This window comes from Podarcis filfolensis (assembly GCF_964270895.1).
Source record: "Podarcis filfolensis genome assembly, chromosome: 15".
Taxonomy (NCBI): domain Eukaryota; kingdom Metazoa; phylum Chordata; class Lepidosauria; order Squamata; family Lacertidae; genus Podarcis; species Podarcis filfolensis.
Window position 1 is genome coordinate 122,001 of NC_139618.1, and position 60,948 is coordinate 182,948.

Below are 60,948 nucleotides of genomic sequence, written 5' to 3' on the forward strand. Positions count from 1 at the left end.
CAGGCTATAAAAGACAGGGCTAACACTGGTTAAGAAAGTGAAATACCTAGGAGTTAACATGACTGCCAAGAATGTGAATCTGTTTAAGGATAACTATGAAAAATGTTGGATGGAAGTGAAAAAGGATTTAGAAATATGGTCAAACTTGAAGCTATCATTGCTAGGCCGAATTGCTGCGATAAAGATGAATGTATTGCCAAGGATGTTGTTTTTGTTTCAAACATTGCAAATTTTGGATAAAATGGAGTGTTTCAAGAAGTGGCAGAGAGATATCTCTAGATTTGTCTGGCAAGGCAAGAAACCTCGAATAAAATTTAAGATATTAACTGACGCTAAGGAAAGAGGTGGATTTGCCCTGCCAGACTTAAAACTTTATTATGAATCAGCCGCTTTTTGCTGGCTGAGAGAATAGATGCTTCTTGAGAACACTGATGTGTTGGATTTAGAAGGTTTTAACAACATTTTTGGGTGGCATGTATATTTGTGGTATGATAAGGTCAAAGCACACAAAGCGTTCAAAAACCATATTGTCAGAAAAGCACTGTTTAATGTTTGGATAAGATGTAAGGATTTGCTTGAAAATAAAACCCCAAGGTGGCTGTCACCAATGGAAGCGAAGGCTCAGAAAAAGCTCAATATGGAGGCCAAATGGCCGAAATATTGGGAAATTTTTGAACAAGAGGGAGACAGATTAAAACTGCAGAGTTTTGAAAAATTAAAAAATAGAGTGCGAGACTGGCTTCACTACTATCAGATAATGGAGGCATATAATTTGGATGAAAAAATTGGCTTCCAGGTGGAAAAATCAAAATTGGAAACAGAACTGTTAGATTCCAAAACTAAGAATTTGTCAAGAATGTATAACTTGCTGTTGAAATGGAATACTCAGGATGAAACGGTGAAATCTGTTATGATTAAATGGGCACAAGATGTTGGACACAACATTATGATGGCTGACTGGGAACAGTTATGGACCACAGGTATGAAGTTCACGGCATGTAATGCCTTAAGAGAGAATATAATGAAAATGATATACAGGTGGTACATGACACCAGTCAAGCTTGCGAAAATTTATCATTTGCCCGATAATAAATGTTGGAAATGTAAAGAGACCGAAGGTACATTCTTTCACCTTTGGTGGACATGCCCAAGGATTAAGGTTTTCTGAGAGATGATCTATAACGAAATGAAAAAGGTATTTAAATATACCTTTCTGAAGAAACCAGAGGCCTTTCTCCTGGGCATGGTCAGCCAATTGGTGCCAAAGAAGGATAGAACTTTCTTTATGTATGCTACAACAGCAGCAAGAATACTTATTGCAAAGCATTGGAAGACACAAGATCTACCCACCCTGGAAGAATGGCAGATGAAGGTGTTGGACTACATGGAACTGGCAGAAATGACTGGCAGAATCCAAGACCAGGGAGAAGAGTCGTGGAGGAAGATTGGAAGAAATTCAAAGACTATTTACAGAAACATTGCAAGATTAATGAATGTTAGAATGATGTTGGAATGAATTTATGTGATTTTAGCAGAAATGTTACAAAGATTTAGGAAAAATAGACTATTAATTGGTGAAAGGAGGGAAAGTAAAGGTATATTAATTTCAAGATAAATTTACAGGACAAAAATTTGAAAAGAGGGAAAGGATTTGCTGAAATGGATAATTGACTTAGAATACAAAAAAGGGAGGTGTGAGGAGGTCAGGGAAACAAGCTAATGAAAGATCAGTAATGGGAAGATTTGCTGTATTTCTTATTGATTTTTCTTTTTTGCTTAATGGATTTCAATTCTGTTTTTTCTTTTTGATTTTTCTTTTTTTCTTTTTTGTATTTTATCTTTTCTTGTTTAAAATGAGGGTTTTTTTATTTTTCTTGTTGTATTTCCAAAAACTTTAATAAATATCTTATAAAAAAAATAAAATAAAAGCCAATAGGCACCACACACTACAAAACACAAACCTTCTAGACCTGGAAGGACATTACAACCGTTATGGCTGGCATGCCTACTTAGGTTACGATAAAGTTAAGATCCACAAAAAAATAATGATCATATTATAAGGAAACCTCTCTATATGGTTTGGGAAAATACAAAGATTTGCTTGAACCTAAAACTCTGTAGTGGATATCTCCCATTGAAGCACTAGCAGTGAAGAAGAAAAAATATGGAAGGAAGAGGAAGGAAAAAGCTTTGAAGAAATGAGAGAACATCTGTCAGGTTGGTTACAATATCACCAACTTTACGAGGTATTTAAACTAGAGAAAGAAATGGTTTTGCGATGGAACCCTTTACATTGGAAAAAGAACTGATCAACTCTAAAGTGAAAATCCTCTCCAATCTGTAATCCTCTAAAATCTGTAATGGGCTCAAGATTTTGGCTCTAGTATCCCAATGAATGCCTGGGAAAATCTATGAAGTTCACCGCATGCTACACCTTGAAAGAAAATTTTATGCAGATGCAATTCCGCTGGTACTTAACACCACTGAAATTATCCAAAATGTACAAGAACATTTCAAGTAAATGCTGGAGATGTGGGGAAGCGGAAGACTCAATGTTACATATGCGGTGGACCTGTAAGAAAATAAAGGAATTTTGCAATGTAATTTGTAATGAGCTCAAAAGAATTATGAAGGTATCCTTCATTTTAAAAAACGGAGGCTTTCCTCCTGGGGATATTAGGCCCAGACATGCCTGTGGTGGACCTGCGGAGGGCTCATGCTCAGAAAGTCCACTACTACACCGGCAACAATAGTCTCCTGGAGTTGGTTAAAGAGCGCTACCAAGTGATAAAAAAGAGAGAGGAGGCTTTGTGCTCCCTGATCTAGAGTTATATCATGCAGCTGCAGCACTACTATGGATGAAAGACTGGATAACATTAAGGGATTTTGATGTATTTGATTTGGAGGGATATGATCATCGGTATGGGTGGCATGGCTATTTAATATATGAGAAGGTAAAGGTCCACAGGGGCTTCCTGAATCATTTAATAAGGAAATAATTATATAAGAACTGGTCAAAATATAAAGGAATACTAGAACCCAAGAACCCCCTGTGGACCTCACCTACAGAAGCACAGGCAGTTAAGAAAAAGAATATGGAAGGGGAATGGGCCACATACCGATTATTATTAGAAGGACAACAGGATGAACGTATACTGAAAAAATATGAAGAAATTAAAGGGCATTTAACAAACTGGCTACAATATTTTCAAATACATCAAAGATTAACCATTGATAAAAAAGTAGGACTTGCAAAAGAAACATCAAAATTTGAAAAAGAATTGATACAAAGTAAAGGAAAATATATCTCACGGGTATACAACCTCCTATTGGAATGGGAGGTAAAGGAAGAACAAGTGAAAGCCATAATGGTGAGATGGGCGCAAGATTTGGGTTATAATATTTGGGTTATAATATTTACACGGAACAATGGGAAAAATTACGGTGGGAAGACATAAAATTCACGGCCTGCTACAATCTCAGGGAAAACACGATTAAGATGATGTATAGATGTCATCAAACTCCAGAAAAACTTGCTAAAATGTATAAGAACAGATCACCTATATGTTGGAGATGTAATAAAGAAATTGGGTCTTATTTGCATATGTGGTGGAAATGTACAGATATTTGTGTTTTTTGGAATAATATATATGAAGAACTTAATTTTTAAAAAAATTAACATTCAAAAAGAGGCCAGAAATATTTTTATTAAGCATTTTGCCAAAAGAAATAGGGAAATCGAAAAGAACATTGTTCATGTACGGAATAACGATGGGCAGAATTTTAGTAGCAAGAAATTGGAAAAACACAATAATACCCAACACGGAAGATGGGCAAATCCTTATGGTAGAATATCTGCAGCTAGCGAAAGCGAGGAAGAGAGTAAGCGTTTTCCCTGCCCAATGCAGCTCCCCGTCAAGCACTGTCCTGTCCTGCAATCGCAGGACACTTTCTACTTAGCAAGAAACATTTCTTCACCTTACATGGAACCTAAGATGACTACAAATGTATTATTTCCTGAAGTGAGTAACGAAACAAAATTGAAAGGAACCTCGTTGAAGGAAACTTACTTGGGAGTAAATTTACCCATCAAAACTCAAAGGATTTCATAACTCAAAGAGGGGTGGCAAAAAGGATCAAAGACTTTTAAAAAGCTATGTTAAAAGGAAACCTGAGAGTCTTGGCATGGGCATAGCCAAGAAGGGGAGGCAGGGGGGCAGCTGCCCCCTCCCAGATCAAGTAAAACAATACTTAACTGACCAATCAGGTTGGTTCTGCCTCCCCCCCCCCAAGACCTGGCTACGCCCATGGGTCTTCACTGATCTTGGGAAATGCAGCCCTTTAACGATCCTTTAACCAAATAAATCCAACCTCAGATAACCTCTACACATGGAAGATCTACTGTTGACAAGCAATTTACTTTTACTGGAAGGGGCACTAATTTTCCCTTTGGTCATACAGTCATACAACCTCTTAGTAATAATAGATCATTGAGGAATCCTATCTGCAGAGAGCTACTGAAAGTTGAATGAAAGCCAGATACACACATACAAAAAAAATATTTTACACATAAAAAATTTTCATATTTGGAGAAACTTTTCTCCAGCCTCTTTCAAACACTTTCCCAGTTTCTCCTTTCTCCAAATTGGCCCTGTTTTAGATTGATCAAGTCCAATACCTAGCTTCTTTTAGAAAATGCTTGTCTTAGGAAAGATAAATTACCCGGGGGTTTTTGGTTTTCCTTTAAAAAAAACAAATGAAGCAAGCTTGCCTTTAAAACTGCACATTTAAGATAAGCAGCAGCAGCTGAAGTCAGGATGTTACCTTTAAAGCCAACTTAAACTCAGGGAAACTTCAAACTCCAAAACTTGGCAAAAGTTTTTCTTAACTTTTCTACACCTTAAGAGTGCAAATCCTGAGTTAATCGAAGCCTCTGAAAACTCCTCCTACTATTAACAAGCACAATGTCAAATAATATATACTGCCTATTTTTATGCCATTTAATAACAAATGTGTTGAGCTTTGTGAGTGTGCGTGCAAATGTGCGTGGAGTGTGCGTGTACCAAACTAAGAGCCGAGGTTCCCCCTTTTGCCACTAGCGAGCACTCTGGGTTTAGTCAGCCAACCAGCTGCAAATCCACCTTGTTCAGCCCACATTTGTATTTATATCCCACCTGTTCTCTAAGGAGCTAAAGGTGGTGTAAGGTGAAATAAAAGCTGGGTTGTTTTTGAACTAAAGAAACAACCCTGAACCTGATTTTTAAATCCTTTCTCTTTTTCTCCCTCCAAAAGGGGTGCTGTCACAATTAGCATTTGGTGCAGGCAGGCACAAAATGCGAAAGTCCCAGAAGTTCCAACTCCCCCCCCCAGCACCTGTCCTGGAACTGGCTGCTCTTGGCAGAACTTGCCCCCTCTTCTCCCTTGTTTCCTCTCAGTATGCGACAGTCCCTCCTCACACCTCGCTCCAGCCATTTCTGCAACACCTTCGCCCAGCACGCATTGCACGCCTCCTTGGTCTTCATCACACTCCTCACAGTTGCCTGTCCTTAAGTAGGGGAGGCTATTAGGGCAGGTTCCAATCTGAATCAGTTACAGGTGCAGGGATGACGTGCTTTGTACTTCCAGCCCTATCTTGCCTGGCTAGGCACAGCTGCGAGCGTTTCCTCAGACATCCCCCACCTGTGTTTAATTCCCTCCAGGCTGCTGATCAAAGTGCACACAGCTGCTGGCAGGGAAATTAGGCTTTCTTCCATGGGTCAAAGACTCAATTCGGCACCGCCCCCTCCCCGCCCCATGTGAGCTCACAAGCACTCACACACACAAGGAGCTCCACACGTTTGTTCTTAAAGGGCATAAAAATAGGCATATGATTTGAATACAAGGTTTTGTTTATATATAATATTTCACTGATTCCCAACATAAGTTACATAACAAAAAATGCAACATAACATATAACTGCAAGGGGGACTTTTTTACAGTATTAGGAGATGTAATGTATATCAATTTATAACGTTATTAATTTTTTGCTGCAGGTTAGCTGTGAGATAAATAAATTACAGTTATATATTAAAGGCCAAAGTCAGGCTCACTGAGGGAAATAAAAATACAAAAGGACAGTATACATGATGTCCCAGACATGACAACCACACCGTAAAGCTTCACGCCAACCAGATATTCCTGTTCACTTCAGGCACTAAGTCGCTTAAATTATTATTAACCGTTCCTCATTGCTCTGTTTAGGTACTTACCAAAGGAATCCTGCAAATGGAGATATTACTAGAGCCTGACATGCTTGTATATTTGGTGGTATTTTATGCATTGCGACTTGCTATCATTTTTATTGATTATAGCTTAGTAATTCTTTACTGTAATTGTTAAGTGTAAACTGTCCGATTATTATGCGCAGATATTTAATTTTACTATTCTAATGGATTATTGAGTATTCAGTATTATTGAATATTGCTTTACTTGGTATGTTGTTTATTTTAAAGTTATGTTTTTATTCTGACTTTTTTTTTGGTATTAGATCACATGGTTATTCGGGGTGTGGTCTTTGTCAGGGAAGGGACCATACTTGGCCTGCAGAAGGTCCCAGGTTGTGAATGGCAGCATCTCCAGGTAGAGCTGGGAATATGCCTGGTCTGGAGTCCTGGGGGGTTGCTGCCAGCCAGTGTAGACAATACAGCTTCCTAGGCAACTTCAGAGACATCACCTTGCCAACAAAGGTCCGTATAGTTCAAGCTATGGTCTTCCCAGTAGTGATGTATGGAAGTGAGAGCTGGACCATAAAGAAGGAGGACACTGACCCCTCCAATCCACTTTCCACAGAGGGGCCTGCAAGGGGCCCAGGAGAAGGACACAAGGCAATGGGTTTCTTCTGTAGTTTGTTCCTTGTCTCAGGGAACTGGCAAGCAGAGGCACCAGGCTCAGCTCTCATAGTTAACAGCTGCACTGCAAATCCACCCAAACTTTGGGCGGGTGAGAGGTTAGAAGGAGCCATGAGGGGATATGAGGTGTAAATTAAAACTTGCAGCCCCCAGTGGGATGGTAGATGACCCTGGGGGTCCCTTCCAGCTCTAAAATTATATGGTTCTATGTGGTGCCTTTTTCTTTAAAAATGTTTAGGAGTACTCTCATTTTTATCTTATATTTTGGAAATGTAAATCTGGGGTTTTTTCCCCCTTTTAATTTTGTGGGGGTCCCCAAGAGAGTAGGGTCCTAAGCTATAGCTTGTTTAGCTTATATGTAAATCCGGCACTGCGACACAGGACTGGCATTCGCCTTTTCATAAGAGAAACCCATCTCGCATGTTTCGTCACAGATGTTGGATGCGGACTTTCAGAGGTGAGGCCTGGCTACATGTTTCTGATGTTGCAAAAATGGACTTTGATGGAGGCTGAGGCTTTCCCCATACGTTTTGTCGCCTTTTACAACCGGATGCGTGTTTGCTTCCTCTGCCTCCAGAGTAAGAGAGGTTTCTCTCAACTGAGGACAACAAAGACGAGGAACACGATGGCACGTGGAGCTGTTTTCCCGGGGGCTCCAAATGCACTTCTACGGATTCGTTTTTAATTTGCCCCCTTTTGTTTTAGTGAAGGTGAAGTGCTTGCTGCAAAGTGCTTTCAGAGCCATCTGCTGCAAAGTAGCAAGCCGGAATAATTCCCTGTGATCCTTTCACTCTTCCCTGCCCACCCCAGCCTATGGCAACGAAATTCCATATCGCCCTCTGCTGGCCAGTTCAAGAAGGCTTCAAAGCTCATCCCCCAATAAGGGACTTTCTGAGATCAGAATGCGTAGAAATTAAAATGGGGGGTGGGAGGCACTAAAATGCAGCTTTCCAAAGATATTAAAGGAGCCCAACCACGTTTTTGATTCATGCAATAAGTGTTTCCCGCACGATCCAGAAACTCGAAGAATTGCTTTAGTTTCATTCTGCATTTGTTGTTTCTCAGCGTTCAAGGAGAGGTCTCTGTTGCTGCTGGCGAAAGGCAGTTCCCCAATCTTCTCTCCACCCCCAGCTAATGTGCCTGTTGCTATGTACGGAGTGGTACGTGAGGAAGGCTATGCAAATGTTATCAGGCTCTACTGAATAGGCCTCGTTGCAGTCGGTGGCGAGCAACGCACAACGGCCCCAGTGAGCTGACTGACTGGTGCGATCCTGATGCTCTAACCTCGAAGGCTGATGGTGATGTTAAGGCTGGAAGGAAGAGGTTAACGCTGGGCACACACCTAGTGAACCACCTTATATCCCTCCCTCCCTGTCTTCTGTGTATTTACTGGAAGGATTTCAGATCATAATTCGCCCCAGGGCCTTGCAGAGCCAGGCAGAGGCCCGGGCCAAGTAGATAATGTGCCCCCCCTTTTTTTACCCTGGGGATAACTGAAGTCTTAAAAATAAGTAAGTATATAAATAATTTTCACAAAAGTTATGCTGACAAATAATTTTATTTCAAGGCTTGAACCGTATCTGCATATAAAGACAAAATGGAAAATATAGATCAATATGCTGACCGAGGCCCCCTTTGGAATCGGAGGCCCCGGCCAAGTGGCCCATATGGCCCTCTCTCTGTCTGGGCCTGCTTCACCCCCAGTGTGAAGCAATGAACTTGCAGGCGTTTTGAAGTCCTGCTCGAAGCGATGCTGCTGGTCGGTCTAATGTGCCCCTTTATTCCCCGGAGTTGGTGGTGGGCGCATGTATCCCCCCCCCCATTCCAGGATCCCATCTGTTCCCACTTGAGGAGCCATCAGAAATAAAGACCTTCCTTATTAGAAGCCGAGGGCTCCCTGGGGCCCCGTAATGTTCTCAGCAGATTTTGTTCGTCGCTGGCTTTTAGTTTTTAAAAAATGGTTTTTACTAATAATCTTACTGCTTTATTCTTTTTGCAAACAGCTTTGAGGTTTTCTACAATCAACCGGGGTATACACGTAATTGAATAAATAAAATTAACAAATCTCCACAGAGTGGCGTCTCCTTTCATTTATGGAATGGAAATTGACTCTGCACGTGCTCAGGGACACTTTCATCATGGTGGTGGGAGGGACGGTCTGCAGAGTAGGAGCCAATTCCTGGGGCCGGTACAATATTTGCGCCCCCCAGGAAAATATTTGAGGGGGCCGCCCGCCCAAAAAAGTTGCTGGTCATTCATTGCTGTTCAAATGGTGTGCGCGTGCCATGTCTTTGTGATCGATTATGCGGGGCTGGACTTACCTGTCCCCATGAGTAGCCAAGGGAGGACAGAGGGCAGTTGCCCCCCTAAATCAAGAAAATAAAAAAATGCTTAACTAACTGACCAACTGATTCCGTCCCCCCCAACATAAATCCTGGCTACGCCCATGCCTGCCCCCCGCCCGGCACCCTGGAAGGAGGCTGCTGGGACCTCTGTGCTCCAGGGTGGGGGGGAGGGCACATCCACGTGGCCATTGCTCTTGCTGCTGTGTCCACTGAGACAGGCGGTCACTCGCTTGGAGAGGGAGGGGTTCTGTGTTGCTGGAGGAGGACTTGGAGCAAACTCTGCCCTCTGAGGTTGGGAAATGAGCGGTTGTGTGTCTGCGAGAGCGTGCAGGCACATGGTCCATGACTGACAAGGAAGGAAGAGGCTCAGCGAGAGAGCAGAGCTGCTCGGTTGGGTGGCAGAGGATGGGGAGCCGCGGGGCTTTCTGAGCCGACAGCCGAGGATGCCTCTCCATGGAGGAAGGATGTTCTGGGGCTGTGCAGGGATGCTCCTCTGCCTGGCCGGGTTGCTTCTGCCTCGGAGCGCCGCCCTGCCTGGAGCAGTGCAGGCGCTACATGAACACCTTGTTCTGCCAGGAGCCCAACACCATCCAGAACTTGGCGCAGCTGCGGGGCTTGGAGAACTTCACAGAAATGTGAGTGTCGCCCGGGGGCGGCTTTCTGTGGGTAGGTATGATGGGAACGAGATGGGTGGGGTTGTGCAACTCCTGCCTAACTCCTCCATGGGTTTCTGGTAGAAGAGCGCAGTGGAAGTTGGCCTTTGCCTCCAAAGAATTTGTACCTCTAACTGACGCATTTCTTGCAAAGCAAGCTGGGGGAAAACATCTCTAGGATCACAGGGAGCCGGTAGAGGTTTAAGGGATTTTCCTAAAAGTGAGAGAATGCAAATCTAGCATCTAAGGGGTGTCTTGTTTTTTAAAAATCAGAGATGTACACACATGCCCTAAATAAACGTCTACACAATAGGGTTGGGGGCATGTGTATGCACATATCTTGACCCAGTGCATGCTCTTACAGCACAAAGATGAGTTTGAATAAGCCTCTACCCGATTATGATACCCCCCCATGTGAAATCTTTAAGGGGTGGAGAACCCAGAACCAGAACCCAGAATCCAGGCTGGGGCTTCCAGCTCTACCTCGAGGACAGACGGCTTCCCGGCCACCTTGCCTGCCTGCCAGCCTGCCTACTCATCACAAGTCTGGGGCTTCCCGGTCCACCTCGGAGGAGAAACGGCTTCACGGTCTACCCTCCTTGGGGACGGGAGGCGCTGGTCCACTAGGCGGGGGGTCTGGAGCCGCTGCCCGGTCTACTCGCCGGCGGAGGTGGGGGAGGCTGTCTTGCCAGTCTACCTGCAGGAAAGCGCGGCTCTGCCGGACTACCTGGCGTACGGCGTGGAACAGCTGGCCGGTCTACTGGGCACCGGACCTCGGGAAGCCCGGTCTACTCTGAGGAGGGGCTGCGGTGTTGCCCGGTCCACCGGCCCTCGGCTTCCCTCCGGTCTACCGGCCGGGAAGGCTGGGTCTTACCTGTCTTCCTCAGAGATCACGGGGCTTCCCGGTCCACTCACCGGAAAGCGCGGCTCTGCCGGACTACCTGGCGGACGGAGTGGAACCGCTGGCCGGTCTACTGGGCGCTGGACCTCGGAGAGCCCGGTCTACTTTGCGGAGGGGCTGGCGGCGTTGCCCGGTCTCCCAGCCCTCGGTTCTCTACGGTCGAACGTCCCAGAAAGCTGGTCTTACCGGTCTTCCTCAGAGAACGGTAGGCTTTCCGGTCTACCAACCAGAAAGCGCGGCTCTGCCGGGCTACCTGGCGTACGGAGCCGAACTGCTGGCCGGTCTACTGGGGCTCCGGATCTCGGGAAGCCCGGTCTACCCGCCGGAAGGGTTGGCGGCGTTGCCCGGTCCCCCGGCCGACTGCTCCCTCCTGTATACCACACGGGAAGGCTGGGGCTTGCCGGTCTTCCTCAGAGATCGTGGGGCTTCCCGGTCTACCCACCGGAAAGCGCGGCTCTGCCGGACTACCTGGGGAATGGCGTGGAACCGCTGGCCTATCTACTCTGTTCCAGGCCCGTTGGGCTCCTCGCGTCCACGCACACCACGGCCTGCCTGCCGGCCTGCCTGCCTGCCGCCTTTCTGGCGCTCCTAAACGGAGGGACAGGCTACTGCCCGGTCTACCTGGAAGGCAGGCAGGGGACGGCCAGCCTGTCTCCCTGCATGCCTGCCTGCCTGCCTGTTCTCCAGAAGGTCTGGTGCTTCCAAGTCTCCCTTAGAGGACAAACGGTTTCCTGGTCTACCATCCTTGGGCCCGCGAGGCGCCGGTCCACTCGTTGGTGTGCCTGGAGCCGCTGTACGACGGGTCTACTTGCTGGGAGGGGAGGCTTGGTCTTGCCGGTCTTCCTCAGAGATCGTGGGGCTTCCCGGTCTACCTGCCGGAAAGCGCGGCTCTGCCGGACTACCTGGCGTACGGAGTGGAACCGCTGGCCGGTCTACTGGGCGCCGGACCTCGGAGAGCCCGGTCTACCCGCCGGAGGGCTGGCGGTGTTGCCCGGTCTCCCTGCCCTCGGCTCCCCTCCGGTCTCCCCGGCTGGGGGGGGCTTACCGGTCTACTAGAGGGGGCGGAAGGCTTCCCGGTCTACCGGCTCGCGTCCCCGTTGGCGCCTCCAGGTCTACCCAGTCGTTGGACCTCGACGACATCGTCAAGGGTGGGGTTCGTGGCGACAGCTGCCGTAGAAGTCGGTGACTTTGTAGACCGCCGCTTGGCGGCAGAGCAGCAGGCAGGTGATGGAGGGGACGGGTGAGGGCGTGCATGTTTCTGTCCTTGCAGGGATGGCAAGGGAGAAAAGTCTTGGCGTGCGTGCGTTCCTTTGCGGGAGGGGGAGCATGCAGACACAGGGGTACAGAAAGACAAGCACAAAAGCGTTCGTGCGCTCTCACACACACTTGATTGTTTGCGGGGGGGAGAGAGGGAGAGAGAGAGAGAGAAAGAGGCAGGCACGCACGCACGCACGCAAAAAAAAAATCTCTGTCTCACACACATCATGACAACCAGAGAGATACGACGACGACCACGACGACGACGACGACGACGAAGAAGAAGAAGAAGAAGAAGAAGAAGAAGAAGAAGAAGAAGAAGAAGAAGAAGAAGAAGAAGAAGAAGAAGAAGAAGAAGACGGCTGCCCTGCCCTTACCATTCTGGCCACACGAGGGCGCTCCTAAAGCAAGGAACCGGCGCCTACCCGGTCTATCTGGGAGAAGACCGGCAAGGAATGGCCGCCCTGCCCGGCGGCGGCCACACGGGGGCGCTTCTAAAGCGAGGGAGGGGTGCCTAGCCGGTCTACCTGGGTGGGAGGCAGGCAGGCAGGCAAGCAAGCAAGGGACGCCCACCCTGCCTGCCTGCCTGCCAGGCAGGGAGGGGACGGCCACGGCGACGGAGGCAGGGCGGGCGGGACACGAAAGAACGGCGGCCGCACGCCAACGGGAGAGGCGACGCGGAGCCGGCCCTCTCGAACAAACGTACGCCCGACCGAACCAACGGCCCGGCCGCCAGCCAGCCGACCGACCGACCGACCCAATCAGCCGCCCCCCGATCGCTTCGCTGCCGCCGGGGAGAACGAGGCCCGAGGAGGAGGAAGGACGTCCCAGCTACCTCGCGGCGCGGACGGACGGCACGGGAGCGCCCGGCAGGAGAGCCGGCCCGCGCGGGCAGCCCTGTGTCTCCACAGACAGCCGCGCGGGCACGGAACCCTGACCGGCCGCCGCCCCGGCCGCCGCCGCCGTTCACCCCTCGCCGGCCGCCTCCGGGAGGCACAAGCACTCACACACAAGAAGCTCCACACGTTTGTTCTTAAAGGGCATAAAAATAGGCATATTATTTGAATACAAGGTTGTGTTTATATCTAATATTTCACTGATTCCCAACGTAAGTTACACAACAAAAAATGCAACATAACATATAACTGCAAGGGGGGGAAGGGCGGAAGAAAACTTTTTTACAGTATTAGGAGATGTAATGTATATCAATTTATAACATTATTATTTATTTGCTGCAGGTTAGCTGTGAGATAAATCAATTACAGTTCTATATTAAAGGCCAAAGTCAGGCTCACTGAAAACCGGGCAGTGCAGAGGGAAATAAAAATACAAAAGGACAGTATACATGATGTCCCAGACATGACAACCACACCATAAAGCTTCACGCCAACCAGATATTCCTGTTCACTTCAGGCACTAAGGCGCTTAAATTATTATTAACCGTTCCTCATTGCTCTGTTTAGGTACTTACCAAAGGAATCCTGCAAATGGAGATATTACTAGAGCCTGACATGCTTGTATGTTTGGTGGTATTTTATGCATTGCGACTTGCTATCATTTTTATTGATTATAGCTTAGTAATTCTTTACTGTAATTGTTAAGTGTACTCTTCGATTATTATGCGCATATATTTAATTTTACTATTCTTTTTTTTTAATTAAATTTTTATTGATTTTCAACCAGAATACATTTATGTACATTTGTTATACAAATAGATCTCTTATAAAACCTTTAGCTCTGCCGAGCTTCAGACTTCCTTCCCCCCCTTCGATAAGTATCTTATGATTTCATTACATCTCGCATTTTATTCGTTTATCTAATTAACCATATGCTGTTGAAGTTAATCGAACCCTGCCAGGGTCTTTAAAGATTTACAATTATCTCTTATATACACCAAATATTTACTCCAATTTTCAGAAAACTTCTGGTCTTCCTGATCTCGTATTCTCCCTGATAATCTAGCCAGTTCCGCATAATTTATCAATTTAACCTGCCAGTCCGAAATAGTTGGTAATACATTTGTCTTCCAATTCTGGGCCAACATAATCCTTGCTGCCGTCGTGTCATACAAAAATAAATTCTTATCCTTCTTTTTAACATCCTTTCCCACTAATCCCAAAAGAATCTGATTGAGCTGTTTTTGAGCCAGTGACGGGAAAGTGGATTATAAAGACGGAAGGTGGATCTATAAAGTACAATAGTAAGACTACTACCCCTTCTTTGCTATATTCAGGAGGAGATTGTGCTATGTGATATAAGTTATTGTAATCAAAGAAAATTATAGTGTTTGGAGCGCTTGGAAAAACTTTTTGGAGGCTTTGGGGCGATTTTGAGGAGCGCGGTGAGTGGACTCTTTCACTCTGTCGGAGCCCCTTCACCTCCTCCTTACTCTTGGTGGTGGAGAGAAGAAGAAAACAGCGATATACTCTCCCCAATGACAGACTTCTATAGGACTGATTTGGAGTGAAAATAAGAGAGAAGGAAAGTAAGAAAGAAGACAGAATATAAGCCCCTTTCTGGTCAAAGTGCTGGGGGCTGTGTTTCACCTCTTCTCCTTGCGATTAAAACGTGCAGTTTGCAGGCTGCCTTATGGCAGCCCTCAGGGGGACTCATGACAGAAGGTCCCAGGTTGTATCTGGCAACATCTCCAGGTAGAGCTGGGAACATGCCTGGTCTGGAATCCTGGGGGGTTGCTGCCAGCCAGTGTAGACAATACAGCTTCCTAGGCAACTTCAGAGACATCACCTGGCCAACAAAGGTCCGTATAGTTCAAGCTATGGTTTTCCCAGTAGTGATGTATGGCAGTGAGAGCTGGACCATAAAGAAGGCTGATCGCCGAAGAATTGATGCTTTTCATTTATGGTGCTGGAGCGAAGACAAAGTGGAAAATATAAATAAATATGCTGACCAAGGCCCCCTTTGGAATTGGAGGCCCCGCCAAGTGGCCCATATGGCCCTCCCTCTGTCTGGGCCTGCTTCGCCCCCAGTGTGAAGCAATGAACTTGCAGGCATTTTGAAGTCCTGCTCGAAGGGATGCTGCTGGTCACAGAGTGGCGACTCCTTTCATTTATGGAATGGAAATTTACTCTGCACATGCTCAGGGACACTTTCATCATGGTGGTGGGAAGGACAGTCTGCAGAGTAGGAGCCAGTTCCTGGGGCCGGTGAAATATTTGTGCCCCCCAGTAAAATATTTGAGGGGGCCGCCTGCCCAAAAAAGTTGCTGGTCATTCATTGCTCTTCAAATGGTGTGCGCGCGCCATGTCTTGTGATCGATTATGCGGGGCAGGACTTACCTGTCCCCATGAGTAGCCAAGGGATGATGATAATGATGATGATTATTATTATTATTATGAAAAAATTGTATAGTGCCCTTGATCCAAAGATCATAGGCCAGTCCACACCATAAAAATACTAAATGAGAAGACAAAATACATAATAAAACATAAACAAAAACACTTTCATCTCAGACAGTGGAACTGTGTACTGGCCAGGGAGGCTGGATCTTGCTGGTCCCCTTCTGAGAACGGAGGGCCTTCCGGTATACCCGCCGGAGGCCCAGTCTGCTCCTTGCGTCCCCGGTCACCCTAGGCTGCCCTCCCCTAAGGGAGGGGGCTGGCAGCATTGCCTGGTCTCCTAGCTTTGAGACCCCTCCAGTCTACTGGCTGGGGAGGCTGGGTCTTGTCGGTCTACCTCAGAGAACGGAAGGCTTCCCGGTCTACGCGCCAGAGGCCCCGAGAGGCTGGGGCTTCCAGGTCTACCTCGGAGGACAGACGGCTTCATTGTCTCCAATCCTTGGGGCTGGGAGGTACCGGTCCACCTGATGGCGGGCCTGGAACGGTTGCATGCCCGGTCTGCTCGCCGGGAGTGGTGGATGCGTCTTGCCGGTCTTCCCCCCCTCCCCCGAGAACGGTAGGCTTCCGGGCTACCCCTCCAAAGGCCTGCCAGCTGACATCTACTCGGGAGAGCCCCGATCACCCCGGCCCTCCCGACGGAAGGCGCAGCTCCGCCGGAGGACCTGGCGTAGGAAGTAGAACAGCTGAGTGGTCTACAGAGCGCCGGACCTCGGGAAGCCCGGTCTACCCGCCGGAGGGGCTGGCGGCGTTGCCTGGTCTCCCGGCCGTCGACTCCCCTCCGGTCTACCGCCTGGGAAGTCTGGGTCTTGCCTATCTTCCGGAGATCGTGAGGCTTCCCGGTCTACCTATCCACCGGAAAGCGCGACTCTGCTGGACTACCTGGCGTACGGAGTGGAACCGCTGGCCGGTCTACTGGGCGCCAGACCTCGGGAAGCCCGGTCTACCTGCTGGAGGGGCTGGCGGCGTTGCCCGGTCTACCGGCCCTTGACTCCCCTCCTGTCTACCGCCCGGGATGGCTGGGTCTTGCCGATTTTCGATTGTGGGGCTTCCCGATCTACCCACAGGAAAGCGCGGCTCTGCCGGACTACCTGGCATACGGCGCGGAACCGCTGGCCGGTCTACTCGGTGCCGGACCTCGGGAAGCCTGGTCTACCCGTCGGACGGGCTGGCGGCGTTGCCCGGTCTCCCGGCCCTAGGCGCCCCTCCGGTCTACCAGCCAGGAAGGCGGAGTCTTGCCGGTCTTCATCCTTCATATCGTGGGTCTTCCCGGTCTACCCACTGGAAAGCACAGCTCTGCCGGACTACCTGGCGTACGGCGTGGAACCGCTGGCCGATCTACTCGGTGCCAAGCCCGGTGGGGCGTCCACGCGTCCACGCTCACACCGGCCTGCCTGCCTGCCGCCCGGCGTTGCTAAACGAAGGGAAGGGCGCCTACCCGGTCTACCTGCAAAGTCAGGCAGGGGACGGCCTGCCTGCCTGCCTGCCTGCCTGCTCGTCAGAGGGTGTGGGGCTTCCAGGTCGTCCTTGGAGGACAAACAGCTTCCCGGTCTACCCTCCTTGGGCCCCGGAGGCGCCGGTCCACTCGGCGGCGGGACTGGAGACGCTGCAAGGTCTACTCGCCGGCGGAGGGTGGGGAGCCTAGGTCTTGCCAGTCTTCCTCGCAGAACGGTAGGCTTCCCGGTCAATCCACTGGAAAACGCGGCTCTGCCGGACAACCTGCTGTACGGAGTGGAACCGCTGGCCGGTCTACTGAGCCCACGCTCACCCCGGCTTGCCTCCTGCCTGCCTGCCTGCCCGCCTGCCGCCTTCCTGGCGCCCCTAAACCATGGTACAGGCTCCTGCCCGGTCTACCTGGAAGGCAGGCAGTGGACGGCCACCCTGCCTGCCTGCCTGCCAGCTGCCTGGCGCTCCTAAACAAGGAGGCTCCTGGCCGCTTCCAGCATGGTCCCAGTGCTGCTACGCCTCCATTTTCACCCTCGGGGCCACGCTGGGGGGAGAAGGAGAGGAGGGCACATGCTGGGAAACTGCTGCTCCCTTCAAAGCCTGCGCCACCACTGCTACTCAAGTCACTCTGACCAAGCCCATCTGCCACTGCAACCAAACCTGACAACCACCTCTGGGGTGGCACTCACTCCCTGCCATCATGCTCGGTTGTGCCAGACCTGCCTTCCTGCTCTGCTCTCACATTTAGGTTTTTTTCCCCAAATTTTTTTTATTGGTTTTCACAACATTATAAACAAACAAACACATAAGACAAACAAACATAAAACATAGCCTTATTAAAAGTTACATTTATTAACATTAAGTGACTTCCTCGCTTCCCCTTGGTTGAATTTCATTGCATGTCCTTTTAATGGTTTTCCAAATCACAGTTCTTATAAAATTTAACCTAAACATTAACATCCTTAGATCTTCACATTATGAAATTAAACATATTAATTCATCACTTAACATAAATAAAATCCTAAGCCAATTAAGTATCTGCAAGCTGTTTTCATTTAATTTAACTTAACATATTTAACTAAGTAATCATTAAATTTAATCCACTCTTCCTGATACGCCTCCTCCTTCTGGTCGCGGACTCTTCCGGTTAGGTCGGCTAGCTCCGAAAAATCCATCATCTTCATCCGCCATTCTTCTATCGTTGGTAATTATTGGGTTTTCCACTTTTTAACTAATAAAATACGAGCAGCAGTTGTGGCATACAAAAATAATTTAACATCTTTCTTGGGCAATTCCAAACCAAGAAGAAAGGCCTCTGGTTTCGTTATAAATGTATATTTCAACATTTTTTTCAATTCATTATAAATCTTTTCCCAGAGGTCTTTCACCTTGGGACAGGTCCACCACATATGATAAAAGGTTCCTTCCTTTTCTTTACATTTCCAACATAGATTATCACAGTTATGATATATCTTTGCTAATTTTACAGGAGTCAAATACCATCTGTACATCATTTTCATTATATTTTCCTTTAACACAGTACATCCGGTGATCTTGACCACTTTCTTCCACAATCTTTCCCAATCCTCAAACATTATATTATATCCTACATCTCTTGCCCAATCTATCATCACAGATTTAACTTGTTCATCTTTTGTATGCCACTCCAACAATAGCTTATACATTTTAGATAAATTTTTACCTTTAGTATCCAACAACTCCGTCTTCTCTGCTCTCACATTTAGAGCCATGGTAACCCTGGCGAGCAGCTCAGCAGGCCTTGACTTTTGATGTGCCAGGACCTCCTGCCAGTTTGTTGTTCCTACTCGGGAGTAAGCCGCCTTGAGTTCAGCAAGGTTAGACAAATTATCAGCATGCGTACAACAACAAAAATCACATTAACTGATCAAAAGCGTGCCAAATGCAAAATTTTACCTTTTAAAAAAAAGTTGTTTGTATCGTTGAAAGCTCTGTTGTGTTTTTCTTTTAAGACAAAAGATGTTAATGTATGAGTTATTTTTTTCTAAACTAAAACCTCAGTATTCAGGTTAAATTGCCGTATTGGCACTTTGCAATAAATAAGTGGGTTTTGGGTTGCAGTTTGGGCACTTGGTCTCTAAAAGGTTCACCATCACTGCCATAGGTTATGAAATTATTACTTTCTCCATCAGCTCAGGTGAAGAAGAGAAGAAAACCCTGCTATGGTGTTCTGAACCGCAGACCCAAAGGAGTGCTTGTGGGAGTGGTTGGATGCAGGGTTACTGCAAAAGGAAGTCACAAACTCCAGAGTGGTGACCCAGGTGGTGCTGTGATCTAAACCACAGAGCCTAGGGTTTGCTGATCAGAAGTTTGGCGGTTCGAATGGGTGAGCTCCCATTGCTCGTTCCCTGCTCCTGCCAACCTAGCAGTTCGAAAGCACATCAAAATGCAAATAGATAAATAGGTACCACTCCAGCGGGAAAGTAAATGGTGTTCCGTGCGCTGCTCTGGTTCGCCAGAAGTGGCTTAGTCATGCTGGCCACATGACCCAGAAGCTGTCTGTGGACAAATGCCGGCTCCCTCGGCCAGTAAAGTGAGATGAGCGCCACAACCCCAGAGTGGTCCGCGACTGGACTTAACGGTCAGGGGTCCCTTTGCCTTTTATGGATTTACAGCAAATCAGCCTGCCAGGTTTCTTTCTTTCTTTAGATTTTATTTATACTTTTCAAATCTATACATTTCATTAATTTTACATTCCATATAACATTCCAAAATTTTACTTCCTTCCCCCTCTTCCTGCAGTTCCTTAAATTTATTTTTTCATATATTCTGCATATCCAAAATCATTTAATTTACTCTTTTATTTATCTACTGTAAATACTCTTATACAACTGCAGGTTATTACAATAATCCTGCTAATGTTTTAATCTGTTTACAATTTATCTGTAAATATTCAATAAACCATTACCTTTCTTTTATAAAGAGTTTGTTATCTTCATTTCTTAATCTTCTGGTAAGTTTTGCAATTTCTGCAAATTCCATAAGTTTTTGTATCCATTCTTCCTTTACTGGACTTCTGCTTCTTTCCATTTTGGGGCAAGTAACATTTTTGCTGCTGTAGTAGCATACATAAATACATTTCTATTTAGGGAATTCATTTCCTATAATTCCCAAAAGAAAAGCTTCTGGTTTTTTAAATAAAAGTTATTTTCCAATTCATTATATATCATTTCCCAGTAAACTTTAACCTTACTATAAGACCACCATATATGATAAAAAGAACCTTATTTCTCCTTACATTTCCAACATTTGTTTGAATATGATTTACAGGTATACATTTTTTGCCAATTTACTTGGTGTTAGATACCGATACATCATTTTCATATACTTTTCTCTTAGACCATAACATGCTATAAATTTTATATTCAAATTCCACAATCATTCCCATAATAATAATAATAATAATAATAATAAATTTTATTTATATCCCACCCTCCCCATCCAAAGCCGGGCTCAGAGCGGCTAACATCAAGTGTATAATACATTCACATAAAATCAGACAATCAATTAAAATACATCCTCAAATCAGATAAGGATCAGAATAAAATCCAATCGGATGGCAGCCCGCAGATTAGGGTTGGGGACCTTAAATGCTCACCAGGCCCAACTGTTTGTACTGAACTTATATGGGCCTGTGAGAAAAATTGGAAAAATTCCATAACTATATTATGACCAATATCTATCGCCCAGTGTATCATTAAAGATTCTACTTGCTCATCCTTTGTCTCCCATTCCAATAATATTTTATACATTTTAGACAAGAAGTTTACATTACATTCCAACAGGTCTCTCTCCAATTGTGATTTGTTCCCCAAACAAAGAGGTCTCTGTGTGCAATGGCTGAGATGGAGAATACAGAGCCTGTGTAGAGAACATCTTCATAAATTGCCTTTAAGCTGGCCGGCGAGCAGTCTTTAGCTGGGAACTTCCTGGCGAAGGAACTGAAGGTAATGGAAGCTCCCGTCCTGCCCCCGTCTATGGGTAGATCGCCTGTCCCCCTTTCTCAAGTTTCTCCGCCTGGCCACGGAGAACGGGAGCGGAATGGGTGGAATTGCAGAGCGAGCGAGGTGGGCGGGCTCGGGCTCCCTTCCTGTGGGTAGACTGGGCCAACTCGCGCAACGGTTCCTTTCCAGCCGGCCGGCGAGCAGGTAGACAAGGTGGCCGTCGAGGGGGGGGGGCTTCCAGCGAGTACACCGGGCGGGCGCCGATGCCCTCAGTCAGAAGCATGTGAAGGGCCCTCTGGGCCGCTGCTAGACTGGGGTAGCCGTTCCCTTCCTCCGGGTAGACCGGGACCGTGTGCCACCAACCGGGTAGACTAGGGCAGCTGTCGGTGCCTTTGCTTGGGAGCGCTGGGGCGCCGCCATCCAGCCAGCTGCTAAACTGGGAGGCCGTTCCCTTCCTCAGGGTAGACCGGGACGCCCCTTCCACCGTGGATCTTCTGTGGCATCGCCGAGCGGATAGACCAGGGCAACCGCTGAGCCCCTTTGCTTAGGAGCGCAGGGGCGCCCCCAGGCAGCTGACAAAGATAGGCACGGTGGCCGCTCCCTTCCTTCCACCAGGTGGTCCGGGTGGCATAGTAACCAGATATACCGCTCGGGGCCCGGTCTACCTGATGGAAGGGAACCCACATTCACCCACGAGGTGGGTCCCGGAAGGCAGGAGGAGGAGGAGGACAGGAGGAGAACCAAAGGAAAACGAGCCAAAGGCAAAAGGGGGGGAGGGGCGGCCCGGTCTATCTGCTCTGCCGGTAGGATTTCTTAGCCCCTTTTCTTGGAAAACTTTCCCCCCCCCCTTTGTTTGTCTCTTCAAGCTTTTTCTCATTTCTGTGCTTCATTGCGTAAACTTACTCCCGAGTAAATTTCCTCTGATGAGGAAACAGCAACCTGGCTGGTCAGTATTTGCCAGAAACCACATTGGCTGCAAAAGGTACTCACCCCTTCTCCCTTCCCTGTGAGTGATTATATGCTCCATCACAGTACTAAGGAAAGCATTGACACTTGCTTCATCCCTGAGTTAAGTAAAATAAACACCTTTGTCTTGTCCGTCATCTCACTATTGGGTGGGTAGGCATTGTGATTGAGATGGTTACCTGTCTGACACTCGGGGCGGAATATCACCAGTCATGACTCTCACTCACCCCTCCCCTTATACCTTCCCTGGGTCCTAAATGCCCTTGGAATTGATGGGATTGATACAAGTGATTTCTTATGAATTTCTAAAGTTTTCCCATTGAGCCAGTACATAGATACATTTATCAGTGAAATGCCACATTTGATACTGACACTTCCCCTGTTGTTCCTTTGTTGGAGACCTGGGGCTCAGAGGGGAGTCACAGGCGCCTTCTGCAAACTGAGCTGCTCTTGTTTTCTTGCTCCTTTGAGCTGAAAAGGCATTTTGGATTCTTCCCTAGGGGGAAAAAGCTTTGTTGAGGCCACTTGGACACCTTGCAGCATAACTATTCATATTTAAATGGTACAGGTCCTGATGCCAGGGTATCTCTGGGGCTCATCTGTCCATGTGAGTTCTACATACACACACACACACACACAGAGAGAGAGAGAGAGAGAGAGAGAGAGAGAGCAGTTTCCTAAAGGAAAACGTTTTGTCCTTCTGACTCCTGTCCTTGGGAACCCTCTCCTGAGATGAGGTGATCTGCCTAAGGTGTCATGGAGGCAGGTGAAGACTTAACGTTCTCAATGTTTAATAGGCTGTGACAGTGAGATGCTCTCAAATGTCTCATGGCTGCTCCCAACAGCTTCGGGTTGATGTTAAACAGCAATGGCAACAAGGCTTAGCTGCAAAAGGGCAGCGGGAGGGAACCGAGGGGTCTCCTGGATCCAGTCCGCTTGTGACCACCAATGATTACACATCATTTGTGGCAATTGTCTGCCACTTTGGACAGCCTTTTCATCTAAGCAATGTTAGAATGTGGTTTCTACATTACCACAGCCCTGTCGAAAGCAGAAAGTATGGCTCACGGGGAGGACACAAGGAGGACTGCTCTGTCTTGATATTGGGGTGTGGTGCTAAGGCAGGCTGATCAGCACTGGCCAGAGCAGGCCCCTTTGTGGCACCTGCTTAAATGGAAGCTGCTGCAACAAAGGATCTTCCTCTGTCTGCAAAGGAATCTGTTTTTTTCAGCTTGGCCATCAGGTGACACGCCCCAGCCAACTGTTAAAATGGTCCACAAGGGTGGGGGAGTTCAGGATTCACCCCTTTTCTGTGAGAGGAAAGCTTTGCAGTCCTCCAAGTGAGGGGTATGGAGGCTTGTGCTCACCTTGAATCTGTCTCTCCCTCCAAGCATTTCTGTGGCTTCTCCCCAGCGTGGATTCTTTGAGGAGTCAGGTGTGGGTTCAGACGGAAGCTCCTTTTCTCTCCTTTTTGCAGGGTGCCTTGAGTGAATCCAGTTTTGGGCTTTGCTGCTGTTTGCATGCATCCACAAACCACCTTTGGCACTTGGCATGAGACTTTTGGTTTCCTTTCTCATTTCCTTCTTTTCTGCAGATCTCTCCAAAGCATCGATTGTGTATTAATGAAATCCTGCAGGCTGTGATCAGGTCGGCACATAGCGTAGACTACAAACTGGCTAAAGTCATCATCAAACTGGCTGCTGAAGATATGCTGAGGACCAGAGTAAGGAGCAAACTGCTGAAATAGATTCTCCTTATATCACTAAGCTGAAGGAGTGAGCGACGCTGGCACTCTCCCACAACCCTAACCCTAAACTTAAACCCTAACCCTTACCCCCAACCCTCTAGCCCTACACCCTCATCCTAAACCCAACCCCTAACATTTAACCCCTAACCCTCACCTTCACCCTCACCCCACCCTAACCCTCTAACCCCTAAAACCCTAATCCCTAACACTTCACGAAGAATTCAGTGCAGCCCCATGGGGAGGCTGCCCTCAAAGGCCAGTGTCCACCCTAAGTGCATGACAAGCCGCAGCACCTGGGGGCTGCCCAGGTCCCTGGCTCAGCTTTGCACGGAACTCAGAAGCCCTCCTCCTCCCCCCCTCCCATCTGGCTCAGGCCACCACATGATCCTGAAGGTCCCTTCTAGCTCTACAATTCTATGATTCTATGAAGAGCAGCCTGTTTAGCCCAGTAGCACATTTGCACATTCACATCTTTAGTATTTGAAGGAACAAGGAGACTGGCAGCCATGAGCAAGGCAGGCAGCCAAGGCAGCTCTTAATATTTGCAAGACGGGAGAGGTGAGGAATGGTCAGGAAACTCTGGCAGAAAGACAACAGAACTATGGGAATTGCTGGACTTGCTCATCTCAAGACCCCCCCCTCACTTCTCCATTGACCAAAAAGCTATAAAAACCCCATATTCCAAAAAGTCAGTTGGCTCTTCCAGCTGCAGCAGAGAAGAACTTACTCAGTGCTCCTAAGGAATTAGTGCACATCTGCTTCACCTAACGACAGCTATAGACTTTCTCACCCCCTACATTTCTTGGCTTGATATTAATGTGATTTTTCGGCCAAAATTGTCCCTTTCCATAGGCTTTTGGGATTTTTTCTGCTCTTTAGATCAAGCTGCGTATGTCTTGTAGGATCTGCTGCCTGCTTAAATTGTCATTTTGCTGCCTGAAACAGCATTTATATATATTCTGTCACTTTCATTTCATATGCCGGTAATAAACAAATCTTTATATTTCCTCTGTGTAAAAACATTTTTGTCCAATTAATTTTTATTGCTTTTCAAAGTTTTCAACAAGTTAACATCAAGTTAACATCAAATTAATACAAATTTAATACAGATTTAAAAGTTGACTTCCCACCCAGGATCCATGTTTCTCTTTCCTCCCTTACTCACTGCTCAATATAGCATACATTTCCTAATTTCATTTCAATACTTAAAATATTTTATCACTTATTCTTTTCCCTTTCTTCATTTCCCATTGGCTGTACAGTGGTACATTGGTTCTCAAACTTAATATGTTCTGGGAGGCCGTTTGACTCCCGAAACCATCCAAAAACCAAGACGTGGCTTCTTTTTTTTTATTTATTTTAATTCATTTTGCTACATCCAACATTAAAACAGGTGAAAAAATAAACATACATAACACATACATACAAAAAAGGAGTACATAAATAAAAGAAATAATAATAAAAAAAACAAAAGAAAGAACATCTCCTAACATAAAACACCAACTAATTAACTTACATTAACTAAATAACTAAATAACACACAACATTAATTGACTTCCCTTCATCTCGGTTTCAGAATATATTATATGATTTTTTATCTGCAGTTTCTTTTCCTCAAAAGACTCTTTACGTCACAAGTGTTACGTCATACCTACTGTGATTTTTAGATTTTTTACCTCTGTTTCCATATATGTCATAAATTTATTCCATTCTTTATTAAACTTTATGTCTTTTTGATTTCTTATTTTCTGTGTCATTTTTGCCAGTTCTAAATAATCAAATAGTTTGGTTTGCCATTCGTTTATAGTTGGGATTTTTGATGTCTTCCAATTCTGCGCTATTAGAGTTCTGGCAGCCACTGTCGCATACTGAAAGAGTGTGTGGTCTTCCTTTTTGATTTCCTCCCCAATTATCCCCAGCAGAAAGGCTTCGGGTTTTTTTATAAAGGTATATTTGAGGATTTTTTTTAATTCATTGTAAATAGATTCCCAGAATTTTTTGATAGGCTCACACAACCACCACATATGATAGAAATCGCCCTCCTTGATCTTGCACTTCCAACATAATTTATCACCAGTTTTATATATTTTTTCCAATTTTTCGGGCGTTACATACCACCTGTACATCATTTTATACATATTTTCCCTGAGTGTTGTGCATGCCGAGAATCTCATGCCTTTATTCCATAATGCCTTCCATTTATCAAATTCTATGTTATGTCCGAAGTCCATTGCCCATCTGATCATTACCTCCTTTACTTCTTCATCTTTGGTATCCCATTCAAGTAACAGGCTATACATTTTCGATAGGAGTTTTGTTTTACTTTCTAGTATTTCAATCTGAAATCTAGATTTTTTCTCACTTATCCCATTCTTTTTATCCTCAGACCATATAGAATTTGGTGAAATTGGATCCATCCTGTCAATTTGTTCTTTATTTCTTCATAAGGCCTAATCCTCCAACCAGTCTCTGTTTTTACTAATAGGTCTTCATATGTCCATCTTTCTCCTTCGATGTTTGGTTTTTTTATTGTCAGGATATCAATTGGCGATAGCCACCAAGGGGTCTTCGGTTCCAATATTTTTTTGTTTCTTTCCCACACTTCCAGCAGTGGTCCTCTAAAAATGTGGTTAGAAAATCCTTTATGAACCTTTCCCTTGTTACGCCATAGGTAAGAGTGCCAACCAAATCTTATATTAAATCCTTCTAGATCTAACAAGTCTTTATTTTTAATAACGATCCAATCTTTGACCCAACAAAGACACGAGGCTTCATAATACAACTTTAAATTTGGAACTGCAAATCCTCCCCTATCTCTTTGATCTGTAAGTAGTTTACATCTGATTCTGGGCCTTTTCCCTTGCCAGATAAATTTAGAGAGTATTTTCTGCCAATCTTTGAATACTGATGTACCCCTGATTATCGGTATATTTTGAAATAGGAACAACAATTTCGGTAATAAACTCATTTTAATCGCCGCCATTCTACCCGACCAAGAAAGTTTTATTCTGTTCCAGGTGTCTAAGTCCTTCCTTATTTCTTTCCATGTGGTTATGTAATTATCTTCCATCAAATTTATATTTTTCATCGTTAACCAGATTCCAAGGTATTTTACTTTTTTTGTTACTTTAATACCAGTTTGAGATTCAAGATGGTTTTTTACCTCCTCTTTCACATTTTTAGTCATCATTTTAGTTTTTGTTCTATTTAATTTAAAACCAGATAATTTTCCAAATTCTTCTAACAGATCTAACACCTTACTAACACTCTCTTTTGGATCCTCTAAAGACAACATAAGATCGTCAGCATATGCTTTCAATTTGTATTCTTTTACTCCAATATTTATTCTTCGTATCTCTGAAGTTTTCCTTATCTTATTTGTAATTATCTCTAACATCATAATAAACAGAAGAGGTGACAGAGGGCACCCCTGCCTTGTACCCTTCGAAATTTCAAAGGGTTCTGTTAAGTTATTATTGATAATTAATTTGGCACTTTGTTGTGAGTAAATTGCTTTTATTCCTTCAAGGAATGTGCCCTCTATCCCTGTCTTTTCCAAACATTTTATAAGAAAACGCCAGGATACATTGTCAAAAGCCTTTTCGGCGTCAATGAACATTAAAGCTGCGGGGATTTCATTTTTGCATTCTAAGTATTCAATGATGTTTATTGTATGTCTTATGTTGTCTTTTATTTGCCTATTAGGTAAAAAACCAGCCTGATCGGTATGGATGAGGTTAACTAGACACTTTTTAAGTCGGGTCGCCATTACGTCTGCGAAGATCTTGTAGTCATTATTCAGTAATGAAATCGGTCTGTAGTTCTTAATGATCTGTCTGTCCGAATCAGGTTTCGGTATCAACGTAATGTATGCTTCTTTCCAGGATGCTGGTGTTCTTCCTCCTCCTAAAATCTCATTCATTACTTCACATAGCACCGGTGTTATAAGTTCTTCTAGGACTTTATAATACTTGGCCGATAGACCATCTGGGCCTGGGGCTTTCCCCAGTTTCATCCTCTTTATCGCCTCTTGAATTTCCTCTGCTTTTATGGGTTTATTTAACAGACTTCTTTCCTCTTCCGATATGTTGTTAATTCTGTTTTCTTCTAGATATTTTTCTATTTCTATGGCATCTTCTTCTTCTCTTTTATATAGGTTTTCATAGAATTTGAGGAAGCTCTTTTTTATTTCATTAGGGTCCTCCAAGATTTGTTCTTCTACTTTTATTTTATTAATAACGTTTTGTTTTTTCCTTTTTCTCAGTTGCCACGCCAGAAACTTTCCAGTTTTATTTGCCGATTCGAAATTTTTTTGTCTCATTAACTTAATTCCCCATTCTACCTCTTGATTTATTAATGTTGAGTATTGTGCTTGTAATATCTTGTACAGTTGCTTGTTCCCTTCATCACTCGGTTTTTCTATCAGATTCTTTTCACATTCTCTCAATTGTGTAATTAACTCTTCTTTTTTTTGTTCTCTCACCTTTCTTCTTTGACTATTTTGTTGTATCAGAAAACCTCTTAGCACTGCCTTACTGGCAACCAAGACGTGGCTTCCAATTGGCTGCAGGAGCTTCCTGCACTCAAGTGGAAGCAATGTTGGATTTTTGGCTTCTGAAAAACATTCGCAAACCAGAACACTTACTCCCGGATTTGCAGTGTTTGGGAGCCGATTTGTTCAACAACTAAGCCGTTCGGGAAACAAGATACCACTGTACACATTTCAATTCCTGCATAGACTTTTATTTTACTATAACATATTCCCAAAATGTCAAATAGAGTTACTCTTCACTTTGTCAGCCTACAAAAATCACTAGTTATGCATCAATATCCCACAAATACAACTTATTTCTCCTGGCGTTTTGCATGTGCACATGTCTGACTGGTGATGGTAAATAAGAAGTCCTCTTCAGCCGCAGCATTCCATTCCAGCTTCACACACACAAACAATCCACAGGATCTCCTGATTCTCACTGTTATATAGCAAAAGGGTCACTGGTGACATCATATTCCCAGGCATCAGCATCTGGTCTGTCCATGTTCTTGCCCTCCTTGCCTAATACCAGGTGGGAGGGGGAGTGAACATTATTGCCGTGAAAATATATTTTAAAATTTTATTAATCCTCTCCCCTATGCGCAGTTAGGTCCATACAAGCCATCTTCTATACTTCACAATTTCAGATTATTTATTCTTTACCAGGTATATCCAATTTTATAATGTTACAACAGTTTGGGATTTAAACGCTGCTTCACACTCTCTCGCGCCAAATGCTTTGGTCCATCGTCTCTAAATCCAGCTTTACTCTAGTTTCTATTACATCTTTTTATTCCATGACCCTGTACAGAACAAGGATTAATTCCTTTTAAAAATTTGTATTTAAATGACCCTTTCCTTCCCCTTTAGCCAGGCAGATTTTCACACACACCATCCAATAATTCATTTGCATATAGGATCCATCAATTTTTAGCTGGCAAAGTTAATTTATATTTAAGGTCCGCTCTTCTTAAATTCTTACAATTCCATTGCTCGGCAGAGGTTAGCTGCAAAAAATCCTTAAGAAAATTATACAAAGAAACCATCCACCCTCCCATTTCCAATACCCCTCACAGCAGAAATTAGCATCTTACGAAACCTTCAATTAACAGTCAAATAGTCTCCAGCAGCTTTGGTTAACATCATGTAGGCTGGGGCACCTCTTCACTTTAGCCCAATTGTCTGAAATCAACGGAGATTCCCAGCAAACATGGTTGTTGATGGAGGCTTTCTCGAGAACGGAGTCACACCAAAAGACAGAACCCTGCCCCTCCTTTCTCAGTGAAGTTTTCCAACTCCATCCAAGACCAAAACAGATATTATAAGGTGTCTGCAAGTTTATGACACTCCCCAATTTCATCAGAAGGATTAAGGGGGATGCTAGCCCACCCCCAATATCTTCACCCAAGGACACACACACCCCTGGAGCTTCGGAGAACCTGGGAGAGCAACATCCCATGCTCACTACTGGAAACGGAAGCTCTATGTAATAACTTCTTGTTGGTGTAGGGTTAAAGGCAAACACATATTCATAAAAGGATGCATGTTATGACTAGCAAAAGATCCCAAAGCCTCTTCATTGTGTGTGAATACACATGAGAGCTGGACATGCATGTTATTTCAGACACATGTAACAGTTCTAGTGGAGGATGTGGGCGGCAAGGGTGGCTTAAGGCATATTTAACCTCACATATGTTGGACTTTTAATGTTAAAGTCCAACATTTATTTTGACAATTAAAAGGTGTCCCTGTGTTACTCTTCCCATCCAGCTGTCCCGGGCAATGAAGCTCTTTGTGATAAGTGAGGCCATAGTTTCTAAACCGTTTGCAAAGGGTAAATAAGTTTTAGCTCCAGAGAGTTTTAACTGATACATGCTTCCCTTTGGTTGGCAACTGTTAAAAATATATATTTGAAGGGTCATGCAAGCAAAGGTATAGGGCTTAAGACCAGAATTTGAACTTGGTTAATTGTTTCATGTGAGAATTTAGCCAGAATTTGAATTGTATGGTTGAGAGCTTGAAGCCAAAACCAATTTATCCAAGTCATTGGCAGTGACATCTGTGGGCCCTTAACTTTATGTAACACTCACACTCTTCGCCTCCATGCAAAGCCTGGGGCATTGTCTCTTTAAGGGGAATTTATTAGAACAGACTGGTTTTGCAAAATTCTTAGAATTTTGGTACTAATCCTGTGGAATCCCCTTCTATTCCTTGTTCTTTTAAGAACATTTAGTTCACTCTGTTTCTGTGGTGGCCTTGGAATGCTATCAGGCCAATAGCATTGCTTGGAAGCAACTGGAAACAGAAGACTACGCATTATAAATATGTTGAGTTAGAGGTATATCAAAAACACTTCTTCACTCGACTGTATTTATTGTGTGAAGTTTAATGCAGACAAATACAACTGTGAATAGATTGCCAATAAGCAAGGGGTTAAGAACCGCAGTCTTTACATCTTAGAGAAGGCTACAAGGTTCAGATTGGTGTTGATCCCTCTTCTCTCCAAGGGCAGGAGTAAAAAGGTCTATTTGTCTTTTACAAATTTTTCTTTCTCTTCCTTACCATGCTCTCAACCTGGAAGGATGTGTGGCTACTCTGCAGGCTCACATAAAGGATCTTCATCTTAACTTCTGTAATTTTTAATCTAAGATGTGCTGTGCCTTTGTTTATATTCATATTGAGTTGAAGAACACTAGATTTATTGTAGGTAAAACTTTTCTGCTTACTTGAAAGCCTGATCTTATTATTAGTAAAAAGGGAAGAGGCGGGGTAGCAAATCCCAAGTGCCCAGAAAGGATTCCTAATATAGACTTCACAGCCTTTTAGCCCTGCTGTATTGCTGTTCAAACTATTAAACTTTGCTGCAAGAGGCTTTAAGGTAAGAGTCAAACCTCAGGGATTTCAATGTAGGGCTCACAACTGTTTGTCAAACTGTTATTGTGTAAACACACGTTTACACAACTCCCCCCACATTTCTGGGGTTCTGAGTTTTGTAAGGCAATATTGATATTGACAGGAGGGAGGGTCAATTCAGTACACAACTAGATGGCACTGATTGAAGGCAACCTCATCAGTGTTGCGTTGCAAATCATGCATGACTCTCTCCCCAGGTGTGATGTGAAGAAGGTATTCCAACACCTTGGCCAATGACTTGCACCTCACAGATGTGGGCACGTAATATGAAGAAATGTTAGATAATACGAACACCGTAGCAATACTCACCCACCTACTAATTAAAGTTTCATATATTTAAATTTGTAAACAGCAACTGCTATGGTTTCTCCCCATTGGGAATTTGATGGGAAGTGAGGTTGTCACTGCCAGTGAAGCTCATTCCATATTTGAAGCACTGATATGGTCTCTCTCCACTGTGAACTCTTTGATGGGAAGTGAGAGTGCGATTGTGTCTAAAGCTCTTTCCACATTCCAAGCACAGATATGGTTTCTCTCCACTGTGAGTTCTTTGATGGGTAGTGAGAGATGATCTCTGACGGAAGCTCTTTCCACACTCTTGGCACTGAAAAGGTTTCTCCCCTGTATGAATTCTTTGATGGGCCGTGAGAGTTGTTCTGTGACTGAAGCTCTTTCCACATTCCAAGCACTGATAGGGTTTCCCCCCTGTATGAATTATTTGATGGGAAGTGAGACTTTCCTTATGACTGAAACTCTTTCCACACTCTTGGCATTTAAATGGTTTCTCTCTTCTGTGAGTTGTCTGATGGTAAGTGAGAGTGCTGCTGTGATTGAAGCTCTTTCCACATTCCAAACACTGATATGGTTTCTCCCCACTGTGAATTGTTTGATGGGAAGTGAGGGCGCTGCTCTGATGGAAGCTCTTCCCACATTGCAAGCATTGATATGGTTTCTCCATGCTGTGAGTTCTTTGATGGACAGTGAGATTGCTGCTGTAACGGAAGCTCTTTCCACATTCTAAGCATTGATATGGTTTCTCCCCACTGTGAGTTCTTTGATGGGCCATGAAATTAGCTCTGTGACTGAAACTCTTTCCACATTCCATGCACTGATATGGTTTCTCTCCAGTATGAATTCTTTGATGGAAAGTGAGTGTTTCCTTTCGACTGAAACTCTTTCCACATTCCAAGCACTGATAGGGTTTCTCCTCGCTGTGTGTTCTTTGATGGGAAGCGAGACTTTCTTTCCGAGTGAAGCTCTTTCCACATTCCAAGCACTCATAAGGTTTCTCCCCTGTATGAATTCTTTGATGGGAAGTGAGATGGTTGCTCTTACTAAAGCTCTTTCCACACTCTTGGCATTCAAAGGGTTTCTCCCCAGTATGAATTCTTTGATGTAAAGTGAGTTTTCCCTTCTGACCAAAGCTCTTTCCACATTCCAAGCACTGATAGGGCTTTTTCCCCGTATGAATTACTTGATGTGTAGTAAGAGCGGTGCTGTGACGGAAACTTTTTCCACATTCCAGGCACTGATAGGGTTTCTCCCCTGTATGAATTCTTTGATGGGAAGTGAGAGCAGAGCTCTTACTTAAGCTCTTTCCACATTCCAAGCACTGATAGGGTTTCTCTCCAGTGTGAATTCTTTGATGGGAAGTGAGAGCGGTGCTGTGACGGAAGCTCTTTCCACATTCCAAGCACTGATACGGTTTCTCTCCAGTATGAATTCTTTGATGGGAAGTGAAAGTTGCGCACTGAGTGAAGCTCTTTCCACATTCCAAGCACTGATAGGGTTTCTCCCCAGTATGAATTCTTTGATGGGAAGTGAGATTGCTGTTGTGACTGAAGCTCTTTCCACATTCCAAGCATTGATACGGTTTCTCCCCAGTGTGGACTCTGTGATGGGCTGTGAGAGTTCGTTTCTGACCAAAGCTTTTCCCACATTCTAAGCACTGATAGGATTTCTTCCCAATGGGATTTATTTGATGGGAAGTAGAATGAGAGCTCTGACGGAATCTCTCTCCACACTCCGAATATTTATGTGGCTTCTTCATTGTGTGGATTCTGCCATGGTCTCCCTCTAATTTATCAACACCTACATTGAAGAGAAAAAGAGATTAGAGCCACAGGAAGAAATTGAGTCCCCAGTTATTTAACAATGCTAACAAATGCTTGTGAGAACTGGCGAATGCTGGTGAGAACTGGCTTGGGAAAACTGACGAGAGTTCAGATGTGATGTCTTCCTACAGAGTTCACTGCCTTTGTTGACTAGCATTTATGGACATATTTATGGGAACCTGGAATTCGAAAAGCCTGGCTTTTTTCTGAGTTGGATCTGACCCGATCATGGAATCTGCTTCATCTCAAAGGTCAGTAAGTTCTCTGACCAACTGAAAATGGACAGCAGCAAAAACATAAAACGTGACAAAAGCTACTTCCATTTGTCTAACAATTCTGAAGCCTACATTTAAAAAGGATTGAGCAGTTTAGACGAGCATAACTTTCTTCTGTAATGTTTTATTTGCAGTTTAATGTAGGTTGTAAACCGCTTTGATTCCCCCCCGAAAAATATAAAGTGATATAGAAATGAAATGAATGATAATAATAGTAACAACTGGAGGAAGAATAATCGCAGACAAACCAGTAGGCAGCCTTCCATTCAAGGTGAGCTGTGGGGATGTTAGAATCTCAGATACTATAGTAGGCCTGTTGAGCTCCATCAAAATATTGGAGGTTTGTTACAAAGAGTTATGTATTGATTTTCAAAACAGATATTATGAACCAGCAGGGAGACTTACCAAGCGAGTCCATGATCCCACGATTCTCCTCCATGACTTCCTTATGTAAAGCTCTCTGGTCAGAATCCAGCAATGCCCATTCCTCGTCTGTGAAACAAACAGCGACATCTTCAAAGCACACTGGACCCTAAAAGAAGGAAAATGTCCTCCACTTAGACAGCATAAAGATGATCTACTACACATTGCTCTGTTGTTTTCTGCCTGTTGGTTACTGCATTGTTTTAATGGGATTGTTTTGCTGCACATTTGCAGCAAATTCTTCAGGGGAAACTCCTAATGCCCTAAAGTGCACTTCAGGGGTGAATGGGGACCTGGGAAGGGAGAGGATAGAGGGGGAAAGCCCTGCTGTGCAACTGACTGGGGTGGCTAGGTGAATCCTGGCCACTCTTTTTTATGGTTTGTCCACTCTTTAGAAACCTGTTTTAGCATTCAATTATAACTTTATAAAGAAAATGGAAATGACTGAGGGATAATATAAGTGACATTCGGAAGTTGAGGTGAGGAAGCTGTTCCTTATTCTTAGTAAATAAACCTTCTCAAATGGCCTTTTTAGCCTTTGTTCAGGGCAGCTTTGACAGAAGCTTGGGCACAGAGGCACCTGGCTGCCCCACCCTCAGCCTCTCTCCCCACAATGCTCCTTCCCACTACCTGATCTGGTTCCACAGCTGCCGCTTCCCCTCCGTTGCCATGAAAATATGGATGAGGTTTCACTGATGTCTTTCTGTCACCTGCGAGAGACAAAGGTAAGTGGGAAGCCAAGGGTGTCTGCTTCTCTCGGAGGTTAAGTAGTGCATCTCTAACTACATATGAAATGGACTTTTGTACCCATTTCATATTTTAGTTGTGTAAATATACATTTCCCCTCCTGGAGGTTCTTGGCCCCAAATGTTTTCCCCCAAAAGATTCAAATAACCCACTACTATGTTTAAAAATCTACAGAATGTGACCCAACAGAGAAATAGCTCATTCCTCCTTACCCAGGGGCCTCTCTCTGGTATCCAACAGAGTCCTCTCTGCTTCAGAGGAATCCGTGCCCATTTCTGCAAACAGATAATTTCCCTGAAATCACAGAATGACAGAGTTGGAAGGGATTCCAAGGATCATCTAGTCCAACTCTCTGCAATGCAGGAACTTCAACAAGTATTCCAAACAGAGAACTGGGAGAAGTTAGAAAAGGAACGGCAGAGGCAAAAACATTAGGGGTATCAGGTAGCATTCCATGGATGCTTTCCAAAAAAGATGTGCCATTGGTCAAGAATTTGAGGATACCCTACCTCATGTTCAGAGCACCTTGGGAGTATTCAGAGGAAAGTCTCACCTGCTGTTCTGCCTCCTTTCTCTCCGCTTCCTGACTCAGGAGGAAACCTTCGGCCAGGGCCACTGCCTGGGCACTGGTCTTCGCTCCACATTCCCTCACCCAGCTCTCCATCTCCGGTGGAAGGACAGCCAGGAACTGCTCCAAGACCACCAGGTCGAGCATCTCAGCTTTTGTATGCCTTTCTGGCTTTAGCCATTGATGGTCAAAGTGGTAGAGTCGACTGCAAAACTCTCGGGGACCTTTGACCTCTTGGTAGCAGAACTGCTGGCTCTGCACATCAGAGCGAAGGGTGTCCTCCTCACCCAGGATCTGCACAGAGTTTTCCCAGAATCCCCTGCTGCTCCCCATTAGGATGAAATTGCCTCTTCCTCCTCCAGGGTCAGCTGAGTCTTGCTCATCCACCTGTGCTCTCAAGAAACCTCCAAGGGATCAGAAAGAATCTGTTTTTTCTTCTGCCAAGTTTTGTCTGTCCAAATTAGAGGTGCTAGAAAAGTCCTACAAAGCACAAACACATTGTTCTGTTATAAAATGGATACACTGTCAGGAGAAGAAAACAATGTCTCCTCAGCAAGCGTGGATGAGCCTTGCAAGGAATCAGGCCTGGACTATACCACGGCACTGACTTGGACTTTCTTTTCAAAGTTAAAAAGGAAGGAAGAGGAGAAGCCCCTATTTCTCCTAGTGCCTTCTCGGTAGCGGCACCCTCCCTGTGGAATGCCCTCCCTTCAGATGTCAAGGAGATAAAGAACTACATAACTTTTAGAAGATATCTGAAGGTAGTCGTATATCCGGAAGTTTTTAATATTTGATGTTTTAATTTGTTTTTATATATGCTGTAAACCAGCCAGAGTGGCTGGGGAAACCCAGCCAGATGGACGAGGTATAAATAACAAACAACACTAGAAAAGTTACCATGCAAAATGTGCAGGCACCTTAAGGGATTTCTGTGAGATGAGTCAGCCTGGTTGCTCCTGCCTTTCGGTGTTTTCAGTCAATGAATGAAGTCAGAACTGCAACTGATGAATGAGGAATTTGGACTGTCATTTTTGTCTACAGGAGTAGAAATCATATATCGAACAGATGAAAAGCTCTTTAATCTGAGCAGGCTGAAAGCAAAGAGTAAGATTACCTTACCTTCTGTCATAGAGCTTCAATATGCTCATGACAACATAGTGTGTGCACACTCAGAGGACGACCTCCAAACCATGCTAAATATATTTGCAGAAGCTTACAAAAAGCTTGGCCTATCGCTCAACATCCAAAAAACCAAAGTGCTGCACCAACAAGTGTAAAACAACCCCTCTGCAGTGCCACAAATCCAACTCGAAGGTGTTATGTTGGGAAGTGTTAATCACTTCTCCTACCTGGACAGTTATCTTTCCACAAGGGCTGACATTGAAGCCGAAATCCAGCATCGTCTGAGCTCTGCAAGTGCTGTATTCTCCCAACTGAAGTGCAGAGTGTTTGAGGACAGAGACATTCGTAGAGAAATCAAAATGCTAGCTTGGGGGGGTGTGGTCCCCCCCAAAATGCTTGTTTACAAAGCTATTGTACTACCAACCTTACTGTCTGCTTGTGAAACATGGAACACATGTAAATGCCATCTCCAACTTCTGTAAAGGTTCCATCAACGGTGTCTCAGAAAATTTTTACACATCACCTGGGAAGACAAGTGAACTAATGTCAGTGTACTGGAAGAAGGAACAATCACCAGTGTCAAAGCAATGATACTTCAACATCATCTGCGTTGGACTGGTCATGTTGTGTGGATGCCTAATTATCATCTTCCAAAGCAACTACTCTATTCCGAACTTAAAAATGGAAAGTGTAATGCTGGTGGTCAACAAAAGAGGTTTAAAGACTGTCTCAAGGCAAATCTAAAAAAAATAGTATAAACACCGACAACTGGAAACACTTGCCTGTGAGCGCACCAGTTGGAGAACAGCCTTTACCAAAGGAGTATTGGACTTTGAAGAATGTTTTTCTTCAACTCAGGATGAAAGGGTGAAACGAGCTAAGAAGAAGGCACTTTTGGCAAACCCTCACCGGAATCAACTCCCGCCCAGAAACCTATGTCCCCACTGTGGAAGGACGTGTGGATCCAGAATTGTCCTCTGTTAAGAATGTGTTCATGGAAGGCAATCTTACTTTGCTACGAGGGATCGCTAAAGAAAAGAAGAAGACCCCATAGCCTCTGCTCCTAGATTTGGAGCCCCCCCCCCACCTCCATGCACAAGCTAAACAGTCCCTCCACGCCGCCTCCGCCTGCAGCCCGGGGCTCTTAATTCTCCCCGATGCTCCGCAAGGGACAAGAGAGAGGAATCTCACCCGGTCCCAGAAGGCGCCAAGGACGCAGCTCTGCAAAAGAGGGAGACCACAGCCCCTCTTCCCTGGCAGGAAGTGACGCAAAAGGAGGTTCCTTTGCCCGCCCCCGTCCCACCTTCATTTCCTTTACTCGACAGGCGCCATTTCAGGAGAGACGGTGAGGGTGGGAAGAGGCGAAGGGCTGCCCGGCGACGTGACGCCACAGCACCATCTTGAAAGAGGGCAAGAAGCAGGAGGAAACGCGAACATCCTGGAAAAGGATGGGGCGGGGAGAGGAAAGGTGGAGGAAAGAGTGGGAGCATTTGCACATACACGTGTCCACAAAACACCAAGACTCCTGCAGGTGATTGCAGGTAATGCAACAGGAGCCCTTCTGCAAATGGCCTTTGCAGCGTAACTCAGTTAAATGGTAACAAAGTATCCAGATGCGCCTATTTACAGTGGATATTTTCACTTAGCCCTGTTTCTCTATGAATCCACCAATTTCTTAGTTAAATACTAACGTAAAATCGCGAGTGGGAATTGCAGGCGAAAAAGGACACGCCTGCGGAGACGAAAGCTCATACCAATAACTAACTTAGTTTGTCTCTAAAATGCTACTGGAAGGAATTTTTGTTTTGTTTTTGTTTTGTTTTGTTTTGTTTTGTTTCGACTACGACAGACCAAAACGGCTACCTACCTGTAACTAGAAATTTGGGGGAAAGTTGTTCAGCAGGCGCCTGAATCGCCACGGTGCAGGCGCCTGCCCGAAATCAAGGGGCAGGGAGTTCCAAAGGGCAGGCGAGGACCGGTCAAGCTCTTCGTTGCTTAGGCGAAGAGGCAAACTCGACTGGATCGCTCGCTTCCCGCCCGTGAAGCGCAAGAAGAAGGAAACCAAAGGGAAGAGCCGACCTCAGCCCCGAGGGGCTTACAATCGGAAGCAGGGACAAGAGAAACGCCTTGCCAGGGGAACAGTTTTGAGCTAAGCCGAAATCCCACAGGATCGCCGGTGGAGTCCCCGTGAGAAATCGCGCGAGCATCTGAGCGTGTGCAGAGTGCAAACCTCGCCTCCCTGGAGTCTCCCTGCGAAGGCGGCTTCTTCGCCCTCCGTCGGCGCCTGCAGGGGGCTCCGCCCGCCCCGCCGCCTCCTCCGCCCCCGCCAGGCTCTGAGTCACTAATCGGGAGCAGATGCCTCCGGCCAGAGCCTCGCCTGGCTGCAGAAGGTAAGGGGGCGCACGGAGGGGGTGGGGAGAAGCCAGAGAGGCGGGGGCGCTGGGCAAACCGCCGAGGCTGGGTGGGTAGGGGAGCTGAGCCCCGGGACCTATTTGCCCGCCCGGCCGTCGTCGAGGGCGCCCCTGAGGTTACGCAGAGCGCCTTGAGCGCAGGATAGGATGGATGACAAGGAGGAACGGGGATGTTGGTGGCCTCCGGGAGCCCCGGCACCTATTTTGCTCGCACTGCCGTCGGCGAGGGCGCCTCTGAGGTTACGCAGAGCGCCTTGAGCAATGCAGGATGGGCGCAGAGGAGAGGAGAGGGTTGGCGGCGCTTGTTCTGTGGACGGCGAGGGCGCCTCTGAGACTACGCAGAGCGCCTGGATCGGTGCGGGATGACCAAGAGGAGAGTCTCCGTGAGTCCCCGCACCTCTTCCTTCCCCGGGACCAGATCCTCGGCGGGCTGCCCAGCCTCCGCCTGCGCCCGCCCCGTCTGGGCTGCAGGCGAACCTGGAAGGAGCGGGTGTCTCGCCATCCCGGGTCTCCTCCTCCTCCGCATCCCCTGGAATTTCCGGGGATCGGGTTACGCGACCCTCCTCCTCCTCCTCTCCGGCTGCAGACTTCCAGCGAGCGGGACTAGAGGCGACGGGGCGGCCGGTGAGTACCAGGCTCCCGGCTCCGCCATGCCTTCCTTGCCCGGGGCGTTGCAAGCGCCCCCACCCTCTGCAAAAGGGGTCCCCACCCTCTCCCTCTCCTCTCCCTCCTCCTCCCTGTCTTCGCCACGTCTTGCCCGCATCCAGGAGAGGTGCTGAGGCCTGCCGGGATGTCTGCTCCCTCCCTGGCTTAGGAGAAGAGTTGAAAAACAACAGACGGCTTTGATTTGGGGGGCGGAGGGGGGAGAGAAGGGGAAGGGCTCCTGGGCAGAGCAGCTTTTCTGCATCCAGAAGGCTCCCAGTGCAGTCCTGAAACTTTGGAGAGCCGCTGCTGCCGGTCAGAGACTCCTGAGCTAGGCAGGCCAATGTGTCTTGACTCAGTAGGGAGCATCGTCTCGAAAGGCGTACAGCCACTTCTTCTGTGTCCCCATTTAAACCAGCCTTTAATCCAGAGCCAGGAAGACTAGAATCTTGGTTTATTTTTTAAAGGAGGGGCTATAGCTCAGTGGGAGAGCATCTGCTTTACATGCAGAAGGTCCTGGATTCAAATTCTGCCAGCATCGCCAGGTAGCATTCCTGTCAAAAACCTGAGGAGCTGCTGCCGGTCAGTGTAGACAGTATTGAGCCAGATGGACCAATGTATCTGACTCCGTAGGGAACATCCTATGATTTTTTCCCGCTCTCTCTCCTAATCTCCCTGCCTGGATCCAAACTCTCACAAGAGTTTTTCCCCTCTTTCTTATTTTGTAAAATTTGTACACGCAGACTGGAAAACTTAGCGGCCTGCAGCAATTCCATTGCACCCGCCTGCTACCAGCCAGGACGCCTTCACCCGAGGCACTGTTTGGGGGGCGAACCCTGGATTGTTTTATGGGTGCCCTGTATGAATGAGGCAAGTGGGTGCAGCACCATCATTTATTAATCTTTATCGATTTATATTCCCCCAGGGAGCTCAAGGTGGTTGGCATAGCCCTCCCCATTTTAACCCTCACGTTAACCCTGCAAGGTAAGCTGGGTGAAGGGATGGTGTCTGAGCCAGAGGTACCCCGTAAGATGGGGGGGGTTGGCATTCAAATTAGATGCTCTGCAGCACTGACCCACAGCCCTTCCCAAACACCTGGAGGGCTCCAGGGTTCCCCCCCTACAAATCTAGGATTCTATTGCTCCCACCGGAAGCCCCATATTTCTTTTGGAGGTCTTTTCAGGGCCCCAAAGTGGGTCCCTCAAACATCAAGTATCAGGTAACGCAGAATATTTGGGGAAGAGTTTTTCAGCGATGGATAATGTGCATCTGGTCGGCCCCTGTGAGAACAGGATGCTAGACTAGACAAGCTCTTGGCCTGATCCAGCAACCTCTTGTTGTTGTTGTTTAGTCGTTTAGTCGTGTCCGCCTCTTCGTGACCCCATGGACCAGAGCACACCAGGCACTTCTGTCTTCCACTGCCTCCCGCAGTTTGGTCAAACTCATGCTGGTAGCTTCGAGAACGCTGTCCCACCATCTCGTCCTCCGTCCTCCCCTTCTCCTTGTGCCCTCCATCTTTCCCAACATCAGGGTCTTCTCCAGGGAGTCTTCTCTTCTCATGAGGTGGCCAAAGTATTGGAGCCTCAGCTTCAGGACCTGTCCTTCCAATGAGCACTCAGGGCTGATTTCCTTCAGAATGGAGAGGTTTGATCTTCTTGCAGTCCATGGGACTCTCAAGAGTCTCCTCCAGCACCAGAATTCAAAAGCATCAATTCTTCAGCCCCTTCATGGATCACTGCCTTGCCGTGGCGAAGGGGCTTGAATAACTCAGAGAAGCTATGAGCTAAGCCGTGCAGGGCCACCCAAGATGGACAGGTCATAGTGGAGAGTTTTGACCAAACATGATCCACCTGGAGCAGGAACCGGCAAGCCACTCCAGTATCCCAGCCAAGAAAACTCCATGGACAAAGACAGCAACTTCTTATGGAGGTCTATTGTGATAGCAGAACCTCCATGCCCAGGGACAGTCTACCTCTGAATACCAGGCCTTGGGAACAACTGGAGAGTTGCTGCTTGTGGGCCTCCCTTTGGGGGCCCGGTCGGCCACTGTGAGAGCAGGATACTGGCCTGGAGGGGCCATTAGCCTGGTCCAGCAGGCTCTGTTCTTATGTCATCACTTCTAGATTTATGATTTTAAAAAAGCAGGGAAATGACTGCAGTGAAAGGTCCCAGCGGCAAGGAGCTTACAGTCCAAAGTTCGAAACTGCCCCAAGGAGAAGAGCAAGGGGGGGTGTGAGGCATGGACAGCTGCGCTGCCCACTTTTCAGAAAATAAAATCTATGCTTCCAGGTGGGAATATTGGACAGCTCTGCAGTCAGACCTCGAGTCCCGATGATGAATATTCTTGCCCCCGTCAGGCGGGACCGCGTCATTGCCGAACTGCCACCGGTAAGGGGGCCAGGAGTCCTTGGAGGCAGGGGGCGGCGGGCAGAGTTCAGCAGCAACACTTATGGTGTCAGAATCTTACTTTTTAGCTTCAGGATGGTTTTGCACCTGTGGCTCCGCCCCTTTAACCTCTGGCCCCGCCCACCACTGATCTTCGGTCCTCGGAAGGTTGCCAAGGAGACGGTGTGGCCCTTGATCTGAGAAGGGTTCCCAAGTCCTGCTGGCATACAAATTTCTCGCCCCCCTTTCTGCTAGGAAAAGAGAACGGAGGCCAGGAATGGCTCAGCCATGGAGCCAAACTGGGGGTGCTGGAATTTTGGGGTGCTTGCACCAGATTGGAGATTTTTGGTGGGGGGCTGTATGTGTGTGCCTGGACAGAGAGTGGGGTGTGTGACCTGTATTTGGAGAGAAGGCCTTTTAAAGAATCATAGAGCTGTAGGGTCGAAAGGGACCCCACAGGGTCATCTAGCCCAACTCCAGTCCCCGTCCCCATGCAATATTCCCTGGATGTCCTGGGGAAAACGATCTGGAGCCTTTTTCAACTGGCCCACTGGCTCAAATCAGGGGGTGGACAATAACGGGAAAAAATCAGTCTCCTGGCCTGGGGTGGACTAGATGATCGTAGGGTTCCCTTTCAGCTCTGGTAGGGAGAAAACGGTGGAGGCAAAACCCTTTTAATTCCTCAAGAGCAGGGGTCAGTAAACTTTTTAAGCAGGGGGCGGGTCCACTGTCCCTCAGACTATGTGGGGGGCCGGACTATATTTTGAAAAAGAAAATGAACGAATTCCTATGCCCCACAAATAATCCAGAGATGCATTTTAAATAAAAACACACATTCTACTCATGTAAAAACACGCTGATTCCCGGACCGTCCGTGGGTCGGATTGAGAAGTCAATTGGGCCGGATCAGGCCCCCGGGTCTTAGTTTGCCTACCCATGCTCTTGAGCAGGCATAGGCAACCTTCAGCCCTCCAGCTGTTTTGGGACTACAACTCCCATGATCCCTATCTAACAGGACCAGTGGTCAGGGATGATGGGAATTGTAGTCCAAAACTGCTGGAGGGCCGAAGGTTGCCTATGCCTACTCAAGAGCATCAAAAACTTAGAGGTGTGTGTGGGTGGGTGGGTGGGTGCACAGGTGGCCTGTGAACTCAGCGGTTAGGGAAACTTTTCTTTAAAATGCACACAAACTTATTTGTTTCTTGTGGGTTTGTGCATGTGGTGCTGGGGGGAGTCTTTGCATTGGAAGGCGCATACAGAGTGGGGCGTGTGGCAGTGCCGTAACTCCCCCCATTCCTCGTTTTCCTTCCCAGTGCTTCACCAAAGGGGCCGCGCTCCATTCCAGGACCTCCTTTCACCCCAAAGTGGTTGGGATGTGCCAGTCCCAGAGGACGGGGACCGTGGGGTGAGTATTTAACGCCAGAACATGAGAACACTGAACAAAGCTGAAGGTCGGAAGATTTGGGGTGGATAAAAGGAAGTCCTCCTTCACACCATGCGGAGTTAAACTGTGGAACTCCCTGCCACTTGGATGGCTTCAACAGAGGTTTGGACAAATTCCTGGAGGAGGTGAGGGCTATCGAGGCCTCCTTGCCAGGATGAGTTTGCTCTGCCTCCATAGTTGGAGGCAGTCAATGCTTCTGAATACTAGCTGCTGGAAAAGAGGGGGGTCTTGTGTTCGAATCCTGATTGTGGGTTTCCCTTTGGGGCATCTGGTTGGCCACTGTGAGAGCAGGAGGCTGAACTGGATGGACCACTGGGCCTGATCCAGCAGCCAGGCTCTTATTATGTTCTTATTTACGGAGACCCTTGTCTCCACCTTTAAAGACCATCGCCATGACCTTCTAGAGGCCAAATCCACAGATCAGTTAGGGGCAGTGGCGTAGCGTGGGTTGTCAGCACCCGGGGCAAGGCAAGTAATTTGCGCCCCCTAACCCGTGGATTTGCGCCCCCTAACCCGTGGATTTGCGCCCCCTAACCCATGGATTTGCCCTAACCCCAGATGTTGCGCCCGGTGCGGCCGGCCCCCCCTGCACCCCCCACGCTACGCCACTGGTTAGGGGCACAGAAGTCTATTCCTTTTCTCTCTCCTGAATCTCCTGCACAGAATCCTGGAATTGTAGAGTTGGAAGGAGGGACTGAAAGGCCCATCTAGTCCAACCCTCAGAATGCAAACATCACAGCTGATTTGTCAGCATTTTCCTGCAAATTCCTCCTTCTGTACACATGTATTCTGTATTCTGTATTCATGTCTAACATGAATATTTTTGCACAGCGGTTTCCCCAAATAGAATGCAGCCTTGTATGTTATTTTTCACTGATGCCTGCATTCATATGCACCCTTTGCATCCTTGCACACTTTACTTGTCTGGAGAATTGAACTGCAAAATCCATGGAAAATGTGAATTTCTAAGGACAGCTGTGTTTTGCTTCACGTATTGTTTCAGAAACTGCAAGTCAGTTTGTCTTTAAATGTGCAAGTCTCTTTCGCTATAGCATTACGAGAGAAGGAGAAAGACTTCTCTATCCGATTTTCGCCACCCCAGGGGTAATTTTACCCATCTCTATCACACTCCACCCCTTTTATCTCCCCTCAGTCACCCTTTATCTTAGCTGAGATAAAAGCCCCCTGGTATTATGAACAGTTCCTATTAGGGGAGTCTCTCCAGGCTACCTTTTCCCTAGACATTAACTCAGCCTTTCCCCCCTTCTCAACAGGTTTAAAATTTCCAAGATCATCGTAGTCGGTGACCTCTCTGTGGGGAAGACCTGCCTGATCAACCGGTAACTATGGGGGAATACCCGGGCGGATCGGGGCCCAGGTCTTGGAGAATCCTGGGAATTGTAGTTTGCTCAGGGTGCAGGGAACTGTAGCTCATGGAGTTAAGCACCCTGAACAAACGGCAATCCCCAGGGGGCCCCACGGCTGTTTAGAGCGCTTTAAATGCAAAGTGTGGATTTGACCCCCAAGTCCTTTTATGCCAGGATGACGAACCTGTGACTTTTGGCTGTCAGTACTCCCCACACCCCGACCGTCCTTGGGTGTTTTTGCCTGGCTGCAAATGTCTCTCTGAACTGTGCAAAGGGACGACTGCTAGAGGGTTGCTGTTTCTTGTGGGGGGGAGCAGAGGAGCACCCCTCCATTTGCCAATGGACCTTTAAAGCCCTTTGTGGCTTAGGGCCCTTGTATCTACAGGACCGCCTCTCCTGGTCTGCCCACAGAGGACCTTAAGGTCCATGAACAACCATAGTTTAGAGGTCCCAGGCCCTAAGGAAGTCAGACTATCCTCCACCAGGGCCAGGACCTTCTCAGTGATGGCTCCAACCTGGTGGAATGTTCTGTCCCATGAGACCAGGGCCCTGCAGGATTTAACCTTCTTCCACAGGGCCTGTAAAACAGAGCTATTCCGCCTGGCTTTTAATTTGAATTCAGCCTGATCTTTTATTTCCCTTCCCTTCCCTTCCCTCCCCCTCCCCTTTTATGAAGATCACCCGCTCTGAGACCCCCCAGCTAATTCTCCCCTGGCCTACTCGCTGGCCCAAGTAGGACCAATTCAGCCAGCTAGACCTGGGGATTATCTAAGCTAGACCTGGTGATTATCTAAGGCTTATTTCCCCTAAATTGATTTTTGAATTTTATTGTTATTCATGTTTTTATACTGTATTTTATGCTGCTTTTATAATTGTTTTAAATTTGTTGTTAGCTGCCCTGAACCTGGTTTTTGAACTGGGAAGGGCGAGGTATAAATAAAAAAATAATATTATTGATCTTGAGCAGGAAGAGGCTGATGCAGAAGCCAACCCTCTCCTCCTTGACCTCTCTCTCTCTCTCTCTCTCTTTCCTTATCGTCAGCTTTTGCAAAGACACTTTCGACAAGAACTACAAAGCCACCATTGGGGTGGACTTTGAGATGGAGCGGTTTGAGGTGCTGGGAGTCCCCTTCAGCCTGCAGCTGTGAGTACCTGCAGCCCACCCACCCAACCTGTCCGTCCTGTGGGGGGACCCCCCCTTGGCCCCCTTCCTCAGTCATCCCCGCTACGTGGAGAAGCCCTGCTCTGGAGCTCTGCGGCACCTGCAGCCTAATGCCTTCCTTGCCTCCCTGCCAGGTGGGACACGGCCGGCCAGGAACGCTTCAAATGCATCGCCTCCACCTACTACCGTGGAGCTCAAGGTGAGACAATGCGATTGTCAGGGGTTGGAGGGTCTGTCTGTCTGTCTGTGTCTCTCTTTGCAGCAGATAGCTCCCTGGAACACAGCTAACAGATGGGCAAGCTACCTTGAGGACTAGCTCCTTATGGGGGCTGTTAGGATATAGTTCTGTTCCACCTTAAAAGGAACAGGCATGACTGTTGTGTGTCACACGCCTGTTTACATTTCCAGCACAGTCTGCTGGGAACTTCGTTTGGATATTGCTTTTGTTATTGCTGTTTTGTTGGACACGAAGGGAAGCAGACATGTTTTTCCTTTGTTCCTGAACTATGCTGAATAAACGCCTGTGAATAATTCTTACACACGTCTCTGTCCACCACTTCCATTGTGAGGATTTATTCACTCTGCTGATAAGAACATGCACAGCTTCTGAACGTTTCGGAGGCTCGTGTCGCTGATTGATGCTGTTCCGGGAACCGGAGTTGCCGGCCGGGGGCTGGAGCCAGCCGGGGGCCTGCCAAATGCCCCCGTCTCCCCGGCAGCATCCCAACAGGGGCTTCCCTGCAAGGATATGCGAGCAACATTTGAAAGGGAAAAACTGGGTTCCTCTTGGCGTTCTCCGTGGGTGGTGAAAAACTGCAGAAAGGAACCCTCTTTTGTGACCACTGGGGTCCCATCCATGTGGGAAGTCAGTGTGTGCCAATGAATATCTCGTTACTTGGTTGTGCTTGGGCAGGGGCGAACGAAGACGTTGTGACACCCAGGGCGGGGCATCGCTATGTAGGGCGCACATGCGGTGTCACTACATACGACGCATGCACCGTATATAGCAACGCCGCACATGTGCTGTACATAGCGGTTTGCCGGCGGCACTGCTCCAGCGCCGTACGGATGGTGCTGGGATCCTCTGCTTAAGTGGCGCTGGCGGCAAATTGCTATGTGCAGCACATGTGCAGCATCGTTATGTACAGCGCATGTGTGCAATGGCGCACATGCGCTGTACATAGGGGTTTGGTGGTGGCAGCAGGATCCTCTGCTCGCGGCTGCAGAGAAACAGTTTCTATCCAAATGCGATTTTGGTTTTAAATGCAGTGTAAGGTAGTCTCTATGGGAGTATATTGTATTTAATTATGGGGTGTCGAATTTTAAGGGGGCTAACCAGGCTGGGATAGCTGGGAAAGCTTGTTGGTTTTTGAATGTCTGATGTAGATTTTTTCAATTTCGTTGTTCCGTATGGGACAATGGCAATAAACATTATCGTATCGTAGATTATCGTATTGTATCCTCCACATGCGGCTGTGGCGGAGCAATGGCTGCTACGCCACCGCGAGCCCCCACGGGGTGCCTTCTTATCACCCCCCCCTAACATGGCACCTGGGGTACACCGCCCTCCCCCCATTGTGACGCCATTGTGCTTGGGGGCTTACCTTTGGGGCATGTGGCTGAAAGTCCCCCATCCAGCATTTCTCAGAATTTACCATCTCAAGAACATCTAAGCCCTCCCTTTCCTCCAGACCATGAACTGTCTAATTTTTTTGGGGGGGGGGAAGGGGACTTAGAAAGGGGTCCCCTTTTCTCCTCCGTGACCTCAACTCTGCAACTCTCCCCGCCTCTCCGCAGCCATCATCATCGTCTTTGACCTGAACGACGTGGCATCCCTGGGCCACACCAGGTGAGTTACCTGTCGAGTTCGCCGTCCCCAGCTGGCGTTAAAGCTGTGCTGTCAACAGGGTGTGTGGCTGTGAGTTGTGCTGGATCGAGCCCCTGACTCAACATTGATTCCAGAACCAAATTGCACCCGTGTGACCCTACTGCGATTCCTGCATTGCGGGGGGCTGGACTCGATGATGTTTTTGGGCTCCCTTACACCTCTGTGTGCAACGTCAAGAGATTAAAAAAAAACCCTTCATTTTGGTACCTTTGACGCTTTGTGGGGAGGTCAGGGCCCCTCTCGGCCTCTATCCTACCTCGCAAGGTTGTTGTGAGGATAAAACAGGGAGGAGCAGAACTCTGCACGCCCCCTGGAGCTCCTTGGATATCAATGTGATAGAAAGATACTACGCTTGATCTTAGCCAATAGGCTGAGAAGCGAGAGTCAGAGGTCATACATTTTCTTTTACTGGAGAATGATCAGGAGCTCACCAAGTTAGTGGCTAAATATCTCTATTTGGTTTTTTGTTCTCAAAATACACTGCAGACGTCTGATCTCCCTGGAGACCAAGAGATGTGACGATAGACTGCTCTGCCTCCTTTCTTTTAGCAAATGTTTTGTGCCACTGGGGAAGTGGTAATTCTCGATTGATTTGTTTTGGATGTTGTATGTGATGCCAATAAAAGGTTTGATGATGATGATGATGATAGATAGATAAGGAAATAAATAATAGTAGCAGTGATAAATTCCACTCCTGGATTTCTCTCTCTGCCCAATCTGTTCCAGGCAGTGGCTGGCTGATGCCCTGAAGGAGAATGACCCTTCTAGCGCCATTCTCTTCCTCGTCGGCACCAAGAAGGATCTCAGCGTAAGTTGGGGAGAAAAGGAGAGAGGGAGACAGAGGGTGGGCTGTATCCTGCCTGCCCCACCTCCCTGCAGGACCCTCTGCCTTGTTCAGAAGGCATCTCCTGCGAACTCTGTTCAGGGCTCATTCATTGAAGCTGCGCAGAGCCCTCCCTCCTCCAACCACTGGCCCTCCAGCCCAGGATCATTTGCATGGCACGGGGTTGGGCTGGATGACCCCTGGAGGCCCCTTCCACAATTCCATGATGCCCTGGGGGATGAGGCTACTGATTCATGGAGGTTCTTCACAAGGGCTTACAGGGAACAGGCACAGCCAAAACTCCTTCTACCTGCCCCCCGACTTGCCACTCCCCCGCTTTGCTTCCAAGGTGATCCTGGCAACTTGATCGAAACCTGGATCCCGTTGGATCAGCCCAGTTCAGGATCCAGCCAAATCCAGCCCGGTTATTTATCATTAAGGGGGCAAGGAAAGAGGACACTTCCACAAACCTTACACTCTCTCAGCCACAGTGCCGTCTTTGTGATTGGTGCTTTGCAAGGGGGTTAGCTCTCTGCCCCAAGCAGCTTCCAATCTGAAACTCACCCTGGAGGGAAAGGGAGGCAGGGAAGCAGCGCTTCTAGCTGGGTTCCTGGAGCTCCTGCCGCTGTCCTTCCTTCCTCCTGAGCCCTTCCCTTCCCTCTCACAGTCTCCGGCGCAGTACAGCCTCATCGAGAGGGAAGCTCTCAAGGTGGCCAAGGAAATGGAGGCCGAATATTGGGCTGTCTCCTCGCTCACAGGTAAGTTTCTCTTTTGCACAGCGACTCTGTTCTCGGTCGAAATGCTTCCGAGTACCTGTGCCTGGAGGCTGCAGGAGGGGAGAGTTGCCCTTGTGCTCGAATAAACCATAATAAACCTCCTACTTCGTGTGCCTCCTCCTCAAGCGGTCCGGAGGGTGGCAACACGAGAACAGGGCCTTCTCTGAAGTGGCTCCCCGACTGTGGAATGCTGTCCCCAGGGAAGTTCGCTTGGCACCTTCGTTATATAGTCATACCTCAGATTACAGATGCTTCAGGTTGCATTTTTTTTTGGGTGCAGACCACTGAAACCTGGAAGTAACCCGTTGCGGTACCCGTTCCGGAACGGGTTACTTCCGGGTTTCGGCAGTCGCGCATGCGCAGAAGTGCTAAACCGTGCTTTGTGCATGCACAGAAGCGCTAATTTGCAACTGGCGCATGCACAGACGCACTGCTGCCAGTTGCAAACATGCATCCCGCACGGATCACGTTCACGACCCGAGCGTCCACTATACACCTTTAGTTGCCAGGAAAAAAGTTCCTTTTTAACCATGCCTTTGGTTGATCTGATTGACATCCTATACCCTTTTAAAATGTGGCTCTTTTGAGGGCGGTGTTTTTGTTTGGATTTTATATATTGTGATTTTTTCTGTGAACCACCCTGAGACCTCCAGGTTTAGGTTGGTATATAAATTCAATAAATAATAATAATAATTCAAAACAAAACAAAACACCTGGCTGGCCCATGTGAGAACAGGAGGCTGGACTAGATGGGCCACAGGCCTGATCCAGCAGGAGGGTCTTCCGACTGGCAAATTCGGGACAGCTAAAAGTGTATATTTCTGAATGTAGTGTCTGGTTAACCTGCGGAACTCACTTCCACAGGAGACAACGATGGCCACCAACTTAACAGGCTTTAAAAGAGGATTAGGCAAATTTATGGAGGAGGAGAGGGCGGTCTATGGTATTTAAGGAAACGGTATCACCCCCCCTCCCCACAGGTGAGAATGTGCGGGAATTCTTTTTCCGGGTTGCAGCGCTGACCTTCGAGGGCAGCGTGATGGCAGAGCTGGAGAGGAGCAGCGCAAGAAGGATTGGCGATGTCGTGCGTAAGTGTGCCCCTCGTCACATGTGTCCAGCTGGCCCCATAGCGGGCGGAAACTTCAAACCTTGCACTGCCCATCTTGTTTTCGTTCCCTGCATTTAATAGATTGGTTTGTTCTGTTTTGGTTCTGTTTTTGCATTTTGTCTGCCTTGCTTTAATTTGTCTGAGCTGCCTTGAGCCGCAGTCCAGGGGAAAAGATAGGATACAAATAAATCTAATGATAATTTATTATTGCAAAATTTACTGTGCTCAAATATAATTTGTAGAGGTGCTTCTGCTGTGCTTTTTTTGGTTCATTGAAGTTATTCTGTTTTTAGAGCTGCTGTGCTGTGCTGCTGCTGCTGCTGCTGCTGCTGCTGCTGCTGCTGCTGTTTTTTAATCTTTGAGGGCTCCGTGCTATAAAGCAGTTTCTAAGCTTGTTAAATAATAATGTTTTAATTTTTAGTGTATTTCTTTGTATCCTGCTTTTTCCCGAGCAGGAACTCAAGGCAGCTTACACAAAGCAAAACAACACAGACAGGATATAAAAAACTGAAAAGATCTATAAGCTAATCATTAAGATAACAATAGCAATACCTCTCAAGTCCCCTCTCTGGCACGGCCCACCATGTTTCTCACTGCATCTTCATGAGGACTAGAAACTTGTTTGCTTCATAGAGACTGAGGATTCTTGGGAAGCTTCCCTGTTTTGTGGTATTTCAATAAACACACAGCTCTGCTGATGGATGGTGACAGGCAGAGTTTAGCCAATGAGAATGGGATGGGGGGGCGGGCTCCATGTCGCCAAGGTTACGGCTGCCTCTTCCCAGCGATCCACAGTTCTGCAAGCCAAGCAAAATTGTGTGATTTGCCGCAACGTTTATTTGCACCGCAGGTATTTTTTATTATTATTATTAAATAATTGGTAAAGATGGGTTAGTTTTCAGGGTTTGTTGCAAACTTAGAGCTTGTGCATTTGTTTTGTTTTTATCCTGCACATTTTGCCTGTACCTTCACAAGGACTAGAAACTTGTTTTACTCATAGAGGCTGAAGTTTTCCAGGATTTTTCGCTCTGCCTCTTTCAGGGATCCACAGCAACGAGCGGGACCTTTACCTGACCGAGAAGCGTCGGAGAGCGAAATGTTGCCAGTGACGCAAGTTGGGGGAAGGAATTTCACCGGCCTGAACATTTGCACTGAACTTATTTCTATACCAAAGAAAAGTGTTGCTGTTTTTTAATGATTTTTTTAAAAGAAAAGAACAGATTGCCTCATATATAGGACTATCACAAGCTGCTTTGTACTAAGTCGAGCCATCGCTCCATCTAGCTCAGTATTCTCTGCACTGGCTGGCAGCAGTGGCTCTCCGGGATTTGAGGCAGAAGACCTCCCCAGCCCCACCTGGGCTTGCTGCTGCGGACTGAGCCTGGGATTGTTTTCCATGCAGAAAGCAGGTGCTCTAACCACTGAGCAGTATGTCATTCCTGCATTGGAAAGGGTTAGACTAGATGTCTCATGGAGCTCCCTTCCAACTCTACAATTGATCCTCTTCCCTGGGTGAAGCTGGTCTGTTTTTCTGCCCCCAGAGCTCTCCCACCCCCAAATATTTCTGCCCTCTTGGCTTCTTGTTGGGCAGCCCTGGAAGAGAATAATCAGACGTTTCTACATTCATTTCTACATTCCATGGGTTCCTTCGCCACAACCGTTTCCTGTTGGTGACATCAATTCCTGTGCCAGGACATGTAAGATAGTGCCCTGGTTCTGGTGTCATGAGACATGTCCCACCCCATTGGGCACAAAGACCCCCTTGTCCCCCCCCAAAAAACCCTATTGCAGACAGCAATCATTAACCAAAGCACCTCTGGTCTCTCGGTACGAATCGCATTTGGTCATAATAAAAGTTGAAATGTTGTGCTTTTTCTAACTGTTGCCTTGAATGTGTGTTGATGGGGTTGGCCAGCAGCGGGGTGTCATTTCAGCCTGGGGGGCACATTTCCTTGTGGGGGACTTTCTGGGGGCCAAGGGCAGGCCCTGAGGCAAAGAGTGTTTGGGCCCCAAGGAATGTGATGGAGTCTCACAGCGGCCAAATGCCCCCTAGGAACCTACCAATCAAGATAGACTACCTCTGAACCTGGAGGTTCCTTAGGGATGTCAGTGGAGTCTGCTGGATCAGGCCAGAGGCCCATCTAGCCCAGCATCCTGTTCCCACAGTGGCCAACCAGATGCCTCAAAGGGAAACCAACAAGCGAGATTCGAACCCAAGAGCAGCACTCTCCCCTCCCCTGGTTTCAGAAGAATTGCTGCCTCCAGTAGCCATCGAAAGCCCTCTCCTCCTCCATGAATTTGTCCAATCTTCTTTGGAAGCCATCTAGTTTGGAGATTTCACCCCTCCCATATCCAAGAATCTCCTGATGAGTCTGCTGATTCTCCAGAGAGGAGGAGCTGTGTTCTGCTCTCTACTTATTCTGCTCCAGCACCACATCAAAGAGTCAGTCAGTCAGTCAGTGTGTCGGAGAGAGAGAGACTGAGTGTTAGAGATCGTGTGTATAGATAAAGTTGCTGCTAAGAGCAGCTGCAGACACTCGGTGCAGTTCAGCTTTTTCATTTAGCTCTGTATATAGTTGTGTATTATAGTTGTAGATAGAATAAAAGAAGATATTCTACAGAGCTGCTCTCCGAGTCGTTTATACTCTGCTAGACTCTGCTGTGCGACGACTGTCTTCTTGTTGGAGTGAATCCGGTGCTCACAACTCTAAGCTGTGAGTCCACAGCACTTTGACCTGTTCCTGTGTGGAAGGTGGTCTCTGGAAGTGCTACGCAGCTCGCATAGCCCATTCGGGGCTGAAGTAGATGAGTCCAGTTCATGGCACTGGCTCAAGGGCGATGCTGACAATGCCTGCCTCCTGTGGCAGGGAGTTCCACAGTCTAACCCTGTGCTGTGTGAAAGGGCTGAACCACTCCTGAACCTTCCAATGAGAACAGGTGTGACTAACATAGGGCCAGTGTGTCTTTGGGTAGAACTTGGCTGGGCACAACCCCACCATATTGTCTAATACTTAATTTCATGTTCCGCTGCTAGGAGGGGGAACTGTGGCCCTCCAGGCATCTCTGTGTGGCCCCAGGACCATGCAGGGGGTTGGACTAGATGACCCTTGGTGTCCCTTCCAGCACTACAATTCCATAACACCCTCCTCTCCCCACAACATTCCCCTCTCCTCTCTGCACCTCAGGCCCTCCACCCAAGACCTCAGTGTTTGTTTTTTTAATGCAACGTGGAGCACTTTGTACATCAACACTATCAAAGTTTAGCCACGATTACAGTGGGTTGGGATGGATTACCCTTGGGGTCCCTCCGAACTCGGATTCTAAGTTTCACCGATTCAGCTGGTGGTTTATTAACTACACCGGGGCAGAAGAACACGGAGAAGGAACATTTTTTCTGATGGAATGCCAGATAAGCTGGAAGGCACGCAGGCAAGATTCCCAAACTGGTCTGGAGTTATGAGCTTGCAAGATCCCGGAGGTTAATGGCCCGGGAAGCAGGCGGAGTTTGCCACTCTTGGGACGCCACGGGCCTCTGCGGGACGCCTTGGGGGCCGTGCATATACCTGTGCGCCTTCCTCCCTACTGCGGTCCTTGGTTGGGGTTGAAGGCCTGGAAGGAGTCCAGCTGGTGAGCGTTGAACTGGGGCATCAGTTTGGGGGGCACACAGTGCGCCCACTTGTAGTGGTCTTTCAGCCAGAGCCCGCCCTCGCTGTCCTCCACGCAGATGGCGGCGATGCCTGCAGGAAAGGTTGGGGAAAAGGCAGCGATCACCGACAGCTTCAGAGCCAGGGTAGACTGCTCCTGCAGCTGGAGGCTCCACCAACCTCTATCACTGCTAGGAATGCCAAGGGGGCCGAGCCCGGCCGCCTGCTTACCGACCCACCTGCCACTAGGCCGCCTTGTTCCTCCACCAGGCGGATGGCGCTCCGCATCGTCCCCCCGGTCTCGACCCACTGGTCCACCAGCAAGACGCGAAGGCCTGGTCAGAAAGGGGGCAGAGGGCAAGGTGGGGTTAGTGTGCCAAGATCTGCCCCACCCCATTCCTTACCTGAGAGGTTAAAAAAATATATGTGGATCTGGAGCAATAGCTAGGAAACCTCAGTGCTGGATCAGACCCAAGGGGGCCCAAGCGTAGGGTTGCCACATAGCAAATAGAGCATCTTGGGGAAATTTCGGAAAACCGGCAAAACATCTGGGATTTTGAGGTTGATTGCCAACAACTTTTGAGTTTCATTTCCCAGAAAAAGCTCCGATACTTTGCGTTTGGTGAAAAAACATCTTTTGCATCCTGAGTTTTTACTTCTAGAAATACGGCAACCCTGCCCAATGGGAAGCCCACAAGCTGGTCCTGAGCACAATTCTCCAGTGCCGGTATTCACAGGTAGACTGCTGCTAGATATGGAGGTTCTGCAATCACAACAGACCTCCATAAGAAGAACCTGGATGGATCAGTCCAGCCTCCTGTTCTCACAGGGGCCAACCTGCAGTTTCTAGCAACTGGTATCCAGAGGGGTTTCCGCCTCTGACAGGGGAGATAAAACCTACTTATTAGCCATTTTTAGCATTCACCTCCATTAATTTGTATTTATAATGCAGCAGAAGATCCTGCCCACAGGCAGGAACTCAGGGCAACTGCAAAACTCTTCCCTCCTGCGCCCGCAAAGGCATTTACTGCCTCTGATGGAGGAGGGCGTAGATGGACCCCAGCTCCTGTCAATTCCAGTGGCCAGCAAGCTCAATGGTTAGTGGCCCTGACCCTGTCTTTGTGTGTGTAGACATCAGTTCCTTAGGGGAGGGAGAACTGAACAAGGGGAAATTCTTATTCTTATTATTTCAGGAAGTTTTAAATGTTTGACGTTGAATTATGTTTTTATATGTACTGGAAGCCGCCCAGAGTGACTGGGGAAACCCAGCCAGATGGGGATATAAATAATAATATTATTATTATTATCTCGGCTCACCTGGTGAGATGGCGTCAGCTCGCATCTCCATCACCTTTTCACGAGCCTGGTAGTCCTTGTAAGGCTTCGAGAGAGTTTTCACGCACAGGTGCCCGGCTTTGCGTATGGCCAAAAAGCCCTTCTGGAGGGTGTGGGCGATGGCAGCGCCTGAGGGTGAGTTGAGAAGGGCAAAGGGGTGCCCCCCTGAATCGTGAGTTGCCACGCCATGCCCTCCCTAACCCCAGCCCCAAACCAATTCATTTTGTTTTCACCAAACTTATCCCCAGGGTTCAACCCTGCTTGGAAAATACTCTAGCGTCCTTTGCCATCATATTGAGAATGCAAAATAAAATTTTAAAATTCCTTCCAGTAGCACCTTAGAGACCAACTAAATTAGTTATTGGTACCAATAACTAACTTAGTTGGTCTCTAATGTGCTACTGGAAGGAATTTTTTTATTTTATTTTATTTTGTTTTGTTTTGTTTTTTGTTTTGTTTTGTTTTGTTTTGTTTTGTTTTGTTTTGTTTCAACTACGGCAGACCAACACGGCTACCTACCTGTAATTGGGAATGCAGAAAAGGTTTGCTGGAGAGGGAGTGCCCTCTGCATGTGCTCAGAGGCATTTTTAGGAACATAAGAACAACAGAGGAGTCCTGCTGGATCGGGCCAAAGGGGACCCACCTAGTCTGGCAGGCTGTTCTCAGAACCAGACGCCCCAAAGGGAAACTTGCAAGAAAAATCTGAGCACAAGGAGTCCTCTCTCCTCCTGTAGTTCCCAGCAACTGATTTTCAGAAGCATTACTGCCTTTGACTATGGAGGCAGAGCGCAGCCATTGCGGCTACGAGCCATCGATAGCCCTCTCCTCCTCCGTGGCTTTGCCCAATGCACTTTTAAAGCAATCAGTGGCCATCCCTGTGGCAAGGAGTTCCACAGTTGAACTCTCCACTGCATCTCTTATCCCTTGGATCGCTTCTGCGTTGCTCTTTGCTCTCCGGCCAAGCCGAGCCCCGACTCACCTAGGATGAAGCCCATTGCGTCAATGCCGGCAACCAGGTCGATGGGGTCGCCCCGAAAGGTTTGCAGGAGATCTTCCACACAGTCCTGCAAGGCCTGGAGAGATCAGAGAGGGAGGGAGAGTGACTGGGGCAGCATCAAGGGGCTCACAAATCTTCCCTTCTAATGGGAGCTTCCAGTTGCCATTCTAATTCTGTGTATTCCCAATATCAATGCGTATCATTAATCTCTATTATTACTATATCCCTAAAGATAAGGTCAGAGTCTTTTTATACGCAACAGCGGCCGCAAGAGTACTTGTGGCCAGAAACTGGAAGAGCAAGGAGACTCCCTCAATGTCAGAGTGGCAAATTAAATTCTGCGAATATATTGAACGAGCCAAGATGACAGCGTCAGTTAGAATGCGATCAAAACAAGAATTAAGAAAGGAATGGTAGTGTAAATCTTTGGATAAGTACTGACTGAGTTCATTAAGCTAAGATGCAATGATTCTAGAACAGAGGACTGATTAATGTGATGAACAAATATGAACACAACGACAGTTTTAATGTAGCGAGAAGGACATTGTGCAAGTGGGTGAGGGAAATCACATGGATATTTGGATAAAAGGTGAATGGGGTATAGGGTTAGATGTGGGGAATCCGTATATTTAATATAATATATGTTATGTACAGTGCTGAAATTGTACGGTAACTAACATGTAATATGAATTTAATAAATAAATAAATTGGGTGGGAAATCTCTATTATTACTATTTTGTTGTTGTTAGTGTGTGTATGTAATTTTTTCATTTATTCTGGGAGCCTTTTTTCCCCAACAGCACCATGGTAAATCTAGCAATGGGAAATTTCTCCGCTCCCTGCTTTCCCTTGATGCCCTAAGCCAGGGGCCAGCAACCTTTTTCAGCCGTGGGCCGGTCCACCGTCCCTCAGATCTTGTGGGGGGCCAGATAATAATTTGGGGAGGGGAAATGAACGGATTCCTATGCCCCACAAATAACCCAGAGATGCATTTTAAATAAAGGGACACTTTCTACTCATGTAAAAACACGCTGATTCCCGGACCGTCCGCAGGCGATTGGGCCAGATCCGGCCCCAGGGCCTTAGGTTGCCTACCCCTGCCCTAAGCACAGGCTTATTTTGTTTAATGGTTAATCCGGCCCTAACTACAGCCCGGTGAGGTAGGTTAGGCTGAAGGTCACACCCAGGGAGAGTTTCATGGCTGAGTGGGGATTTGAGCCCTGGTCCGTCCCAGGATAACGCTCTAACCACTACACCGCACTGCCTCTTATCTTCTCCCATCTCCCACCTGAGAAAAGCCCGGTTCCACACCAGCCTCTCACGTTACAAAAAGCTACTTCTGTCCATTCACTCCCACCCCCCACTGTAATGCACCGCCTCAACTCCTTATCACAGAATCTGTAAAGTTGGAAAGGGACCTATGGGTCATCTAGTCCAACCCCACAGCACAATGCGGGGCTCAAACCTGCAACACTGAGATTAAGAGTCTCCTGCTCTACTGACTGAGCTATCCTGCGGTCCATCAGGTACCTGGGGATGGCAGTAGAGGCGGGAGGGGTCCAGCCAGGCAAAGCTGGGGCCTTTGACGTTGGGGGCCATCAGCCCCAAATACCAGCCCTGCTCTCGTGGGTCGGGGACGTGTTTCAGATCCATGGAGACGTGGTTAGGGTCAGCAGATGGAGGAGAAGCTGTAAGGGAAGGTGGGTGGGTCGGGGGCTGGAGAAGAATACATGCAAAGAGATGCTTTCTATCGCAAGGTTCCTCAAGAGTCACCAGAAATCTTGCACCAATTGGAGCAGACTCTTCTACATTTCTTTGTGAGCTGCCTTTCCAGAGTTAAACCACATGTCGAAAAGGCTTCGCAGTTCCCTCTAACAGCTGCAAATGCACATTTAAGCATCGCTGAGAGCATCTCAGTAAGTCAATAATAATAATAATAATAATAATAATAATAATAATAATAATAATATTTTATTTATACCCCACCCTCCCCAGCCAAGACCGGGCTCAGGGAGGCTAACACCAGATATAAAACAATTGATTGAAATACAACTTAAAAAACAAGATTAATACAAAATACAACAGAATAAAACAATCCCCGCACAGGGAAGTCTAACAATAAAGGGATGGAACTGACCTTCACGAGGACTAGAATATTTCTTGCTAGGAGTATCTGCTTTGCTCCACATCTCCAAGTCTGCACAGCTGCCTGAAACCCTGGAGAGCTTCTGCCAGTCAGTGCGAACAATATGGGGCTAGACAGACCCAACACTCTGACTCACTCTGGGGCAGCTTCCTGTTTCTTTTTCTTTTTCTTTTTTTGGGGAAAGTGACCATTATGCAGAATCATGATGACTAGAATATTTCTTTTGGGGGCTCAATGGCAGAACAAGAGGCCCACATTCTGGCTCAGGGCTCTAATGACCAGCTTATTGAGCAATTCATCCTGATTCGCTTGTGGGGACGTTGCAGCAAAACAAGAGTTACTTATTTATTTCTTAACAGTTACCTATCAGTTTATTGCGGGGGGGGGGGAGCCCTCAGAGCAGTTTACAAAAGAGCTAAATCGATAACATTAAGTTGATGGACTGTGCCGAAATGGCAAAATTAACTGGGAAACTCGGGAATCAAGAAGACAAGAATTTTTTTTAAAAGAATGGGAAATGTTTATAATGTATATACAAAATAATTGTAAACAGGTCAAAACATTAGCAGGATTTTAAATACACTTGTAATGTAACAGAAAGTATAGATAACTTAGGAAGATGAAAAACTGGAGAAGTATTGATAAGCAGTTGAAAATAGAATCAAAAGGACCGATGGAAGGGATGGAGGGGGGGAGTCAGGAGATTCAGAGTAATCTCAATATTTGGATTTTGTACTGCTTTTTGATGTATGTATGCATGTATGTATGTACATTTATTCATATATATTTGAAAATCAAATGCAAAGATTATAAAAAAAAATACTGGAAAAAACCAATAGCATTATAAATCAGAAAAATTAACAGCAACAACAATAATTTAAAGCTTTCGTAAAGTTAAAATAACAGTAGACTGAAAAGAGATTAAGACTTGCCTCAACTTCCTGAACAGCTGGGTAGTCTTGTCTGAAGAAAAGTAGGTTTAGCAGGCTTAGCCAAAAAGAGGACGGTGAAAATGTATCAACAGGCAGGGAGTTCCAAAGTTTAGGTGCTGCCATAGAATTGTGGAGTTGGAAGGGGGGTCATCTAGCCCAACCCCCTAAAATGCAGGAACTTTTGGCCCAACATGGGGCTCGAACCCGTGACCCAAAGTGAAGTGTCCCCCGCTCTGCCGACGACAATGCTATCCCAGCAGAGTTACCACACCCTTCCCAGCCTGTCAGGCCCGATCCCTTTCCTTCCTCCTTGCAAAAACAGTCCAATCTTTCCAGGGAAGCGAAATGGTTGTGCAAGAACCCTACCCGTCCCCAAACCGCCCTAGAATCCCTCCAGCTGAATTTGCTGGGATGAGCTGGAATCCTACGTGGAAACAGCAACATTCTGGAAGTTTGGCGTGGATTTCTTAAAGGAGGAATCAAATGTGGGCTGGATTCTCTTCCGTCCTTGCCTGTGGGTCTCTGCTCTCCGAAATAAATACATAAATGCCCACCCCAATAAACCCGACATTTCCCAAATGTCAGAGGCAGCCCCAGAATTTCCCTGGGGGGAGAAAACACCCCACAGCACACTACTTCCCATTCCCCCATGTGGCATGCCCAGTACCTGGGAGAGGAGATCTGATCTTTGCTTCTTCCCAGGCCTCTTCCAGACAGACGGACACTCAGGAGGTGCCTTTTCCTGGGACGCCAAAGGTGCTACTGGATCCAAGCGGAGGGACGGAGGGAGGGCCTTGGGCCACGGACAGTGACAGTGACAGCTGGGGAAGCCCAGCCCTTGCCTGGCCAGGGTCCAGACTCCAGGGCCAGCTCTGGCCTGACAGTTAAAGCTATTCACAATTCATTCACCACGAGGAGCCCAGGAGGGGGAGAAAACAACAAGGGAGGTCTAGAGAAGCAGCGGAACAGGAGTAGGGCTCAATCCAGTTCGTTGGGAGGCTTGCAACAAACGCTCTTTCCTCAGAAGATCAGACTTCTTTGTGATAAGGAAAAGCAATGGAGAAATGCTGCCAGCCAGTGTTGGCAGCATGGAGCTAGGTGGAGCAATGCTTTGGCTCAGGAGAAGGCAGTGCCCCATGCCCCAGAGGAAAACCACCAGCTGGTTTCCTCGTTTAGGGTGTGGGGCAAATCCTGCTTCAGCAAGGCTGAAGTCATCTGAAGTCTTGTCTAGATTAAGGGAAGTGATAAAGGTAAAGGTAAAGGGACCCCCGACCATTAGGTCCAGTCGTGACCAACTCTGGGGTTGCAGTGCCCATCTTGCTTTACTGGCCAAGGGAGCTGGCATACAGCTTCCGGGTCATGTGGCCAGCAGGACTAAGCCGCTTCTGGCGAACCAGAGCAGCACATGGAAATGTCGTTTACCTTCCCGCCGGAGTGGTATCTATTTATCTACTTGCTTTCGAACTGCTAGGTTGGCAGGAGCAGGGACTGAGCAATGGGAGCTCACTCCGTCGCAGGGATTCGAACCGCCAACCTTCTGATTGGCAAACCCTAGGCTCTGTGGTTTAACCCACAGCGCCACCCACATCCAAGGGAAGTAATAGTCCGACTCTAATCTGCCTTGGTCAGACCACCCCTGGAAGACCATGTCCAA

At 47.2% G+C, this 60,948-nt stretch overlaps 3 protein-coding genes and 2 long non-coding RNA genes across 15 annotated transcripts in view; 2 read left to right on the forward strand and 3 right to left on the reverse strand.

Annotated features, from left to right (window-relative positions):
• LOC310749949 overlaps window positions 1–5,932 on the reverse strand; it is a 10,775-nt gene extending 4,843 nt beyond the window's left edge. The window contains exon 1 of the long non-coding RNA XR_014541881.1: window positions 5,459–5,932. This is a non-coding gene — a long non-coding RNA (uncharacterized lncRNA). The remainder of the gene's footprint in view (window positions 1–5,458) is intronic.
• A 14,614-nt stretch (window positions 5,933–20,546) lies between these two features.
• On the forward strand, window positions 20,547–24,517 carry LOC310749974. Its single transcript, XR_014541887.1, has 2 exons — window positions 20,547–20,828; window positions 23,386–24,517. It is a non-coding gene; the product is annotated as an uncharacterized lncRNA (long non-coding RNA).
• A 3,742-nt stretch (window positions 24,518–28,259) lies between these two features.
• Window positions 28,260–37,641, reverse strand: LOC310749959 (uncharacterized protein). 6 transcript variants are annotated; one of them, XM_083587288.1, is made up of 8 exons: window positions 37,426–37,641; window positions 36,659–36,757; window positions 36,030–36,203; window positions 35,098–35,592; window positions 34,757–34,838; window positions 34,428–34,507; window positions 33,780–33,906; window positions 28,260–33,076 (listed from the first exon to the last, which is right to left on the reverse strand). In XM_083587288.1, the coding sequence occupies exons 4-8, from the start codon at window positions 35,443–35,445 to the stop codon at window positions 31,344–31,346; spliced, it is 2,370 nt and encodes a 789-aa protein (XP_083443414.1). In that variant the 5' UTR covers window positions 35,446–35,592; window positions 36,030–36,203; window positions 36,659–36,757; window positions 37,426–37,641; the 3' UTR covers window positions 28,260–31,343. The 6 variants fall into 6 exon arrangements, with proteins under 6 accessions (XP_083443414.1, XP_083443415.1, XP_083443416.1 ...); XM_083587289.1 differs by having other exon boundaries at window positions 37,538–37,639; XM_083587290.1 differs by having other exon boundaries at window positions 36,010–36,203; window positions 37,426–37,542.
• Window positions 37,642–37,676: 35 nt separating this feature from the next.
• On the forward strand, window positions 37,677–52,119 carry RAB34 (RAB34, member RAS oncogene family). 4 transcript variants are annotated; one of them, XM_083587306.1, is made up of 12 exons: window positions 38,512–38,624; window positions 40,213–40,271; window positions 41,577–41,675; window positions 42,986–43,077; window positions 44,391–44,456; window positions 45,526–45,627; window positions 45,780–45,844; window positions 47,443–47,494; window positions 48,260–48,341; window positions 49,024–49,114; window positions 50,113–50,220; window positions 51,282–52,119. In XM_083587306.1, exons 3-12 carry the CDS (start codon window positions 41,619–41,621, stop codon window positions 51,347–51,349), a joined length of 783 nt encoding a protein of 260 aa, XP_083443432.1. In that variant the 5' UTR covers window positions 38,512–38,624; window positions 40,213–40,271; window positions 41,577–41,618; the 3' UTR covers window positions 51,350–52,119. The 4 variants fall into 4 exon arrangements, with proteins under 4 accessions (XP_083443433.1, XP_083443432.1, XP_083443434.1 ...); XM_083587305.1 differs by lacking the exon at window positions 38,512–38,624 and adding an exon at window positions 39,182–39,269; XM_083587307.1 differs by lacking the exon at window positions 40,213–40,271 and having other exon boundaries at window positions 37,677–38,624.
• On the reverse strand, window positions 50,633–60,100 carry LOC310749971 (adenine phosphoribosyltransferase-like). Of its 3 annotated transcripts, XM_083587330.1 has the most exons (7): window positions 59,962–60,100; window positions 57,747–57,904; window positions 56,199–56,292; window positions 55,202–55,348; window positions 54,124–54,219; window positions 53,804–53,977; window positions 50,633–51,037 (listed from the first exon to the last, which is right to left on the reverse strand). In XM_083587330.1, the coding sequence occupies exons 2-6, from the start codon at window positions 57,867–57,869 to the stop codon at window positions 53,820–53,822; spliced, it is 618 nt and encodes a 205-aa protein (XP_083443456.1). In that variant the 5' UTR covers window positions 57,870–57,904; window positions 59,962–60,100; the 3' UTR covers window positions 50,633–51,037; window positions 53,804–53,819. The 3 variants fall into 3 exon arrangements, with proteins under 3 accessions (XP_083443456.1, XP_083443454.1, XP_083443455.1); XM_083587328.1 differs by lacking the exon at window positions 50,633–51,037 and having other exon boundaries at window positions 53,443–53,977; XM_083587329.1 differs by lacking the exon at window positions 50,633–51,037 and having other exon boundaries at window positions 53,443–53,977; window positions 57,747–57,932; window positions 59,962–60,097.
• Window positions 60,101–60,948: the final 848 nt, after the last annotated feature.

What these genes read in the sequence shown, in the direction of transcription:
- LOC310749959 (XM_083587293.1), bottom strand. Translation starts at nt 35,445, where the DNA reads ATGGGGAGCAGCAGGGGATTCTGGGAAAACTCTGTGCAGATCCTGGGT. An exon ending in TACCAGAGAGAGGCCCCTGG is followed by an intron (nt 34,508 to 34,756) that starts GTAAGGAGGAAT and finishes TGTCTCTCGCAG; the next exon opens with GTGACAGAAAGACATCAGTG. An exon ending in TGGGATCATGGACTCGCTTG is followed by an intron (nt 33,077 to 33,779) that starts GTAAGTCTCCCT and finishes TCTTCAATGTAG; the next exon opens with GTGTTGATAAATTAGAGGGA.
- RAB34 (XM_083587307.1), top strand. Translation starts at nt 41,619, where the DNA reads ATGATGAATATTCTTGCCCCCGTCAGGCGGGACCGCGTCATTGCCGAA. An exon ending in GTCCCCTTCAGCCTGCAGCT is followed by an intron (nt 45,628 to 45,779) that starts GTGAGTACCTGC and finishes CCTCCCTGCCAG; the next exon opens with GTGGGACACGGCCGGCCAGG. An exon ending in GGCTGTCTCCTCGCTCACAG is followed by an intron (nt 49,115 to 50,112) that starts GTAAGTTTCTCT and finishes CCCTCCCCACAG; the next exon opens with GTGAGAATGTGCGGGAATTC.
- LOC310749971 (XM_083587330.1), bottom strand. Translation starts at nt 57,869, where the DNA reads ATGGATCTGAAACACGTCCCCGACCCACGAGAGCAGGGCTGGTATTTG. An exon ending in GCCTCTACTGCCATCCCCAG is followed by an intron (nt 56,293 to 57,746) that starts GTACCTGATGGA and finishes TGATCTCTCCAG; the next exon opens with GCCTTGCAGGACTGTGTGGA. An exon ending in AGCTGACGCCATCTCACCAG is followed by an intron (nt 54,220 to 55,201) that starts GTGAGCCGAGAT and finishes CTTTCTGACCAG; the next exon opens with GCCTTCGCGTCTTGCTGGTG.